The sequence below is a fragment of the Phyllostomus discolor genome, chromosome 1 (assembly GCF_004126475.2).
Source record: "Phyllostomus discolor isolate MPI-MPIP mPhyDis1 chromosome 1, mPhyDis1.pri.v3, whole genome shotgun sequence".
NCBI lineage: Eukaryota > Metazoa > Chordata > Mammalia > Chiroptera > Phyllostomidae > Phyllostomus > Phyllostomus discolor.
The window spans coordinates 7,083,166-7,155,254 of NC_040903.2; the positions used below are offsets into that span (position 1 = coordinate 7,083,166).

General features: G+C 44.6%; 1 long non-coding RNA gene across 1 annotated transcript; it reads right to left on the minus strand.

Annotated features, from left to right (window-relative positions):
• Positions 1-32,104: 32,104 nt before the first annotated feature.
• Positions 32,105-39,211, minus strand: LOC118499061. The gene is made up of 2 exons (XR_004901562.1): positions 39,021-39,211; positions 32,105-32,532 (listed from the first exon to the last, which is right to left on the minus strand). It is a non-coding gene; the product is annotated as an uncharacterized LOC118499061 (long non-coding RNA).
• Between the last annotated feature and the right edge of the window lie 32,878 nt (positions 39,212-72,089).

Sequence of the window (72,089 nt, forward strand, 5' to 3'; positions counted from 1 at the left end):
CCGCCCCCACCCTCCCCACTCCACCAGACTCGGCCTGGAATTCTTCTGCTCTAGGCAGACACCATCAGGTAATTGAAGTTGTCATGCAAATTCAAGCCTATCTGCCATTCCAGGAATAGAGCGAAGAGTTCGTGGGTGCAGGACTTCATCTCAGAGCTCCTGGACAATGACCTTGTCCTGGCAGCTTTGGAAGGAATCACAGACGATGTGCAAACGGTGCTGCAGAGGGAATCCCTGCTGAGTGAGAATTGAACCAGGTGAGACTGAGGCCACGGAAGCGTCCGTGGTTCACAGAGCACTGCTCACATCCCCAGCATCCAGCTGCCCGAAGCCAGAAGGGGAAGATCCCACCCAGCCTAGGTTCATACGCGTGAACTAATCTCTCTCAAAACTTCCTTCTGTGCATTCCTCTCCCCTCGCACCTTTATTGGCCTCCTGAAATGCCTCATCTGCAAAGGCATGACTCTGTTCTAAATCTCCGCCCGTGAACACAATTACCATGTCTGCTTCTCGCACAAGGTAAAAATGAATCATGAGGTTCAAGACATTAATTTAACTTATCCACCCAGCCATAGGCGGTCTGACTTCATCTCCAAATGATGCGCTCCCCCACATAAAATAAAAGCAGACAGTTTTATTCTCCAGTCCAACACGCTTAGCATTACAGACAGACATCTGCTGCAGACAAATCTTGGGTCTTCGGAGCCTTAATACTTTAAAATTTATTCCCCTCCACCACCTGGAGGCTCATGCATCCATTTGTGGACTTTTCCACCTGGTGCTGCCTTGCAAGCTAATGAGCAGTTGGTTCACAGACAAGAGCGTTGTAGCTGTTCTGTGAAAACTCCTACATCAGCAGCAGAAAGGACAGAGCACGGACCACCAGCAGCCTCTCAGTACCCTCCACCCGCTCTCACCTTTATTAACCACTTCAACGAACATGGACTGTCAGCCCAATTCTATGCTGTTTTCTGCAGTAGAAGCTGGACGCATAGCAAGTAACAAGGAGCAGTCTCCTTTCCCATCCGGGGCTTACCAATGGGCTTCAGAAGGCCTGTGTGCCCTCTGCAGTGACAGGCACATGCCGTGTGTATGTGGACATGTGTGTATATGTCTCCAGAGAGTCATCTATATTTTTCCCTGGATTAGGACCCGAAAAGGTTAGGGACCCACGGGAATGGAAAGGCAGCTTTGGCGTGCCCCTCTCCTGCCTCCCAGTCACGTACAAAACCATCACCAAGGTTGGTCGGTTTCTTCTCCTAAATTGCTCTATGTTTAACCCCGTTTCTCCAACGTTCCACCTTTCTCCAAGCTGCCCTTCTTTCAACGGTTAATTAAGAACAGCCTCCTCAGAGCCCCCCCAGGTGTCCTCTCCCTTCTCAGAACAAAGGCCTGCCCAGGTTTTCCCATCTCTGATCTGGTCATTTCAGTCCCTCGTTGACACCCTTTCAATGACTTCACTGAGCGTGGACGGCCACGATGAGCTTTCCCACGATCACGGGCAAATACAACAACACCCCCCTTCACTACCAGTCTCCCTACTTTCTGAACCCAACCTCCTCCAAGGCCTTTCACATCTTCACATGCTCCGTCCACCCTGCTGACCCTGGGCTTGTGTGCATTCTGGAATCTCCCCCCAAAAGGCTTCTCTCTCCCTTCCCCAAGTTGTGCTGAAATCACCGCTTCTCCTGTCTGCTTCCCCTGACCTCCCTGACCAGGTGGAACACCCTGTGGTAGACCTTCATAGCTCCGTGAACTTCTCCATAGACACTGTCCGAGCTGGAACTACACTGATTTTGCATGACCCCTTGATTCATATCTGCTCCTCGGCAAACCGGGCTGTTGGTCATTATTGTATCCCCCACGCCCCCTGGCGTGCTGTGCACAGGGAAGGCGAGGGCTTGATTAACACCCAGTGAATGAAGAAATGAATGACCAGGCAGGTAAGTAACTAAGCAACGTGGTAATGCCATAAAAAAACACAAAACACTAAGTGCTGCTGGGGCACCAAGGAGGGGAACGTGTGCTCTGCAGGCCCGGAGCAGGTCGGGGGCAGGGACTCTGTCTCCTTCACCCGCAGCGTCTAGTCCCGGCTCATCACGCCGCGCACGTAAGCCATGTGCCCTGACCGAGCACATGAAAAAGCACCTGACTGTGCCTGGAAGTGGGAGCGGGGGCTTCCGGGGGAGGCCGCAGCTGACATCGGTCCTAAAGGGAAACTGAAAGTATCAGATCAAAGGGAGAAAGCAGCAGGCAAAAGGGCATTTCCAGCAGAAGACACAAGTGCAAAGGCCTGAAGCCACAAAAAGGGAGCAAAAGTTCTGAGAAGGAAAAAGAGAGTAAGCCCCAGTCTCCCTTCTGGGAGGGAGGGACTTGTTGGCCCAGCTGCTGAATTTGTGGTGGAGCAACACCTCCGGCTGCCAGCCCCCTAGCGGGGGCTGCTGCCGCTGACAGTGTCCTGGCCCAGGGTCACCTGTTCCAGGAGCAGCCCACTCCCCAGGTGTGGCTGAAACAGGGAGACAAGGGCTAGACACTGTGGACCATCGGGACAGTTCTGGCAGCATTTTAGGTCCAGTGCTCTCAGCAGGACCAGCACTGGCCACCAGCACTCCCAGTGGGTCTGGTGGATGCCACCCTTGGCCCTGCCTCATCACAGGCTAACTGCCCCCTCTGGCCTCCTTCCCACGGGTGTGGGTTCAGTGTTCCCACCTGAACACTGAAACATATGCAAGTCTGCCTGGGGGAAGCTACAAGAGTGGATTTATACTGGGGAACCCACAAGAACGTGGGTTTGGATCAAGAGCGTAAGGGCCTCCCATGGTGTGCTAACAGCTGTCCACTCGTCCCGCAGGCAGAGAGACCCCAGGGAAGCCTTGTAAGCAGAGAGTGCTAAGGCTGGAGACCTGCGTGGGAAAGACCTCCCCAGCGGCTATGAAGCAACTACACTGGAAGGAGGCAGAGAGACCTGCTGGGAGTGTGTTGGACCAGCCTAGAAAGGAGAACAGTGAGGTCCAAGCTGGAGGAGGGGTGGGTAATGGTGAGGAAGAACAATGTGGAGAAACGTAGGTGGAGAAGTCGATAGGCCCTCATGACACATGGTCTATGGGGCACAGCACAAACAAGTGAACAGTGACACTGGGGGAAGAGGTCAAGTCCCAGGTGTGCTGCGGGAACACTGCTGACTTGGGTTAAAAATAACATCAATAGTCGACACTTAAAAACTTGCTAAGAGGATAGATCGTTTGTTAAGGATGGATGTTCCTTGCATCGATTGTGGTTACGGTTTCACCGGTATGTACTTATCTCCAGTCTCATTTCTCATTCAGTTGCACACATTAAGTATGTACACCTTCGTGTGTGTCAAATATGCTTCAATAAAGTGATTTAAATATATACATACATGGCAACTTGGAAGAGAAGTTCTTTCTTCCAAAGGCTTTCTCAAGGTACTCCCAGGTAGTGAAGAATGAAACTGGTAACTGAAATGTTCTAACAGCATTAAAATACATAATAAACCAGCAAAGTTTCATATGAAGAGTCATCATCAAAGTTTTCAATTGTTTGTTATGATCTTGAGGCTTTTCGCTCGATATAATCAGACACTGAGTTGCTGGAGAACATTCTCATGTCAAACAGACAGGTCTTCAAAGAAAAGGAGGAGCAAGGGTATGAGCGTACAAGGAAGGCCAAATTAATACGAGTGGAGAACTTGACAGGAATATAATTCAACAAACATGCACTGAGCATCTTCTACATGCCAGGCACTTCTACATGAGAGGGGCTGGCAACACAGGGGCATTAAGGTCTTTCATAACCAACCCCCATGTCCCTCCCTGTGATTTCCCTCCATAACACCTTCACTAAATATTCAAATTCTACTTGTCACTTCAGAAACAGCTTTCCCTAGACATGATGCATCCCCCAACCTCTACATCAGAAATGCAGGTCACAAAAGGGCCTGGCCTGTTTGCAGAAGGATGAGAAGTTTGACGTGTTCCAGAATACTAGTCCAGAATGCCCCTTTACCACCTCACCACCCGGCTTGCACGTCCCCGCCACATCGAGTTAATCCCTCCCTTCTCTGAGCATCATCAGCACTTAGTTCGCACATCCATTACAGGGTTCAAAGTGGCACATTGCGTTACATATCTTTCCACCCCCCTCAAAAGCTCGGAAATACTGATACATGATCGAGTGGATACATGGGAGTATCTTCCCCCCTAAACCGTGGTATATGTGAGAACTGTATCGTTATACTGCTCATCTCTGTACCTTTCACTGTACTTGGCGTATTGTTTGGAACAACATAGGTGCTCAGTGAGTGTTAAACAGACATGGTTGCATTCATCGAGATTGCTATTAATGATCACAAATTTGTCACATTCTACATGACATTTGGTACCTCTTGAAAACAGGCAAAATGATTCTTTAATAACATACAGATCTTACCAGACTGTAGGACGGTGAGGAAATACATGTGGCAGACTACCACAGATAATGTTGTGTTTAATTATTTAAAAATTAAACCTCGCCCTGGCTGGCATAGCTCAGTGGATTGAGCGCGGTCTGTGAACCAAAGTGTCCCAGGTTCGATTCCCAGCCAGGGTACATGCCTGGGTTGCAGGCCATGGCCCCCAGCAACTGCACATTGATGTTTCTCTCTCTCTCTTTTTCTCCCTCCCTTCCCTCTCTAAAAATAAATAAATAAAATCTTTAAAAAAATTAACCCTCACGTAGGATGTGTACCTGGTAGAGCATCAGATGTGAAAGGACAACTCGGCTCATCTGGAAAGGATCATTCATCTGGACCATTTTGGTGAAGTAGAGTCACTAGTCTGGACCCTACAAAACCAGTGCTGATAATAAAAGCTACCACGTTTTAGTGATTTATCTTGTGCCAGATGCTTGCTTTGGCCCTTTAGAATATTATCACACTAAATCCTCTCAATAGCCAAATGTGAAAAGAATTATTTTTATTGTTCCTATTCCATATCTCCTTTTGGATATTAAGCTTCAGAGCGGGGACAATAACTTGCTCAGAGTTGTGGAGCCAGTAGGCCAAAAAGCTGGATTCAAATTTAGCTGGTGTTCCCAAATTTAGCTGGTGTTCCCAAAGTCCAAGCTCTAAGCTACTCTGCTGTGCAAGGTAAAATGGGGACATCAGGTAATGCTTTCGGTTGAATCATAAAGGGGATCATCTATCAGATAAACTCTAGTCTCCTCATTTTACAAAGATAAAGCTGAGATCCAGAGAAATGAAGGAATACAGGGTCTTAGAATCTCATGACGGAAACAGACTCTCAAATTTACCCAGACAACTTCTGACCTAACGTGTTTTTAACAGCTTTATTGAGACATGACTCACAACGCACAAAATCCACCAATTTAAATATGCAATTCCAATATACAAAGCACAAAATCCACCAATTTAAACACACAGTTTTTAGAATATTCACAGAGTTGTGTATCAATCACCATCACCAAATTTTAGAACATTTCTATCATCCCCAAAAGAAACCCTGTACCCAGTATCAGCAAGCCCACGTTCCACCCCCAAGCCCAGTCCTAAGCAACCACTACTTTGTCTCCATGATTTGCCACTGGGAACATTTAATACAAATGGAGCCATACAACATGTGGCCTTAGGTGACTGTCTTGTTTCACTCAGCACAGCACCTGTTCCTGAATACCTAAAAGGCAGAAAATCAGTGGCAGCCACAAGGAACGGTGGGGTGACCACGTTTCCGTGTGCCATCTCCATTGGCGCCACCCTATACGCTACCCCAAAATAAACATAAAACCCAAATGATGGGTTGAATTGTGCTTCTCCCCCCAAAATTCATTTGTTGCATGCCTAAAACCCAGCACCTCAGAAAGGGAGTTTATCTAGACATAGGGTCAGGGAAGAACTAATAAGATTAAAGCGAGATAATCAGAACTGGCTCTAATTCAATATAACTGGCGTCCTCCCAAGAAAAGGGAAGCCGCAAACAGACGTGCACACAGGGAGGAGCAGGACGACCCGGGAAGTTCCGAGTAATGACGCCACAGGCGGAGGGACTACTGGAAGCTAGGAGAAGGGTCTGGAAACCATTCTCCCTGAGAACTCTCAGAAGACGCCCACCCTGCCAACGCCTTCTGGCCTCTGGACTGGGAGGTAATGACTTCCTGTTGTGCAGACACCCAGGGTGTGCTATTTTGGAACAGCAGCCCTAGGAAACTAATGCCATGCTTAAACACAGTTTCTATATGTTTCCTCTCCCTGGCGAGGGCATTGCTACCCTTCAGTCCCCTGTCTAGCCAAGATCTGAAACTCAACAGTTCTCTGAAATCAGACCCGTGAGGTTTTCCCCGAACCCGATCTTCTGCCAGGGATATCCCCATTGTGGGCAACGGCACCACCATCCAAACACACGGGCCAGCCGGAATTCTGGGAAAGTCGTCATTGACTCCTCTTCTCCTCCGCGCCTGCCCCACCCAGTCACGTACATGAATACACGCACGTGCGTGAACACATGGAGCTCTAGGCTCAGAGTTTCGCACGGGGACTCTAGCATGCTTTCGAAGACAAATAGTGCCAATACTGTTTAGAAATATTCCAGGTCATTCAAATTCAAGCTGGCAAACTCCTTCGTGAAGTCAGCACATTATCATCAGAACCTGAGAAATAAATAAAAGGAAATTATAAAGTCTCAGTAAAGAATATCTATATAGAGCATAATCAAGACATTAGGCTACATAATCGATGGCTATTTAAAAGAATAATATGTCACGGCCAAGTGCAAATCAGTTCGGCAATGCAGGTGGCTACCGCTCACTTGCTGGCCCAGAATGTTAATATACAAGGGCAGAAGAATAGGTCAGCATGATCTGCCTGTGAGAACCCTGCATCCCGTGTTACTCGGTAGCCTAATCTACTTTCAATATATATGGATATTTTTTCTTTTATTTTTCAAGAATCATTTTAAGTTTCCTGGCCCCAGACACCATGCTTTTCTCATTTTTAAATACACTAACATTTTGGCAAACTTTATTCTATTGAAATGTCCATCTACATGGAAACTCTTGCCAGTATTAATGCAGAAAAAACCCTCACTGCCAACGTTTAATGGAGGTGACCAGTTTGTAATAGCCAAAAACAACCTTTCCTGCTCGTGAATTTGAAATTAAAAGCCCCAAACCCACTTACCAGTGAAAAATTTCCTGGAAAAATTCCTTAAGCTCTGAAATTTAACCTATGTCACTATGTCACTACTATGTCACTATTCTATGTCACTACTATGATCATCTATTCCTGTGTAACAAAATATCGCTCAAATAAAATTTTTTAAAAGATTTTATTTATTTATTTTTAGAGAGGGAAGGGAGGGAGAAAGAGAGAGAGAGAGAGAAACATCAGTGTGCGGTTGCTGGGGGCCGTGGCCTGCAACCCAGGCATGTGTCCTGACTGGGAATTGAAATTGAGATACTTCAAATAAAAATTTCTATCATTATCTTTCACGTTCCTGTGGGTCGACTGGTCCTCCTGTTGGGTTTCTCACGTGCCTGCAGCTGGCTGACAGTTGACCTATACCGATCTAAATAAAGTCTTACCTTGGTTGCAGGTGCAAGATGGCTTGTTCACACGGCTAGTAACTGATGCAGATTGTTGGCAGGGAAATCAGTGGGGCTGTTGACCAGGGTACCCTTTACAACTCAGAGAGTCACATGGTCAGAGAGGTAAGCCCAGGGACTTTTCCCAGGCAGAGCATCCGAGGACTGACTGGAGCAGCCCACAGTCAGCCCCGTTCCCTCCTCTGCAGCATACAGACACATCACTGGGAGCCCTTCAAACTCATGAACAGATGCTATGCCATTTAGAGATCTGGGCCTCAGTCCTGAGTGCAGACACCCCTGGAACACCGCTCTGACATCCTCGGGCACTCTGTGAGCGCTCGGCTTTGAGCTGGACAAGTCTGGATTCCAAGCTGGCAGATTTTACAACTTTCCTAACCTCCTCTTTCAAACGAAGGCAGCATTATACAAGTTGCAAAATTGTGGTGAGATTTTTGAAAGGTCAATGTGTGTGAAGTACTTTGTATACTGCCTGATATGAGGTCGGAGAATTAATGAATTGGAATTATCATCATTGCCATTAATAGCATCACTGAAAAAAAAGGACAGTATTCAGGAAAAACTAGTGATTTTCACATTTTAGACATGTATAGCCTAAGATTCCATATTATTCCTCTTTTTTATCTACTGTGGGTTCCATTTTCATATAAAAAGTCAACTGAAACTATTTGATTTAAATTCCATCAACTAGCTTACTGTATGAACATATTTCTATTCTATGTATGGCTAAAAAGAAAGTGTTAGACTCTGTAGACTGTGTGTGTGAGCACAGGGAAAGGATTGGAAAAACATATAGCAATATGTTAAGACTGACCATCTTTAAATGGTAATATTAATCAAAGCTTTATCATTTCTCCCACATTCCAATGAACTTATAACAAGCCTTACTCTTAAACTCAAAAGAAAAAAGAATGCAATGTACTTCCATGTATGCCAGACATCTTGACCAGAAAATAGAAAATAAATAGAATATAAAACTCTTTTTTTCCCTGCTGCTCTGACGAGCCTATAAATAATGGAATCTAGCATTTCTGTGACTAAAATGAGCATTCACTTATTTGCCCTCATTTCTGCATTTATAGTTAATAGAGACCCGCCATGTCCTTGGCACTCTGGCAGGCTCTGGAGAAACTGAGACAAAACGAAACCCTTATCCTTCTTTAAAAACCCCAGTCACTACTGGAGCCACCGAGTCTGTCAACATCCTGGTGCACCCTCCCCCGCCAGCCCTCCCTAACGGTGTCTTCCTTGTATTGCCCCCACCGTGTGGCTGCCCTCTGCCACAGCTCTCGCTGCAGTGGGAGTCGTGTCTGAGGAACCTGGGAAGGTGTTCTTGCCCCCAGAGAAGCACCCGTGTGCTCCTTGGAGAAGGGGGTGGACCCCTCTCCACTGCTTTTCACTCAGATTCATTTACTAGCGCTAGTGGGTGCCAAATCATTACCTGTTGTATTGAATGTTGCTTAATTCTTTTATTTCACAAAGTAACTCACACCAAGGCAGGCATGTGGGTTGGCTCAAGTCACACGGCAGAGCCAGAATCTCAGCTTCTTCCTCCCCAGCAAGTACCACTGAGGCCCTACAGTCAATGCTATGGCCAGCCAGGAGAGGCCCCACATGTAGGCAGTGGGACGTGAGGAACCAGGTTCACATGTCTGTCACGGGATCAAAGACAAGGTCTCTGAGGTCCCTGCTGCACAACTGCCTTCTCCACCGGAAGCTCTACCTGGTAGCGAGGCCCCATGGGGCAGGGCCTGGCCTCCCCAGGTGAGGCAGTTTTACAGCTGGAAGTCCCAATGGTGCTAACACAGCTTGGAAGTGTCATAGCAGAAGAATGCTGAGCTCAGGGTTAAGCAGGCCTGGGACTGAGTTGTATTTCTTCTGCTTACCAGCTGTTTGATATGGGGTAAGTCATTTTCTTTTCCTGAGTCCATTTTCTCCTCTGCTAACTGGGAATTATAGCACCTACCTGGAAGGCACAGTGTGGGCGACCAGTAAAGGAGGCTGGTCTGCGTCATTCATGTTTTTGACAATGACACAGTACCCTGCTTGCCCCAAAACTTAACTTCCCTATCACAGCAAGTATCTACCCACATCATCTGCCCTGCAGATGAGGCTCTGTGACCTGAACTCCATGCTGCCTGGGGTCATAAATAAGCAACAGTGATAAGACATTTTGCTGGAATTCTTAAGGAACCACCTTTGGGGTTAGGTCATAGGTGTCCGTGGTGGGTAAGTCTGCACCTCGGGGATCCATGGCTACTTGGGCTCCTACACATTCTCCTTGTCTCTTCCCTAGACTCCCTGTTTGCTATGTATTTGCTTGGAGGAGATGTTCACATAAGACAGTTCATCAAAAAGTAGTGTATTGATCAGAGTCCCCATTTTTACATATGCTAGGTGCCCGGAGAAGAGAACCATTAGTAGGATGTAGAACTGCTCAGCATCTCCTGAAAGAGATGATGTTTCAGCTGCCTATAAAGAAGGGGTACAACTAGGACCCAGGGGCTGGACCACTCACACATTCAGCTCTAGGCGACATCAAAGGACTTCAGCACACACGCTGCAGAGCAGCTGCTTGGTGTTGTGTGAAGAGTGGGCGTGAGAATAGGTGGGTGCCGTTCGATTGCAGTGAGGCCCCGGTTCCCGCGCCGCCCCATACCCACTCTCCGTGCCACGCGGCTTTGCCGTGCTGTCTCACTCTCGGCTAGCCTGGACATGCTCGCCTGGCAATGACGGGGCCATGAGAGAGCAAAGCCCAGAATGCAAGGCTGTTTCAAGACACTACTTGTGTCAGGTTTGCTAACCACCCTTCGGCCAAAACAAGTCACTCGGGCAAGTCTACCCTCAAAGGGCCAGGCAGAAGAGTGGCAGGACTGAAAGAGCCCCCAGACTTGCACGTGATGGCTCAGAGAAGGGCATGAGAGCTAGGGCAGCCCCTGTGGCCTGCCAGCTCCTGTCTTCCTGCCTAGCCAACTCCCACCCCATCTGCACAGCAGAGATTAAGGGAAGGGCACGGGGAGGGCCCCTGTGACCTTGTCAGGAGTCCTGGCTCTGCTCTCTCTCTCACTGTGGCTTGAATAGGCCACTCCACTCCTGTATTTCCCTCCAGTGGGGAGGGGTAGCGATGCAAATCCTTGCTCTTAGCTCTTCCCATGTTGAGTTTTAGTCTAGTGCTGTTTTATTGAAGAAGAGCTTGTTGAACGTGGGATACTCCACCAAGTGGTTCCGCGTGGCCTACTAATGAAGTCCAAGCTTCTTAAGTAGACATTCAAAGGCCCTGTGTGATCTGAGAACTTTCTAACCCCTAGGCTACCTACATTCTGCTTCGCACTGGAGCTATCTCTGCAGCAATCTTATCTGGAATATTCCACTGAACTTCTGAAGGACAGGACTGGAGTTGTGCGGCATTTATCAGAAGACCCAGCTCACCATTGCAGTTTCCTCAAATGTTTCTGACCTGGGGGTGAGGTAAAGCATCAAACAATGCCAAGACTTCGCTAAAGACAGTCATCACTGCACTGCAGAGAGCGCTGGGTGGGAGGCAGAGGAGCTAGTTCTACACATTAACTCTGCTTCTTGCTGCTGGGTGAACTTGGGACAATTGTTTATTCCGCCCAAGTGCCAATATTTGTGTCTGGTACATAAAAATGATAATATCAGCTTCCCTGGTTATTGGGGGGAGGGTGTGAAATGAAATTGCAAATAGAAAGGAAAAAGATGCAGTACGGCTAGAAAGAAATGTTACAAGAAAGACTATTCAAACCAGAGCCTTTGAATAACCCAAGGCAGACCTATGACACTGGAGTTTAACAGGGCTTTCTCCCCACTAAAGCCAGTGAAGTTCGTTTCATTTTGCAAAACTAAATGAAAGTCACCTTTTACTCTAACAAATTGTGAATCTTAAAACTGGAGGTCCCTGGCTGGCGTAGCTCAGTGGATTGAGTGTGGGCTGTGAACCAGGGCATCACAGGTTCGATTCCCAGTCAGGGCACATGCCTGGGTTGCAGGCCATGACCCCCAGCAACCACACATTGATGTTTCTCTCTCTCTTTCTCCCTCCTTTCTCTCTCTAAAAAATAAATAAATAAAATAAAATAAAAAACTGGAGGTAACATCATGGAGTCAAAGCCCTTTTTTAAAACTAAAATAGAGTCAAAGACATTAGGTGAGATAAATAAATGGCTTTTTAAGAAGTAAAACGTAAGAGGTAATAAGGCATCGGGATACCAGTTTTACAGCAAGGCCACTATGAACCATGGAGGCAAAGTGATTCGCACAAGCTAACAGGTTATGGGTCACACATTATACACAGTACCCCAGGAGGGGAGAGACACGCACCTACACCACACACACGCACAGAGCTGTGTTTAGTTACAGATCACGGGGCCACTTTCTGTGACTGTCCCAGGCTGCCCAGATGCGGACTTCTCAAAGAGCAGTGTTGAGAGGCAAAGGGAGCTTTCACTAAGGGCAAACCCAGCCAAGAACATCCCTATGAAAACTTAGTAACCAACACAATTTGGCACCATGGCAGAAATGAGCGTGTTTGCCTTTTTCTATCGCAGAATCAAGCTCCCCAGCAGTCCAGACCTGTCCCTGCACTGGAGGCCCTGAGCTCAGTTGTGAGACCATCTGTCTCACCCAGTGAGCCTTTCACCGCTCCGAGGAGGACTGCACGTGCTGGGAAAAGAGGAGGAGGTGCTGGGCGCAGTGGGAAGCTCCGCTTTCTGCCCTAGGGCATTTTCCTGTTCAGGTTTTTCAGGTATCTTGTTGGAATCTGCCCCATTTCCTCCTATAGTCTCCTCCTAACTGCCTCTGAAATCCTTACCAGCAAAGAAGGGGTGGTCCTAAAGGGTCCAGTCATCCTGCTTAATGGCCATTCACCTTAAAACTTAAACTAGAGCTACTTCCCCAGACGTGGCGGCCTTTCTGTTTCGGGGTGCACTCAGCCCTGCCAGGAAGCAGAAGGAGTGGCCTCCTTTATGGGGGTAAGAGACAGAAGCCGACTCTCTGGTCAGGAAATGCTGCCCTTTTCTGTCTGAACTTCTTTCGTTCAACACTTACAACTTCAGTCTGGTTTCTTTTGAGAATCCCACCCAAGAATATGCTGGGGAGATGATTCCCTTGAAACACCGTTAAGACATCCTTAGGAGGCATCTGACAGCAGCCTCACTTTTCGGATAGGAATTCAGAGGACCGGAAAGATGAAGGAACTTGCCCCAGGTCACACAACACGTTAGCAGCCAAGAAAACACAAACACCGGGTTCTCACCACCCATGGTCCAGCTCACTTTCCACTAGGTCGTACTCAACTCCTCAGCTGCTTAGGAATGTCCCAGCAAGGGTTGCTGGGGTGCATCAGCCCCCTCCCTGGGCTTGACACTGGAGGGGAAGTGATTTCCACTCTGAATTTCTCTCTGTCTATACAAGAGAGGCACAGTCTTAAAACAAAGGTGAAATAATCCGATGGGATGAATGTTTCGGTGAAGGCTTGCACATGGGCTAGGGAAGGACAGAAGAGGGAAGTCCCTCTGGGAAGACAGGGTTGGGAAGGCCTCTCCAAAGAGACGATAGTTAAGCTGACTCTCAAAGAAAGTGTGATGGGACAAGACAATGAAGGAGTATATGGAACGTTCAAAGTCGAATTCCGAGAAACCTTAGAAGGGCCGAGACCCGCTGTTGGCTGTCTCTAGAGAACAGACTGGTGGGAGGTACTAGAGAACAGGCCAGAACAGATCCCAGGTGGCCTTGTACCTCAGTGATAGAGGACAAGGATTTTACCTAGTGGGCTATGGGATGTACACTGATTTGATAGGGCGGCTGTAACACAAACTGGGGGTGGCAAGAAGCTTAAACGACAGAAATTTATTGTCTCTCAGCTCTGGAGGCTGGAAGGCCGAGACCCATGTTTCGGTAGGGTTAGTTTCTTCTGAGGGCTGCGCCATGCCCACCTCCTCGCTTCTGATGGTTTGGTGGCGGTCCAAGTGGAGATGCTCATAGGCGGTTGGAAGTACAAGAAAGAACGGGTTCTCTTGCCTCAGCTGTTTCAAAGACCTACTATGTGGATGACAGTCTGCTGGATTCTGAGAATCAAATGTGAATCACAGCAGATTCTGGATTGCATAGCTAACCCCCCAACTCTGTTTCCTTCCTCCCTAACAAACATCCCTGATTTTGTTCATGTTAAGCCTCCCATGTGCTCAAGGAAGATGGCTCGAGGCCAGGCCCAAGGAATGAATATTGATCAGTCCCAGCCAACAGAAGTAATTCTATTTCTCTTTGACAGGGCTCAGTTTAGGCATGGCCATGTGATGCCTCCTGGGCAGAGAACCCCAAAGAGGAAGTCTATAGGGGGGACCTGTAAAAGGTTTTCCTCCCTGATAAAAAGAGATGGGTAGCCCTGGCTGGAGTAGCTCAGTGGATTGAGCGCAGGCTGCGAACCAAAGTATCGTAGGTTCAATTCCCAGTCAGGGCACGTGCTTGGGTTGCAGGCCATGACCCCCAGCAACCGCACATTGATGTTGCTTTCTCTCTCTCTTTCTCCCTCCCTTCCCTCTCTAAAAATAAATAAATAAAATCTTTTTTAAAAAGTTAAAAAAAAAAGAGATGGGTACAGAAAAACACCCTCACAGATAAATCCAGTTTTGGATTGGGCATGTTTTACCTGGGTATCCCTTGACCCAGTCAAACTGACACATAAAATTAGCCACACGGCTTCTTCGAAATACATTCTCCATCTCCTGAGCATTTAGTCATATCCCATGACTGATACAGCAATACCAACCACGGCTGCATTAGCCACAAGACCATCACCTTTCCGAGAGCATACTGACTTAACTCCTATTCTTAGTGTCAGTGGCTCCCCTGAATCGTCACTAGGTGAGGAATTCCACTCTGACAGCGGTCCTCCAGGAAGACCGACCCACCAAAGTAACAGGCCCTCATCTTCTTTCTTGCTGCACGTCCAGCCTCCTCTCGGGCACTGAATGTCAGCCAAGCGTCAGAGTCACACTTTACGGAAAAACTGCCAATCATCTCAGGCTCTGCTGCGGAAACAACAAAAAGAGATGCTGTTAGCATTTTTGTCTCTTTATTTTGGTTTGCCCTCTGTGTGAGTATTCTATTCTCCCTGTGGCCCATGATGCCATCGCAAGCTATGGATGGTGGAGCACGTTTCAGGCTGCAGGTTCCCAACAAGTGTTATCTGGTGGTGCTCCATAAGGCATCACGAAATGCTCTAAAGCAAAATAAGGAAAGTAGCAATGAGGAGCTTCTCTTGTTCTATACACTTGGAAACCTTATACAGGCTTGTTTACTTCCATGTTTATTTACCTCTACACATGCCCGAGCCTTCAATAATAAACTAATGTGTTAGCACACATTAAATACTGTGAATGGTATCTAGCATATATTAAATGTTAACTATTTTATCAGTCAGATGGGCCAGGTTGTGCTTCTGTAACAAACAACTCCAAAAGCTCAGTGGCTAACAATAACAAAAAATTACTTCCTTATCCATCCTACATGTCTCTCATACGTTGATTTTGGAGTTGGAGTCATCTATGTTTCCATAATGCCACCAGGCACAGAGAAAATCACACTGAAGAGGTGAGCACTAGCAATGACACATGTCACTTCTATGCATGTTTCGCTGGCTCAAGCAAGTCATGTGTCTGCACCTAACTCCAACAGCAGGGGAAATTCGTTCTTTCGGCATGCCCAGAAATGGAGGAAGATGGGGTGTGGGTGAGCGCTTACGTTAGCAATTGTCTATACATCTGTTTTCTGTTGCTATCACTATTTTTGCTGTTACCCGTATCAATACAGTTTTCCAAGAATCGAGTCACATATTTTCAAAATCACTCAGCCAAGGGCCAGTTTCTCTTAGAACATCAACTGGTGAGGAACGCAGGCTGGGTGACGCTCGCTCAGAGTGACTCCGGTGCTACCCTGCCGCTCCATCCCCCTGCTGCTGCTTGGGTCGCACGCACAGCGGGTCCTGAATTCTCTGCCCTGTGCCCTGACTCTAGGCTTGAGATTTAGGAGCCATCCAGCTTCTCCTCTTATGACTCTGGGTCTTTGCCCGCCCACCAGTTTCCAACCTTGCTCCTCTCCGTTCTACCTCAGCACGCATCCTGCTCGCTGGCTCCGCTGCCACCTCCTCGCAGCACCTCCCATCCCACCCTCCCCCACACACATGCATCCCCACCCCGACAAGCCCTGACTCCAACATCAGTTAAGGAAAACAGAGACAAATTTGGAGAAGCAGCCAGCAGCAAAGCTCTTGTTGCTGTGTGTACTAATGGAGGATCACCCAAAGAGAATTTAATGTATCTTCAAAATCTTTTTGTATTCCAGTCATTTCCTGGAATAATAATTAGGTCCCCACGGGGTGGGGGAAGATGGAGCTTGTGTCCCTCATTTCTCCCCGTGCAGTTGGCCATTGCGGGTGGAAACGTTGGAGGAAATGACTATGAAGGCACGATGCTGGCCCACCTAAAATTTGTGTTATGAAACCGCGTTGCATAAGCTGTTAGAGAAAATAAGTTATATTCTCAGGAACAGATTCCAGTGAATCAGCTCATTTTAGCCTCGCATCTTCATCTGTCTCTAAAGTGGCTTATTTAAATTTTAATAGAAAATGTTCGATGTGGGGCTCCAATGGAGGGAATGGAAATAACACTGTTTATCCCCAAGATAAAACTGTGTCAGGATCAAAAGGAAAAAAAGGAGAAAAATGTGATGCTAATTTCTTGAAAACAAACCTCCTATGTCCCATTTTGTAGGGACTGGACAAAGCAATATAAAGTCTATTGTATTGAACAAAAGCAAAGATGGTACATTGAGAGACTAACTGTCCCTTTTTATTTGGCTCTTTAAAAAATCATTCAAAGAAGAAAAGTGCCCTTGCGGGGAAGTGAGAAAAGCTTGCAAAAGAAAGTTTTGCCACCTCCATGGAGTCGTTGCAGGGGCAAAAATAGGAGAAAGCCTAGGGAAGGAGAAAGATCTTTCCTGGGCTTGGAAGTAAAAAACTCGGGTTCAAATACTGCCTTTGCCACTTACCAGCTGTGTGATATTGGGTAAGTAAATTAGCAGTGACGGAGTATACATTATTACCTCCAAGGAGGAGAATAGTAATTGCTACCTCACGGTACTGTCACAGGAGGAAGACAAGATGCCTTACCCGGCCCATCCTCCCCCAGGGCACCGTATCTCAATGACCTTCACACTCCCTAGACCAGGAGTTGGGCAGCCTTAGCTCAAAGCCCAAATCGGGCCTGCTTCCGACATTTCGGCACTCGTTCATCCGCACGGAACCACGCCCCTTTGTTTACTGTTCTCCATGTCTACTTTTACAGGACCGCAGGCAGAGACCACACGGACCGTAAAGCCTTGAATATTTATCTGGCTTTTGCTGAAAATGTGTGCCACTTCTTCCTCTAGGTAGTAGAGGAATGTGAGAGTCATCTCAAGCAAACCAACTTCAGTCTCTGTGTCCAATTACTCACCATCTCCTGTGGATCCTGCCTCCAAATGTCTCCTGAATCTTTGTGCTGCTCCATCTCCAGAGCCACCACCCCATCCAAGCCACCACCATGACTGCAGGAGTGTCCTAGGGGCACTCCCAGCACCCTCTCTTCCTCTCCTTTCCTGCTCATGCTATCAACACACACACACACACACACACACACACACACACCCCTCTTCAAACAGCAGCCTGAGTGAGCTTTTTAAAATGCTTTTCATGCCAACCCTCTGCATAGAACCACTTAGAGGACCCCCGCTGCTCTTAGGATAAAGATCAAAATCCTGACAGAGGCCCTGAGCGTCTGTAACCCGCCTCCTCACCACCTTCGATTTTAGGACATCCCTCTACCACTGTCCTGGGGGCACGCCAGCCTTCTTTCCGCTTTTCTATTGAAAGGGAGCCCACTTTTTTCTTGCCTAAAGGACTACACATAGAATGACTCCTGGTCTAGGAAGAGACTTCCCCTCCCATCCTTCACCCTTGTGCCCGCATATCTCCTACTCTTCCTACAGGCCACCGCATAATTGTCACCTGCTCAGGTACAACTACCCTGACGTTCAGCCCCATCCTCACACCTGGCAATATCAGAATGCCTTGATTTACACTTAATTTTTGCCTATCAATGCTTATTTAATAGCCCCCCTCCCAAGAATGTAAGCTCTTGGGGGTGGGATAAACCAGGCACATGGCCACGCCTGTCTCTCCAGTATGCAGCATAGCCCTTTGCACACAGCAGAGTGGGGTCATGGTTAAGGGTGGACATCAACTGCCAGACGGGCTGAACTGAAACCCCTCATTGCTTCCCAGCTCTGCGGCCAAACCACGGAACCTTGTTGTGTCTTAGTCTCTGCCTGCTTTAAACGGGGATGAGGGAACATATTGTAGCAGTATGTGGTAGCATGTTGCGAGGATGAGACTATTTAATATATAGAAAATGGAACGGTGCTGGTTACATGTTAAACTACATGAGTGTTTGCTATTATGACCAGAGCAGGTGCTCAATAAAATGGCAGAATGATTATTTGTTCCAAGGGAGTGTGTTTTTGGAGCTTGCTCTTTCTTCTGAAGTTCATATTCATACTCTAATAACTCTAGATCCTTGACTTTCCAAAGGTCCATCTGTATTGTGCTCCCTATTTGCTTTTGCACATCATCGCCAGTCTTCCTAGTGAGTTGTATGTATTGACTACAATTCTTTGCAAATACTACTTTCACCCTCAAGCAAGTTGTTTCATCTGCTCCCAGATAACCAACAAAAAATGAACCTCCTTGTCCTCTGTGCTATAATGAGATAGATAGATAAAATGATAGATAGATAGATAGGTAGATAGATATACCTACTATATATAGTATATATATATATATATATATATGAAGAATATATATATATATATATATATGAAGAGTGTACATATTTTATACACCCACACACACTTTCAGTCATTTCTTTTCTGAACAGGGACCATGATGATCAAGATTGCCACCACCTCAACATTTCCCCAAAACATAGTGTTTACACCTTCGGTACCTCACCCATGCCATTTGATTTCAACGTTTTTAGTATTCTACTTGTATCTTCTCCAGGAAGTTTTGACCTTTGAGAGGGCAGGGACCACAGCTTACTCAACTTAGAATGGCCCAAAATGCTTTGGCCTCTTCTATGAAGGCAGTAGGTGCTCGGAAAAATGGGTAACAGTTTGTTACCGGTGGTGGAATCCACTTTTGTGTCAGCAGCACCTACTGCAACCCAGTAGGCTTTGGAGCAAGTGTTTGTGGAACAGTGCCACACTACACAGGCATCTTTGGTGCTGGCCTCCTGCTTTCTCAATTTAAACTTCAAGGATCGGCAGCAGTGCAGCCCAATGCAAGATGGACAGGGGTTGTCCATTTGTTGAGCTAGAGGGACAGGCAAGGAGGGTGTTCCTGAAGGCCAAAGCAGCCATGAGCCGGGGAGACCCACTGCAGAAATGCACAGAGCCTGCCAACTAGAGAGGGCAGTGAGATGTTCACGGCCCCTCTAAGGTCACATTGAAACCCTGGTGTTTGGAGCATCTTAGGGCTTGCCTTCAGTGAGATATTACTATACATTGTAATGCTCACTATTGGCGTGTTTTGTTTCTTAGGAAACTTTATGGTCTTCCTACATACAAAGACTGGGGCCTGTCTAAAGGGGCTAAAGATGCAGCAATGAAGGAGAGGCTGCCTTTCAAGGGGCTCGCAGCCTAAAAGGGGAATGAGAGAGAAAGACAGAGATGGAGAGAGAAAAGCCAGGAAGCCACAGAATCACACACACAAAAAAGAATAGAAGAAGTCACTGTGCATGGAAAATTGCTTATACTGTTGGGTGAAACCAGCATGTTGCAAAGTAGGTTTTGAAATATTTTTTGTTTATCTGTGCTTTTGTAGAAGAAATCACACTATGGCAATGCACGTGTGTGTGCACATACACCACCACGTTAGTTCTACTGCAGGTGAGTTGGGTTCGGGGCTCTCTGATGAAAAGGGGACTCTTTCATAGTGTTTGATATTTTTTTGAATAATAAACATGACTTTAAAAATTAAACTCTTTATCTTGAAATACGTGTCGATTCCCATGCAATTGTAAGAAATAATGCAGAGAGACCCTGTATGTACCTTTTACCCAGTTTACCCCACTGGTCGCATTCTCCAAAACTCTAGCACAACATCCCAAGTGCAATATTGGCGTTGACACAGGTGGGACATGAGACACTTCTATCAGGACAGGGATGCCTCCTGTTGTAAGTGCCTTATTTTTGCAAATTAATAAAATATAACTCTCAGGAACAAGTTTAAGAGCTCACTGGTGACAGAAAACAAAGAATTCATTAAGATTAGGTACTTTTTAAATTTTCACATCTATTAAACCCTGCTACTCCCACTAGTTATTGATTTGAGGGAGTGAAGACTTGGGGAGTCCTGGTGGCGTCTGCCCCTCTGTGGCTGCCCAGCATGTGCAGACTCTTCCTTTTCTGGAAACAAGAAGAGTGGGAGCAGGGTGGAGTCTCCAGGGACGGAAGCAAAAGGGTGACAGGTGTTCACTCCACTCCCTAGTATCAAAGTTCCAGCAAAAGACCTACACGTGACCAGGTGACACTCACGGCCCCCCACCCCCAGGACTCTGAACCTTGAAAGAGTGACTTGGAGGCACAGGGGTGATGGAGATTATGTGTGAGAAAAGGCTGATTCGGGAATCCAGGGGTGTAGTGGTAAGGGTCCAGTTCAGATACGCCAGAGTGGGCATCCCAGGCACCAGGGTCTGCAGTGGACTGGTGGCCAGCCTTTGCCTCCTTCAGTTTCTGCCCATTTTCCAAGGCTTCCTTCCCATCAATTCCGTGAGCTTTCCCACCTAGCCTGCTGACTAATCTATTTTCTGCTTAAATAAGCCAGAGCTTCTCTTTGTGGTTTGCAAACCAGAACACTGAGAGGGATAGGTAACCACTATGTACAATTAACTCTTTTCCTGTTATCTCTGCAATTGTCAGAACAATCCTATTAAGTGGGCTGTATTCCAGGGTGGAACTATTTTTTCTACGTTTCTAAATGTTAAAAGTGCATAAACGACAAAGGTCTTCTACCTAATGGGATTTTTAATGATCACCCATTTATTCAATCACCTTCTAATAATGTATGAGTTTGTCTCGTCGCATTGTGCGTGGGGACAGTGCGGTCTGATGGGCTGAAAATACCTGCTGTGTGTGTGACGTCTCAGTGGCTCTCTGCACAAGCCGTGGGAGTTCTAGGCCATTTATACAATTTGCTATGGAACCTACTTTGAAACAACGAATTACAATTGTGTAAATAGACATCCAATTTCTAAATCTCCATAATAATAGCATTTTTAAAAAGCCAAAACAATATCCCAAAAGAACGTACCCAGAAAATATTGAGGCTGAATCGAGTGAGCCTCTCTCTGCATGATTACTTTGCTCTTTTCGCGTTGATAAACCTAAACTCCAGAAGCAGCCCTACCAGGATATACATCAGATCCCAGACATCCCGAACAAACGCCTCCCCTGTTTCTGTGTGACGGCTGAGGAAGCTGAGGCTCACATGGGTTCCGTAACTCGTGTCTAAGATGCCACACCAGCAAAGGAGACACAGTGTTTGCATTCATGTTTTCTACCTCTTTGCCTCCCTAAAGGTCATTTAATTTGTGCAGATCTAACTTCTAATTCACTGCCTCTTTCTCTGGGTGTGTTTGCAAAGAGCTTGGACAAACACGGAGCACATGACAATGGACACCTGTCAGCTCACCAGTATGATTCATCCTTTCTCTAACCCAACCATTAGATTTTCATTTCAACAATTATATTTTTATCCCGAGGAGTTCTCTTTCATTTTTTTAAATCAAATCTGTTAACTAATGATTGATAGTCTCTTTCTCCTTGCTATTTTTATTCTATCTTTTCCTTCTTCAAGCATGATGTTCTTAGGCAGTATATCTTCTCTATCAAATAACCCCAACACCCGGAGACCTCCAGGGTCAAAGCCCGTTGGTTTTTTTTCTGCTGATCATCCCTCACAATGGCCTGCTTGCATGCATATTTAGTTGCTTTCCGTGAGTTTACATTTGGCTGAAGTTAGCCTGTGGGCATCCTGAAGGCTCCTAGTTGAAGATGCTGATGCCCTTAGAGAATCTGCATGTGGTGTCTCTGGCCCCCAGGGACTGCTCTCAAGATAGGGCCACTTGAACTTGTTGCCTGTGTTTTCCCTGAAGGCACCAGGGATACCAAATGATACCAGGTCCACAGGGGAAAAGGCCTGGGCTGGAGCTAACAAACTGCAGGGAAGACAAGCGTTGTTATCAGTTCAATTCCACCCAGAGTCAGTTGCAGGCAGTTGTCTGTCGCTGTTTGACTGCAGTTTTCTACATTGCGTAGAGGCTCCGGCAGTCACGGTTTACGAGGGGATTGCAAGTGCAGTTGCACAAGCCCCAGATCCATTTTCTCATAGTCTGTGCGATCAAAAACCCTCAGAGCTGCAGGCACCTGGTTGTGTCATCTTACCCAGGATTACTCTGCTTTCATGATTACTCACCTCTCTGGTTCCGGCTTATGGCTTGCGAATTTGCAGTTTTGTTATGTTCAGAAACTCCTCACTTGTGGGCTCAGCAATGCACTGGCAAGTGTGTGTGTGTATGAGGGTGTGTGGGTGTTGCTTTTGTGTTTGTGTTGACTTAACGCGTAGGTATTTCATGGCAGAAAAGCTCTCCAGGCCGTCTTGTCTACCACGTGGCTGGGAGAGGAAGTTCACACAAACTTCAGAGATGACTGTGCTTATAATGACTGGCTCCAGGCCAAACCAGCCGGAGCAGAAGACAGCAGCGTGCACACGTTCATCCCTTGTGCTCTCAGCCCTCTCAGATGCCCCCGAAACAGTCCCGACAAGCCCCAGGAGGATGTCGCACAGGTGCTCTGAGAATTACCTGACTCTCACCTTTTGTTCTTGTCCTCTCTGGATCACGGTGCTGGTCATCAAAGACATGAAAGTGACCACTCTGTCCCTCTTGTCCACCAAAGAACCCTCTGTGCCTGCTCCCCACTGCTGCCTGCTGCCGCCCAAGGCCCAGGACACTGACGTCATGACTGAGGATGCCAATGCCAAGGGCCACAGCCCCATCTCACTTATCCGGCCAGTTCACTCTTGTGACCCAGGCCACCATTCCAAGGCTGTTGGCATCTTGGTCCTCATTCTCTTCGGCAATCACAGAAAAATCATCTCTTTATGTTAGCAGTGAGGGCCAAGGTTAAAGACATTCATTATCCTTGTGAGTAACTTTTGCCGAGAGCACCAGGCACTGTGTGCCCTCTATACCCACATCACCTCATTCACCCCGTGAAAGTCCTGCGGTCTCCATCCGGGATCTGCCGACCAGATGAAGGTGTCTCCCACTTACTTTGTTCAAATGTGCATTTAAACCACGGTTGAGAATGCTGACTCTGGAGCATCGCCAGCTTTAAATTTCTGTTCTGCTGCTCCCTAGATGTGCGCCTTTACACAAACGACCCCACCTGTCTCACAGGCTCAGTTTTCCCACCTGTAAAATGGAGCCGATCAGAGGACATGCCCCATAGGGTTGTCATGAGCATCGGAGAAGTGAATCACTGTGGAATGTTTGGCTCCGTGCCCAGCACATTGCAAATGCCACACACATATTAGACGTTTTTCATGTTTTGATATGATTGTGGATATCAACGTAAAAGGGCAGATTTTGCTCATTGTGACGTTTTCATTGAATGGTTACTAAAGGTATAGTTAGGGTGGCAATATGAACCCTAAAAGGTGGGGGCACAGACTCACAAAGACTATAAACTACTGGCCTGAGGAGAGCCATGCCCACCTCACAGGGCTGTTGGGGGGTATTAGACAACAATGGCACTGGGTCATCACAGTCCAGGGAGGTCCCAGTGCCTTACCATGGAGGCCAAAGCCAGCAGAACCAGACTTGGTGGGCTCTGGAGCTTGTGTGATCAAGCTCCAGAATCAACCCTGCCTGGATCAAGGGTTTAACAGGCCAGACCTGCCTGCAAGTGAAGAGTTCTAATAGTGTTGCGAAAGGTTAAAGCACACAAAGCCAACAATTCCTAAGCCCAGCATCCCACAGGGAGTGATAGGGGAATGGCTCTCAGGGATCTCTCAGGGTTTCTGAGTAAAAAAAAAAAAAAAAAAAGGTACAGCCCTGGCTGGCATAGCTCAGTAGACTGAGCATGGGCTGCAAACCAAAGAATCGCAGGTTCGATTCCCAGCCAAGGTACATGCCTGGGTTGCAGGCCACAGCCCCCAGCAACTGCACATTGATGTTTCTCTCTCTCTCTCTCTTTCTCCCTCCCTTCCCTCTCTAAAAAATAAATAAATAAGTCTTTAAAAAAAGATACATATTAAAATAGCATACAAGAGAAGAACAAAGAGAGGCCAAATGAATGGCATAGACTAGAAGATACATCAGGGAGATCATATTTATATTCTACATCAATATCCACATCTCTACCACATGTATATTTAACTCTGTGCTTTTATCAATAACCTCATCTTTTCCATGTAATTAGGAGTCATCCTACTCAGACTTGACAAGCAACGTGAAATTTGGGGATGGCCCTAAAACACAAAAACCCAGTGATAATTGCTTATTTTCCATCTTCTCTCTTTCTCCCTGTTCACACTGCTTGGCTTTTCTCTGTCTTGGGATATGGAGTCCTCATTTATACTCATCGAGATGTGTTAATGAGAACTTTGCAGAAAGGAAAAATTAGGAAAGTAAAAAGGGAAAAGGAGAAAAAGACACATCAAGGGAGTTTAGGTTCTAGTTAATAAGCGAGAGAGCAAAGTCGGACAAATACCAAGTTGTAATGTTTGGCCATGACCACATTGTTCATTTACTAAAGAGGCTTATTATACCTTCCCTGGTTCCTGTGAGTCTAAAGAAAATTCTTTGCTGGCATGAATTTGTTTTTAATTAAGTAAATTTATTTTGAATATTTACTGGACAGAAGATACGTAGCCAGATGTATTGAAAAACATGAAGCTCAAAAATAGGTCTTCTTTCTGCCCAGGTCCGTTTGGGTCAATCATAGTCACCCTCCAAGGTTCCTATGTATACAGTGCTTACTCGGCATATAGTAGGTACTCAACAATTACTTGTTTAGGGAATAAATAGGTCTCCCTAGATACCCAAACACAATCAAGTCATCCCACCATACCAGTGGGCAGGGACATGCCTCTTTGTTTAAACACACTCAACCCAGCCAAACCATGACCATTATTTTGTGTTTCCTTCCTTTGAAACATCCTTAAGTAGAGATTCCTCTTAGCTCCTTCAGCTTGTAGTTGCTGTCATCCCCCAATTCTTCACTCCAGTTCTGGCACCTTCCACCTGTTGCACGTTATCAGCACAGCTATTGAAACATCCGTCCATTGATTCTACCGTTGCCGCAACATTTCCCACCAGACCTGTCAGACTGGGTGTGCAGTGAGCTCTCAGCTTTTCAGAAAGGAACCTCCAGCGGAGTAAGATGTCGGTCTCACTCAACCCTGCTTTTCTGCTCTGCTCTGTCAGTTGTTAAAGGGCGCACTGACATGGTCAGAGCTGGGTGTTCTGGAAGGATTACCCTGACGAAAGTGAGAAATTAAAAGGAAATTAGACTGGAAGGCAGGACGTTGAGAAAATATGCAGTCATCCAAGTGAGAAGAAGTGAATGTCCAAACTAAGGTGGTAGTGGGAAGGCTCAGAGGGAGGAAGAAATGAGTAGATTAGGGAGGCAAATGGCCTGGGAAAGCGACTGGACAAGATCCAGGCTCAACAGACGGCGGTGGTGAACTGGTGATCTGTAAAGCATGTGCTGTGTCAGAGAGCAGAGCTGTCTGACAAGGTGCCATAGAGGCAATCAAACGGGAGCTGAGTCCTGAATGACCAAGAATTTACACACAGGCCTGGTGGTGAGTAGGTGAGATTCCAGGTGGGAGACAGTGAGTGGGAAGCACCGGCTGGAGACCCCAGAGATGATCGTGGATACTGTAGTGTCCTTCACACCCAGACAGGCAAGTTCTCGTCTGTCCAGCACTCGTTTCCTCTTCTTCTGGAAACAAAGCCCATCTTTCCTGTGGAGACCAAAATGTTGTGAATCATGAATAGCGGTCCCTCTTCAGCCAGGCTCCCGGAGTGACCAAATCACCCAGGCCAAGTGAATGTGAGGATTCCATCACCCTGACCTCAGGGGTTGGCTCACTTTTGAACAATTGGCCCCAAAAAGGTCCAATTAGAATTACCGAAAAGTTTGAGATTACTTACTGCAAGGCATTAAGATGAAATTTCTTATTCTAGCTAGAATGTGAATGGTTTCTAACTTATTTATTCCATTCCTCTATACATACACCCACTATTGCAGTCACAGGGATCTTTTGATTACACATAATAAAAATCCAGTGCCAACTAGAATAAGAGCTTAAGACCAAAAAAAAAAAAAAAGCCGTATTCTGGTTCCCAGAATAATTTTCCTTCCACTATCCCCTACTATCTTTCTCACCCTTGTAGAGACATCTGCAAAGTTGTGTAATGGAGGCAATTTATCCCTTCTCAGGAAAGAAATTTATTCTGATAATTACACAACTGTGCTCTTGACATTGCTGGTCTGTTACCTCTTTACACAATTAGAAAAAAAGGGCAATAGAGGATGTTTCTTGGCATTACACCTCAACACACCCATGCCTTTGGAAAGTGCCACTAACTTTTCCCTGTCTCTGTTTGTCTGTTTTTACAGTTCTCTTTCTTTTTCCATGCTGGGCTTTTTGAAGCAAAACATTAGCCTTCGAACCAGATAGAGGTTAGTTATGACCAAGGCCACCCAAGTGCTGTAGGGCTGAGGAAACTGCGTCAGGCAAACACACCCACGTTTTCTGCATCGCAGACACGGGCTGTGCCGGACCCCAGAGTTTGCAGAATGACTGAGAACCAGTCCGTCAGTCCACACCTACAACCACTTGCATCCAAAAAAAACTCCAAATCTGTCTTGCTCAATAGAGGTACAGGAAATTTCTTTTAAAATTACCTCCAAGTTCATTATCATGTGTATCTGGTGTTCCAGGTGGGACACCTTTCAGGAGGCAAACAGACAGGTTTGGTGCCACACAACCAACAAAACTGCATTATCAATAGAGTTGAGTTTTTCTAGGACTTTAAGCAGCACATTTAGAAACTGCTTGCTTGGAGTGATTTACATAGAAATATTTAAATAAACCCAACTTTTAAAAACTGTCCACTAGGTGACTTAAACTAATAGAGTCTTAGGAGAAATCAGAAATTCACAAGAAAATTTACTGCAGCCAGGGATTACCTAAAACTAAAATTCTAAACATCTAATCTAATCACAGAAACAATCACTTGTGTTTTTCTAGGCTTTTACCATTTGCAGAGATTTCACTCATAGGCTGTTATTTCCGCTACGATCAGCGAGCCCTTTTATTTTTACCCGCTTCGGACAGTTGCTGACGTTGAGGAGTGGAGCGGTTTAGCAAACTGCCGAGGTCCAGACCACAAGTGATTGGGAAGGTGTGACTCAAAGCGTGCTTGGCCTTTTTGTCCATAAGTCAAGATGAAGGAAGACGGGCTCTAAGACCAGAGCTCCCCAGACTCTGGCTAACCCTGTGACGTTGCTCCAGTGCCTAAATCTTGTTGACATTTTCATGAGTTTTCTCTTTATGAAATATGGCTAAGATTTACTTGGAAGTCTCATTCTGAGATTTGAATAAAATAAAGTAAGATGTCCCACCAACAATAGGTAGTCAATATTAGTTCCCTTCTTCCTTCTTTTAGAATAAAATGCACGATATGAACTCAGTATGCACTACAATTGTAATTCTAAAGCCATAATCAATATGTAGATGTTCACGTGTCCAGAATTAAACCGACTTGAGGTCCTTAACCATCAGTGAAATAGTCATTTATGCTCACCATCACCAAGCCCACCCCTGCCACTGCCCATGTGTGTACCCTTTGTATCAGCAGATGGCACCACCATCAACCCAGGTCCCCAAAACTGAAACCCGTAGGTAGCCCATGCTCCTCCTTCTTCTTGCCCTTGACATCCCACTAGTCATTGAATCCTACTCATGTCACCTCCTAAATACATCTGCGAAATGTGCCGCCTCCCCTCCATCACCACGTCCCGTGCTCTGAGGTGCACCCCAGTCACTGCTGTGGCATAGTCTGCTTCTGGTCCCAGCTCAGGCCGCTCTTCCTCCCTGATGCTTTTCCCTGGGAGTCCGTAAGAGACCAGTCTGATCGCACAGTCCCTGCTCCGAGTTATCCCACGTTTCCAACTGCCTGAGGGGTCCACGCTCTCTAGACTGGCACACAAGACCCACCATCAGCTGGTCTCCACGGCGATCTTCTGCCTCCTCTCCCATCCTCCTTCCACAGCCTCCCTGGGTCAAGTCCAACTATCGTCATTCCCTAAAGGTGCTTTGTTCTTCCTCATCCTCAGTGGGGATCTCTCTGCTGGGAAAACTTTCCCCATTTAACTTCCGGAAAAGGATCTTCATCATTAAAACTCAACCCAATATCCTCATTTGCTCCAGGATGCCTTCCCTGATCTCACCCCCAAAAGCTGGGCTCTATGCCCTGTCATGTGCTCCTATAGCACCTTATGTTCACCCCATGTTTTCAAAGCATTCGTCACAGTCACTGTAACTGCTAGTTTATATATCTCCATGTGGATAAAGAGAGTGGCAAAGAGAGGTGCAATATTCTATTAAGGTTGAAAGTAAGCTCTAAAGCTGCTTGGGTTCATCTCCTGCAATATCACGTACCAGCTTTGGGATCTCAGATGAGTTCAACTGAACTCCTTCCCCACGCCTCCTTTGTATATGGCACCAGTGACTTGGTGACTTGAAACAACAGACATTTACTCTCGCACAGGTCTGAGGGCCCACGGACTGACATCAAGGTGTCAGCAGGGTCGCACTCCCTCTGAAGGGGGCAGATGCTCTGCCCCTTGCCCTCTCCACCGCCTGGTGGCTCAGGGTGCTCTCCACTGGGGGCCACATGCTGCAGCCTCTGCCACCTCTGTCACAGGGCCTTTTCCTCTTCCCTACGCGTCTCTCCTCTGCGTGTTCCTTATAAAAATCTTTGCCATTGGATCTATGGCCCATCTTGATAGTTCCGACGTTGTCCTCATCTAAAGATCCTTAACTTAATTATATCTGTAGAGACCTTTTCTCAAGTGAGGCCACATTCATAGTTTCCAGGGATTAGGACATAAACATGTCTTGTTGGGGGTGAGGGGGGCACCATTCAATGCACTAGAAGGTGCCACAATGGTCTGCCTAGCTCCTGTATTTCTTGGCAGTATGGAATGAGATGATACGTAAAGCTCTCAGAACAGTATCCGGCAGAGACTAAATGTTCAGGAGATGGTAGCTCTGGTTCATATTGGTATTAGCAGTTTTTCCATAGTGATTGTCTTAGAGGTGGGCACAGATATAGTCCTGTAATACCTGGTCACTTATTTTAAAAACTGTTTCTTAGATCAAAAGCATTAACTAGAACACCCAGGACATATTGCTAACAGAAAGGGTTCAAGTAGGTTTCACTAGCTAATCTTTGCTTTAACAAGGAAATGCATTTAGCCAGTGTTCTCACCGCACCCCTCCCCCGCCCCATCCCAGCACACACGAACCTTGGCAGGCACAGCCTTGTCTGTGGTAGCTCTTTCCCAAAGGGAGATTACCCATGCCAAGGGCATGGAGGCCTTTGCTCTGTGCCAGTACCAGAGCAATGAATGACTTTATTTGAAGTCACGTTGGAGAGGTCATGTGTATGTGATTATAGACTTGGAAGGGCTAGAAAAGAAACCATCAAACAACCACTCTGCAAGATTACAAATGGGAGGCTTTATCAAGGTTGGCAAACCAATTACTTTCCCCAGATCACTTCCTGAGTTGGTGACGAAGCAAAGCCTAGGACCCGGGTCTCCAGATTCACCTGACTCGGATTCTCACTAATGATCTATCTCATCCTGTTGACGCCATTCACTGCAAGAAATTAATACAGATAGTAACACCAGCTACTGAAAAGGATAGAGAAGGTCAAGAACCAATTTATGTGACTTAGCCCAGTCTTTGTCATGTTAATATTCTATTCCAATGGATCCCTGTAATGATACAGATAATAGCTATATGAACTTATATTTCACTTTTATTCAGCAATAGCAATAGAGAGAAGTACTGAAGTATATTTGAGTCACCTTATTTTGACACCCAAATTCCTCTTTGACTTTCCTTGATAAAAGGACCACCTTCTCTTCCCCTTCACACACCTTCTGCTTCAGTTAAGGGAAGTGTTAGCCCTGGCTGGCGTAGCTCAGTGGATTGATCATGGGCTGTGAACCAAAGCATCACAGGTTCGATTCCCAGGCAGGGCACATGCCTGGGTTGCAGGCCACGGCCCCCAGCAACTGCACATTGATGTTTCTCTCTCTCTTTCTCCCTCCCTTCCCTCTCTAAAAATAAATAAATATTTTTTAAAAAGGGAAGTTTTCACTCGTTGCGTACCTATTCCATCCTTTCAACCAGTCCACATGTTGTCCCAGCTCTTGTTCTTTGCATCTTAAAGATCTTTTTTATTTCTGCATCTCCAAGTCCTGCTTCAGTTCAAATGGCATATGATCCAAAAAGCCTTCCTTGCTTGCTTATATGGAAGTGACTTTTCTTGGTCTCCAAATGCCATTTCATAATTTTTACATCTCTCTTGTAGCATGGATCATGTCTTAATTTATATTTTAGCTCTTCTGTCTTTATTGAGGTCTCATAGACTTCAGGAAAATGAAGTTAAATAATATGTCCGTTAGTTTATTACAAACTGGAAACCCCCGTGTCCACAGGACCTTCTGAGAGAGTTTCTACGCGTGATCTTGTTATGGTGGCCATGGCTGAATGGTCCAGGATGGGAGCCCAGCCCAGGACCAGCCAGTCCCTACACTGACCAGAAACTACACAGTGACAGACGTAGTTGAAAGTAATATCCAAGTGGGCTCACACTGACTCTTAGGGTCTGATTGTTACATTTCCAGGATTCGAGGAGCCAGGTGACATCACGTTTGTAGATTGAAATCAGCTGTCGTGGCAATGCCCGCACTGTGAAAATTGGCAACTGTTACAAAGCAGGGCTTCCCTCCCACCCCAACCCTTCACACATAGCCATTTATCAAACATTTATCAGCATCCCGCTGATGCTAACAAACTAAATCTTCTCCCCTAGCAACCAGAGCATGAGGCCTGCAGCGTGAGCCAGTGGTGCTGCACAGACACAGAAGCACGGGAACTCAGAGGAAGAGACTCTAAGCAGGAGACAGGAGACGGCAGAAACAATGAGGGAGCCGAGGCCACAAGGTGGAGAGATGGGAATAGAAACGAAGTTAATCAGCAATGGCAGGTTCCGTGTAGGCAGAGGCGGAGAGTGGTGATGCTGTTATGATGACACATTCGTTTAGTGGGAAAACACAGATGCCTCCTTCTTGGATGGTGACTAATCCCGTTTCCTGGAGTTCTGCTGGGTCCCATGCGACCTTTCCTAAACCCTGCTCTTCCACGAAGCTGGCTCTGCAGCGACTCCTGTTCTCCTCGCTTTCCTGTCTCTCTCGGAGGATAAACACTCATCACGGAGGACTGGCCGCCAGGGAACATGACAGAGTGACTGTGACACTGTGCAGCTCACACGGGGCTCTCACGTCCACCCTCGCTTCTCATTCTCACTGCAACGCCAGGAGACACATAGGTCACCAACTGGCACCCCAGACAAGACGAGTGAGCTGAGGCTCAGAGAATCTGAGGGACGTGTCAAGACATGCAGCTGGGAAAGAGCAGGGCGAGACATGAACCAGGGTCCCCCAGCATCAGGATCAGGGTCCCTGTTCGCTTGGGGCCCAGGGGCCTCTCAGGGTCACAGAAGTTGTGCAACGCTCTGACACTCTGACCGCCCAATCACGTTCCGTGAATGACGAATAGAGTTCGTCAACAATCAAAAGGAGTAAAGAGGACAAGAGGCAGGAAAAGTGATAAAACAGAGAAAGACAAAGAGAAAATATAATTTTAAAGTTTAGATATCACGCATAGATAATATGGTATTTAGGCATACACATATGGATATGTAATACCACATAGATTGTATTTCATGTCTATTACGTGGCATCAAACACACCTGGATTCAACTCTAAGCTTCCTACTCACTGCCTGTGAGAATTCATGCAAATCACTGACTCAGACCTCACCCATAAAATGCACGGTAATTTCTCTGTCTACTTTGTAAGCTTCTGGTGAGGCTTAAAAAGAAAATGTATGTAAACCATTTGGCACAAAGCTTGCCACAAAATAAATATTTGATATATTCGGTGAATAACTGCTACCATTTTAAGTAAAATAATAAAAATAATGAATAGCTGTGATCATTTGAGTTAATCTGACTTTATCCTGAAAAACACTGACTGCAAATGGAAACACCCCTGTCCATACATCAGTGGTTATTTTATACAGGCACATGGTCTGCTCTACAAAAAAAAAAAAATGGGAGCACACAAGGCTCACAATTAAATGTCTTTACATAAAACATAAAGCAGAAACAGCTGCTGCTGAAACTTGGTCCCTAGGCAGGTTTGATTTTTGAAAATGACGAAGAGGCCAAACCGTGCTTCGATTTCTGGGCTGCGTGCGAGTTAGGAAACGCGATTGCTTCCCGCACAGACGGCCTGCTGGGGAGGAGGCTGCAGAGGCTTAAACAAAGGATATCGCGCCTTCTGGACACACAGCTCTCCGGGACCCTCCGCCGTCAGGGGGTTCTGCAGCCACGTCATCCACAGCGTCGCTGAATTTCCTTCCATTTTCTGAAACAGCAACCGCTACAAACGAGACACCCTAATGGGCATCGTAAATGCGAAAAGAGCAGATTCATTATGCCGATGCAGGATAAAACTCCTGCCCTGGGCAGAGAAATCACCTGTATTTCTGGAGACCTCAGTACGTGGCCTTACCATTCCCTAATAGAGCCTCGGCTAATGGATCACAGGCCGAGACCCATTCCGCCTGGGAGATGAGCTTCCCATGCTGCGTCCTCGAAATTAGACCCAGGATGTTTGTCAGAGATCTTTTTGAAGACCATTGAGGTATAATTCTTTTGGATAGAATTTTAAAGTCAGGAAAACACAACCGAAGAAAGCGCACGATGCGGAGGCGTGGAGGAACCACACGACCGAACGCATCGCCCTAACACGCTTGCGGTCTCTGGCGTCTGTGCCTCCCAGCCTTCCGTTTCTCCCACGGTGGCGCTTGCAGGGTGGAAGTCCGAGCACCCAGACGATTTTGCAATGAGGGTCTTCAGGAACCGGGCTGGTGGGCTGGGGAGTGCAGGTGAGCAGTGGGAAGTGGCGTGAGGCGTGTCCGTTCTGCCCCGGCCGCCTGCCAGGGCACTGGAAAGCAACTCGTGGAGGGGACTCATTTCCTTAAGGAAAGGATTCGCATTCCGGTGCCTCCCTCCCACGTGAGCAGGACCATTTTGTGAATGAAAGTGAGAAAGAGCTCCTTTGTCATGAGCCCGGCTCTCCTTTCTCGTGTCCTCATAACTTTCCCCCTGGCTCCCAGTTTCCCCTGGCCACCCAGTGAACAGAGCCCAGGTTTCCGCCACCTCTCAGGCTATTCATCCACCTCCCTGAAGCGCTCTCCGGTTTGCGTCTAACTCCGTTGGCCCACCCAGGCCTTACCTTCCACGCTCCTCTGCTAGGGAGCCTTTCCCGACCTGGCTGACCACCCTGGACTGCGGAGCCGATTCAGAACACCGCAGTTGCCTCTTCACGGCACTCTTTACTCTGACTTTGGCTTCCACACCAGCTCCTTCCCAAAGGGAAGACACAAAGGCATATCCACCAGGGAAGTGAGGGACCAGGCACCTGCCCTGTGCCACCACTCACGGTGTGCAGTGGCCTTAGAGATACGTGCGCAGCAAGAGCTCAGGCCCGAGGCTGAGGAGGGAGGAGGGAGGTCCCGGGCCAAGCCAACGATGGAGACTGCGCGGGTCTCCATCTGGATGCTCCTTTCCTGGAGCTATGCAGGTCTTCCAGGCTGGGTCAGCCCTTGAAAGGATCACACCAGGAGAAGAGGAATCTTCAACAACTTGGAGGGATACAGTCTTGACCAAATGGCCTGCGGCTCAGAGAGGAGGAGGGCCAACATCGGTTCTCCCCGTGGGGCATGATTCTGGGGAGGAGTGAGAGCAGGAGGTGGCGGAAGCCCGGGCTGGGTGCTCTCTGAGATACCGCAAGATTCCAAACTGTCGGGAACGAAGAAGAAGACATCAAGCCATGGATAAGAAGAGCGGTCAGCCACAGCTGTGTTCAGGGAAAGAAGCCAGAATGAACTCAGAGCTACGGTCTGCGGGGCTGTGGCTGTCCCGGGAGGAAGACATTGGAACTGCCCATAGCTGTCCTCCAGGGTAGAACTTCTCGAGACCACAGACCTCCAGAAGAGTTTACCTGTATACTTGTGTGACCTTCCCCTAGTAGCACCCAAAACACGAGCTAGTTGACAGAGCATGCTGGATGAGTATTTATTAAATGGATAGATGGATGGATGGATGGATGAATTGCTACTGCAGAATTACTTAGAGATATTGTACATTGGAAAGTAATACAAAAACAGCATTACTCAGGCAGCCATGTGTCAACCAGGAGTCTGCAAGGACAGCCCTGCAAGCAAAGGGAGAAACAGCTTGCAAGAACACAAAGGGAAGTCCCTCTGGCCGTGGTTCTGTTCGTCAGCGGCCCCCTGCTTTTTCACTAGGTGCCCCGTTAGTGGATACTCAGGGCCAGGGTTAGCACCCCGAGGCACAAATGAAGGATGATGTGGAATTTTAGAATCCCAAAGGACTTCAGGAGTCCTGAATGGGGAGCTTTTGCAGTCCCCAAATTATTCAATAGTTTGGCTATCCTTCAGGAAATTTACCTTGATCAACCAAATTAAGTTCACCTGGGCTAAGCATGCTGGCAATCCCAGAACTGCTCATGGGCAGTAATGGGGGAGCAATGGGGACAATCTAACTGAACAATAACAACAAAAAATTTAAATGCACAGGGGTTGAATTCCTCTATTAGAGAATAAAGCCTGATATTTTTATTTTTTAAAATACAAATTAATATATCACAATACTCACTCCTAAAACAAAAGCATCGAGAAAAATAAAAGATTGGGAAATTAGATGACAAGCCATAGTTGACAAAGAGAGAAGCAGATAAAGCAACATTAGTATCACCCAGTCTAACCATAAAGTTGCCTCTTTGCCAAGGATCGGGATTTCATTACTACATTGAGGTGATAAGCCAGCTCACCTCCTGCTGACCAGCTATTCTCATTAGCATTTCAGTACTGGATTTACCTAAATAAAAGTTAAGTCAATTAATACCTATAACTCTATCACTTGATAAAATAAAAATAAGTTAATAAAATAAATATAAACTAACAAAAAGCTAATATGCTCTACGTTAGGAGAATAACAGCTTTCAAGACGCAGGTTCCTTGCGGCAACAGTAAATACAAGGGGAGGTGCCCTGCGCACGGAGACAGGTATGGGATCCCAGACGTGGTCCGAAGTTCTCAAAGCGCGGTACTGAGGCCGGCAGGATCTCTGGAAGCTGCCCACGAACATACCACTGGGCTCTGACTCCAACACTCACGCTCTTGTGTAGTCAGTCATTTCTGTCCTACTTCATGAAAAGGCTAAATGGCCAAAGACCCTGCAGTTTCTCTGCCTAGCCCCGCCCCCAAATCCCCGCCCCCAAATCCCCGCAGCCAGCTCCAAACCCAGAGGGCAATGGTATGGAGTCTCCCTTCCCCAATCTACAGTGAAACGCAGCTTGGGCCTGAAGGCTGGAAACTCAAGCAGGATCTCCCCATTGCAACTGGGACGCAGAATTCCTTCTTTGGGAAAACTCAGACTTTGTTCCCCAGTCTAGCCACGTTGACTCACACCATTAGCCCTCACAGCCCGCTTCTCAGCATCCAGAAAGCTCCTGCTGCAGGAGGGGAAAAGGCTCTTGGTTTTGAAGATGTAAACTTCTTTGACCTCCTTTCCAGATTCTGGAAATGGGGAAATAATACATTCGGGGGAGAGACAAATTATGAGTTTTCAAAATGCTGACAAGGTGCAAACCGGCCACAAATGGCCTTCTCACTAGGTGACTAACCCACGCAGGGCAGAGCTACCTGGGCACCACCTTCTCACTGCATTCTTGCACCCGGGGCCGATGCATCTGCCCATGTGCCTTGCTCCTGTGGGGAGAGGGGAAGACCTAACCACGCAGGATGAAAAGGAGTTCTTTTATCATGAGATGCGACTCTTGCCCCAGCTTGCTCCACCTTGTTGGACTGCATTGCCAGGTTGTCGTAAAGGTCTTTCCAGCCCCAAGCCACATGCCCTTTCTGCTTAGCCGCGTTTTGGTGTCATGGGAAAGCATTCACACACCCCTTCCTTCTGTGAGCCAAGGGGCAGCGCCCAAACAGGCTGTGGGAACCTCTGGCTCAGGCGTCCACATCTCGGCTGCTGCCTGGCGCTTGAGGCTTTGGAGGCGCTGGAGACTTTGTTGATTTGACTCACTGACTCAGGCAAGCCCAGGCCCAAGAAATCACAGCTTTCCTTTTGATATTTTATTTATTTATTTTTAACAAGGCATCTGTTGTCTTCTCCAGATAGGAGCTATCTTTCTGCTTTGGGGGTTGCCCCCACCCCCATAATAGACTTGGCAGCAGACTCGGGGCAGGCTGCTGTATTCTTGGGGCCCTTGTCTAGAGAGAGCAGGGAGCACAGCACCTACCCACAGGGTCCTTTGAGAATTCTACAAGATACTGGTCCCAGCTTCTTGACACCCGTGTGCACTGAACAGAGTCCCTCTCCTCTTCTTATTGTCTACATAAAGCCCTTGTTGCAACTGAATCCCCATGTGCTGTCCCATTGAACTGCATGACATCCCCTTGAGAGAAACATTGACTGTCCCCAAATGACAGAAGTGGAAAGTAAGAGACAGTTTGCCATCTTCCCTGCTTTGGAGTGCATGGGAAGAGGACCCACTTTGTTCCCAAATTGACCCATTAGCATACTCAGGTTTTTGGTGTGACAGTATATGATACATTGGTACAGACGGATGTCTGAGAAAACAATGACAACAACCAGGACAGGCTGGCCGACAAGTCCTGGGGCCACTACAGCAAGGCGGGGCACAAAGAGGGCTACAGAAGGGGAAGAAGGTAGGGTATTCAGGCTTGGATAGCATGTTTGGGAAGCTGGGGAGAGAAGGACTGGGGATCCGGGCCATAAGGAGGAGCAGGAGAAAGAAAGCCACTGTTTTCACGATGAGCCAACTTTCTGGGGCTCTGTAAACACTCATGAGAGCAGGCTTTCATCAGGTGAGAGGAGCTGTGTCAGGAGAAATGCAGCCCTTCAACCCCTGCTGCTCCGTGGAAGCCACTGTCATCTCTAGCCTGGAATACGGCAACAGCCTTTCAGCTGGTTTCCCTGCTTCCAACTTGGACCACTTCAGCCCAGGCTCCACACGGTGGCCAGGGGGAGCCCATAATGGCCTGAGTCAGCATCTGTCACTTCTATGCTCAAAACCCTGGAGTGGCACCCATCTCTAAACAAAACTGAAGTCCTCACAACACCCTGCTGTGACCTTTGTGGTGTGCTATGACCTGCCCTCCATCCCTGACCTCTCCTACACTCCCACATGCCTACTCAGCTCCAGCCAAACCAGCCATCTTGCCTTTCCACGCACGCACAGGTCTGAGAGCTTTTGCATTGGGTGCTGCTCCCCCTGGAATGTTCTTTCCCCAGAAATTTACTTGGTTAAAGCCATTGCTCACATCTTATATTCAACCCTGCCTAAATCTTGTATCTCAGTGGGGCCCAACCTGTGTGTCCTATTTGCTGCTGCAGATTACTCCCGGTCTCCACAGGCTCAGTTCCCTTCCTCTGCCCTTCTTCCTTGTTTGTGCTCACATGTTCTTTTCAAATTGTTTATTCTTGATCACCCATGTTATATCACTGGAATATCGACCTCACAAAGGCAGCGTTCTTCATCTGTTTTGTTTACACTATATTCTAAAGTCTAAGACTAGTCCCTGACAAATAGTGGGTGCTCCATAAACATTTGTTCAATGAATGAATGAATGAATGAATGAATAAAAGAAAATGGACCTGGGAGCCAAACAGACTCGGAGCATGACTCTACCTCCATGCTGCCCCTCATGGCAGACATGTTAACCTTTCTTTCTGATGCTCAGTTTCCTCATCTGTAGGAGGGAAATCATCACATATACCTAATAAGACGGCTGTGGGGATTAGCTACGAGAACTTCGTATGAATCTCCTGGCATAAAACAGGCTTTCAATAAATATTAATTTTCTTTAAATATTTTCAGAGGTAGCACTTAAGAGTATCTAAAAAGAGAGGTTGCATACTTTGATATTCTTGGCTGAAAGAATCAGTACATGTTTTTGAATGCCAACCCAGTGCCAAGACCTATGCTAGGCCCGTAAGAACAGATAAGCAAGTGACTGTGCCCTCAGAGAGTACTGAGTTCTAAGTGCGGCATGCCCTCCTAGAAGCATCCAGAAAGTGTCATGGGAAAGAAAAAGCAGCAGAAATTAACTTTTTAAATAACTTCGTTAAAAATAACGTTAGTGTGACAAGCAATTGCCAAATCGTAGTGAGTTCCAGTGTACCCTTCCAAATGGTAACATCTTCCACAACCACAACACATCATCAAATCCAAGCGATTGACAGCGGTCAGTTTCAAGGGCAGATCTTACTCATACTTCACCGGTTTCTACAGGCATTCTCTGTGTGTGTTTGCTGCTATGACACTGACAGAAAGATTAACTGTTAAAGAAGACAAGAAAGGAGTCACAAAGGTAGTGTCTCCTCTTGTTTATTTCTCTGATGTTGTGGATTTAATATTGGCATTTAACAGATAGTACAATGAAGCTCAGAAAAGCTAAATGACATGCCTAAGACAACAGAGTTCCCAAGTGCCAGCGTTGGTACCTGCATGTGTCGATGCGAGAAAACCTTAAGGTCAGAAATTGGGTGCGATAGCATTAAGAAGACTGCTGTCTTCAGACTAAGCTTGCCATAGACAAGCCCATGACTTCAGAGCTGCGGTTTTCTAAGCTCTACCAAATTGCTGTTTTCTTTACTTTCATCCCAGCATCTGTGCTTCAGAATGTCTTTTACAAAATGCAGGGAAAAGAGCCAAGGTATTCCAGTCTTCACTGGGGAAATGATTCCCCGGGAACCCCGACTCCCCTTATACTTTCCAGGCAGGCTCACCTCTGAGCTGTCAGCTGGAATCCTACAGAGCAAAGAAAGCAAAAACATTTCAGATCAGGGGACATGGGGAGAGGCTTGAACAGCCTGGGAGGAATCCTGCATAAAGTGACTGTTGTTCTTCCCTCTGAAGCTCCTTTTTGTTGCCCCGTCTGGCTGAAAGCAGCAGGGTCTGAACCTCAGCCAAGGGACAAAGGGCTTTTCTGGCTAAGGGAAGCAATTGTGGTAGGGATGGGCCAAAGCAGGAGGGAAGCGTTTCACGTGGTAACAGGGCCTACCAAATGTCACTATTGGTGCCTGCAGGATGCAACTGAATTCCGCAGGCATGTACCGAGCACCTGCCTTGTTCCAGGCACACTCACATGATGCAGACACAACCCCACCCCTCAGCAAACGTGCAAACTGGAACAGGAGTCATTCCTTCTGCCCGCTGATGATTCATTCCGTCTCTCGCTCCTTTGGCCACATGATAGAGTAGCTGAGAACACAGCCTTGAAATAAGAGAAGCACATTTACTGACTCATTCAATAAACGTGTTTGGTGCCTACTAAGTGCCCAGCAAAACCCTAAGGGAACAAATGTAAACAAAATATAGATTCGTACCCTCAAGGATATCGATCGGTTAGAGGCTGGGAGAGGAACAGACAATGAATAATAAACACAACAAATAAACTCTATAGTATATTAGAAGCTGGTAAGTGCTATGGGATAAGGGCCTGGGGCACACGGGCCAGGAGTGTTTAACATGCGGAATTAAACAGGGCTATTGAGGCAGGCCTTACGTGTGAGCAGAGACCGGAAGCAGGTGAGGGAGCTGCAGTCGCAGGAATACGGATTTGGGGAGGCAGGAATACAGGTAGGGGAACAACTAGAGACAGGTCCCTCGTGCGGGGCCACACCTGCTCTATGCAGGAACAAGAAAGGCTTTGCCCTTTTCAGAAAAAGTCTACCAACCCTTGACCTAGATCATTATTTTTCACATAGATACAGACATAGAACCGTTAAATCCTTTCTTCCAACGAAGCCTCAGTCAGAGGCCAAATATAATAGAATCCGTGTGGACCTGGCTCGTGGGAGAGTGGGGGTGGGAGCAGCATGGGAGGTGTCTGTTCTCACTCAGACTCCGACCTTCCTCACATCCAAGGTCAACCACAAGGCACCACCCCTTCACCTCCAGGGTTCCTAAGAGGATCCTTTGAAAAACAGGACTTTAAAATCACCCCTAGCAGCTCTTTCAGGCCTGTAATTCCAACAGCCTATAAATGATGTTGAAATGAAGTTTAAATAAATGCAGATCAAAAGTGAACAGAATAATAAAAACAACTATCTTCAGCGGGGAAACTATGCCAAATAAACTTTACAAATTGGATAAACCAATACTTGGGCTGAGAGCCTCGACGTTGTTTTTTCTCATTCATGGGAAGTCCATGTAAATCCAAAATTCAATATTTATTGTGGCAGATACTTCCAACCTCAAAAGTCGGAGAGATGGCATTTTTACATTTCTGGCTTTCCCTAATGATCAATTAGGTTAAAAGTTTCTCTTTCTCTTAATATTACGAGAACCCCTGGAAAATTGTCAGCTTCAAGTACTTTTGCCTTTTCTAAAAGAACGTCCATAAAAAAAGAATTTTCTGTGTTCTGCCTTCTTCTCCTTTTTCATGATTTGAATTCCTGTGTGTTATGGACTGGGTGTTTGTAAACGCTTCCCCAAAATCATATGTGGAAGTCCTATCCCCCGATGGGGCCTTTGGAAATGGGGCTTTGGGGGATGATTAGATCGTGAGGGTGGAGCCCTCATGCATGAGATCAGTGTCCTTAGAGGAAGAGACACGACAGAGCTTGCTCTCCCTTTCCCCGTGCGAGGTGCAGCGAGAAGGCAAGCCCTCTGCGGCCTAGGAAGAGAGCTCGCACCAGAAACCAAATTGACTGGCACCTTGCTCATGAACTTGTGACCTCCAGAACTGGGAGAAAGCAAAAGTGTGTGGTTTAAGGCACCCATTCTATAGAAACAGGAAGCAGCTGTGGGTCAACATCAACAGTCTCTCCCACACAAGTATCCTATGACTAGTTCCCAAAATAAAATTAAGCTTCCCCCACGTCCTCCTCCCCACTCATCCTCCCTGCTCCCTTCTATTAATGCCACCATCACCCCTCCAGTCACTCTCGTCCACAAACCTAAGACTCTAGCTCTGCATGCTGTTGCTTTGCTCCACAAACCTGGTCAGTTATCAGTCCGTATTACCCGAGCTCCAGAATGTACCACATCTTTGCATTCTTCTCGTCTATTCCATTCCCACCACCGTTTTCTAGATCAGGTGCTGGTAAGTTTCTTTGAGACTATTCTATCTGTCTTCTAATTCACTTTCCTGGCTTCAGTTTCTCTCCCTTCACGGCCAACTGTCTCTCACAAGATTTCCAGTAAATGCCCTTTAAGTGCAAATCTGATCTTGTGATTCCTCTATTCAAAAACCATCCACAATTCTCCATAGCCGGTAGAATAAAGTCCAACCTTTGTTTCTCATCCCAAGCCCTCTTCATCTACCTTCTGGTCTTTAATAATCACTATCACCCCCATATACACTCTGCATGCGAGACTAAAGGTGTTCACTCTCCCCTGAACACGGTCCTCACGTTCCTCTGGCTTCTTCTGCCTGCACTACCTCCCTTTTGTCTAGTCCTACCTGTGCTACCTAGTACTACCTGTACTAGACAAAACCCTTCTCTTTGTTGCTGTCTCCTCTGGTCCCCTACTCCCTCTCCTTTAAGTATGCCCAACATTTCAACTGAACCTTTATAATGGCCTGATTGTGATTGTGTTTTAAATTGTACCTGCCTATGGTTGATCCCTAGTACCTTCAGCATTTAGCATATTCAGCTTGTCAGGCTATTACTAGCTGTTTCAACAAATAACACCCATATTTTACGGCTTAACACAAGAAAATTTCTTTTTCCCCTCAGGTCAGAATGTAATGCAGGTGTTCCTGTTCAAATAGATAACTTTCCTCGACATGGTGACTCATGGTGACTTCCATCTTGTAGTCCTGTGATTTTCTAAGACCTCGGAGTCCTCTGCTTCCAGAGAGTAAAAGGGAAAAGACTGGGGATGTCATACTTCCTAGTCACCTTTCCCTGGACACGCATCATGGATATGCCTATTCCACGAGAACCGGGCACTGGGCCCAAAGGGGAGGGAGCTACCTTGGCTCAGCACTGCCCCCCCCAGAGGCAGTTCTATGCTTTAGAGGGAAGAGTGGAGACCTTGGGTGGGGACTCAGTCTTCTCTGCCACACAGGGCAACACAGGTGATGTTTTATATCCAAAATACACTGGTGAAGAGGATACTATGTAAAATGCTCACCATGTATTGATGACCCACAATGGGCTCTTTGGTGCTAGAAATCATATACTTCATACTTTTAACACAAAGAGCAACGTTGCAATATAAAAACAATAATCATCATTTTTGACATGGAAACATTTATTTCAGAGCTCTTAAAGAATAATAATAATAGCAGCAGAACTTTTTGAACACTGACTTGAAATGGACTAAGGACTTCATGTACAAGATCACCCAAGGTTATCAGCTGAGCAAGGTTCTGAGCCCAGGCGTGTTTGATTTAAACGCCCATGTTCCCACTCATGACTCCTTCAACCTCTCCTTCATGTCCCAGAGTTAAAATGCACATAATAATAGATGTTGGTATTTATGGAGTGCTTCCTGTTTGTCAGGCTCAATTATGTACATTTAATGGATTATAACACTTAACCTACATATAATATCACACATATACAGAATGTGCAATATATATACACACACACACATATACTGTTGTACATTCAGTATGCATGCAAATATACATATATGTTTATATGCATGTACAGTCTATAGTATATATACATATGTATGCATGTATACACATATATACATATACACATACATCTACATACCATAATATATATTGTATAAGGTATATGCACATGTATGTGATGCCATTATCGTGTCCATTTTGCAGATAAGGAAACAGAAGCACAAAGAGGCTAAGCCACTCGTTCAGGGTCTCACGGGGAACGGTGACTCCTGTAGATGTGAGTCAGGAAAGCTGGGTGCCACAGCCAGAGCTGAAAGCACAAAGGCTGGCCACCAGCGCTAGTTCTCGCCGCTCCCAGGCCTGCTTGTGTGCCCCGACAGCAGACTCTGAGGCCACCGAGGGCAGGAACTCAGCTGTGTTCATCACAACCCCGCCGGCACCTGACATCGCCGGGCATACTTCAATCAACACTTGTCGGATTGAATTAAGTTCAGGGAAAAATGCTACAAGAGTAGGACTAGAGTTTCGGATCTGTGAGGTTAGAGGAGAAGCAGTGAAATCTGCTACAAAAAGTAAATAGCCCGGCATTTCAAGAAGCAAATGAAAGTCCAAGTGTTCGGTGAACTTCTCACTGTTTGTCTTTCTGGTGAGCTGCGTTCTTGACGGCGAGCCAGGCCTGCAGAGCCGGGGCAGGAAGGAGGCCACTCGAGCTCTCCCAGCCCGTCACAAACACCCTCATAACCATCTCCTTGTGTGTCTCTGGGCCAAACACTGCTCAAGGACTCGAGACACAGGAAAATGCATTTATTGTGCACTGCAAGTTTGGGGAACACAACGGAGACAGAGAGAAATCCCAGGACTTTCACGTTTATCTCTTATGTTTGGAACACAAATGAAAAATGGGGCCTGTGTGAGGAAGGTTTTAGGCTTTCTTAATGAGGTGGCACAGGCACATAAACATAAAATGAATAATTAAGACCGGAGAGGGATTTTAGATATCATAAGGCATAGTCATATACAATATCCTGGTTAATCCACCCAAATCACATCTTACCACTTTTACCAAGTGAAAGGGAATGGGTTTTCATTTGGCTGCTGGCTTTTGTTGTTGCTGCTCTTTTGTTCATTTTTGATGAACCAATATTTAGACTTTCTGTGAAAATGGAGTATTGAATTCATATTTTGTTTCTCTGATCCAAACAAATAGAAGCAACAGAAAAAATACATAAATATATATATACACAAAGACATTGTATGGATGCAAATATATATATATATTCATACACAATACATATGAATGTATCATTATATATTCATACAGGAATAAAGAAGGAAGTAAAAATGATCTCTCTTGGATGAGGAATGAAAGAAAGGCACACGTGAGTGAGAAGGGCTGTAGCCAAAAGCCCCTAGGCTCTGGCTGGGGAGTGGGACTAAGGATTCAACTTCTGCAGTAACTAAAGTAAAACTTAAGCCACCCCGCAAGACAGGGAGCCAGGACCAGGTTCACCACTCATAAGCAGTGCATAGATATATGGGATTTTCTCACTTATGACAATGAGGAAAAGACCTATGACCCAACCCACCCACCCCCCTGGAGCTATGGATGAGAGCTGGGAGGGCAGAGGCACCACCTCTCAGTGAGGAACGGGACCAAGCCACATGCTGACTTGGAGACTGGGATCCACAACATTCCCTATGCTGTTGTGTGTGAGATGGGGCTCCTGAGATGTCAGGGTGATACCTGGAGATCTACACGTGAGCCTGAGAGCAAGGAAGAGCAACTGTCAAGCTATTAGAAAAGGTGGCATTAATACAGATGGAGGGAGAGAATAAATGAAATCCTCTCACTTAACTCCAAGCCTAAGCCTAGCTCTCCTTCCTACTGTAATCCTGAGGGAATAGAAACCAGAAATTAGAAATACTAGATGCCTCTGAGCTTGGAGATACAGTGGATCAAAGACTAAGAGGACTCATTAAAAGTGAATAGGTATGCACCACTTAACAATGGGTACACATTCTGAGAAATGTGTTGTTAGGTGATTTAGTGGTGTGAACACCAGTGTGTATACTTACAGAAGCCTAGGTGCTGTAGCCCACTACACACCTAGGCCGTAGGGCACAGCCTATAGCTCCTAGGCTCCAAGTCCGTGCAGCCTGTTACTGTACAAAACAAACTGAGATTAAATCAAGCACCACAGAAAACGATGCCACCAAGATAGGTGGCAAACAGCAGATGCATATGGCTGCTAATGGCGTAGCATGACATACTGTTTTACAGCAAACCTCCTATTTGTAAGTAGAAAGAGCACAGTCTAAAATAACTATAAAAAGGATACTGCAGTAAATATGTAAACTAATAACACAGTCATTTATCATCATTACCAAGTATTATGAACTGTAGATAATTATATGTGCTATACTTTCATATAACTGGCAACACATAGGTTTGCCTACACCAGCATCACCACAGACATCAGAGCAATGCGTTGTGCTGTAATGTTATGATGGTTACAGTGTTGTCAGGCAATAGGAATTTTTTAGCTCTATTATAATTTTATGGGATGATCAGTGTGTATGTGGTCTGTCATTGACCGAAATGTCTTTCGGTGGCATATGACTATATATGTGCAAGGAGTTAGGTTTCCAGGGCACCTGCTGTACTCAAAATGGTACAATTATTCTTCCCATTCCACTCACCCACATGGCCACGAGAAGACTGGAAGTTGATTATTGGAACCATCGAACCACCCACCTCTGGACTCAGGAGCACCAGGCACAGCTGAGGGAAAGGTGCGGCACCGACAGCCAGAGCCAGCCCCTTCCCTTCCCTCAGCTCCCAGAAGGCCGCCTGTCGGGCTTACACCAACAGGTGAGAAACTGGAGGATTCTAGAATTCCTTAAAAAGCTAATAAATCCAAGTAAAAAGGCTTGCAGCCACTGGACAATGAAAGATTCTGCAAAGATATAGTTGATTATTAGTTCAATTGCCCAAAACTGAAACCCACCACTCAACAAGTCTTGACATCATGTATTGGGCTTTCAATTAGATTTTAAGTGCCTCACTTTATAATATAAGTGAACAATAAGGAATCACCAGTTTTTAAGAAACACCTTCAATATAATAAACAGATCAATACTATTATTAAAAACACAAAATAGATAAAATACAGGAAGCAAAAAATTTTGTGTATATATTTATATGTAGATTACATATAAATAATCAAGCTAAATTAAAAAGGGAGAATTCAAAAATCCATTAATGTAATATACCATATTTAAAATGTAAAGGAAAAAAATCTCAATAGATACCAGGAAAGCATCCAACATAACTCAAAATTTATTGAAGGCAAAATGCTCAGTAAACCAGTAGTATTAAAATAGAATTTCATTACCTAAAATAATTGCAAATAGCATATATGATAATGTTGATTTAGAAGTATTAAAATGAAGAAGCAAGATAATAATGCCCTCTTTCTCTGATTCCATTTGGCATTGTACTGATGGTCCAGACAATGCAATAAGATAAGGAAAAGAAATAAAGGGGTATGAGAATTAGAAAATAATAAGAAGTCTTATTTCACACAGTAAAATTTTCTCATGAAAACACTGAGATAATTTATAGAAAAACTATTTAGAATTAAAAAGAGAATTTAGCAAGGTTTCAGGATGTAAGATCCACATATCAAAGTCGACATGAAATTCTAGCATTAATTGGAAAAGAAGACCTCTCCAAAAAATTCTCATTGTACCTGTGTTCTTTATAAGAAAATGTTAGAAACCACTTAAGTGTTCAACAGGAAATTATTAAATAAATGGTATAATAAATTGTAAACAATAAAAATGGACAAGTACTAAATCTAGTAAGATAAATAAATCTCAAAAATGTAACTTTAAACAAAAAATAAGTTGCAAAATAGCTAAGTGACTCTTAGCCGTTTTTCTCTACTATTGTCTTAAACACTGGTGTCACTGTTTGATCAAAACACCATAAAGACATCCATGGTCTAAAGCCTTCTCTTATTATGCTTAATTTACACAGCTATAAGACACTGCAAAATGCACATCTGCCACAAACTAATCCCTGAATGTTCATTAGACAAAAAGGGCTTTTGCAATTTGCCTCCACCTGAGGTATCAGCATTTAAAGGTTGCAATTAATGGGAAACAATTCCCACCCCCAACAGAAGAGTTTAAAAAAAATTCTACCAGGTTGGCATACTGAAGGATTTAGTGTGAGTAATGGGTTGTCAGAATTTTTACATCATCAAGAAAATTGGCAAAGAAGAAAAAATCTCAATCCAATGTTCAGGCACCTCATTCATTTTGCATTTTTTTCCCGGTAAATTTGCATGAGACACAACCCTTAACTTTTTCAGCTCTCAGTTCTCGTGGAGATATATGAGTCTTCCCAAAGCCTCAGAAAATCAGAGCTGAAAGCATCTTAGGATATACTGTTCCCCACCCCTTGTGGCATGCTTCTCAAAATCACACCATTCCAGCCCTGACTGGCGTAGCTCAGTGGATTGAGCACAGGCTGCAAACCAAAGCATCGCAGGTTCGATTCCCAGTCAGGGCACATGCCTGAGTTGCAGGGCATGACCCCCAGCAACCGCACACTGATGTTTCTCTCTCTCTCTCTCTTTCTCCCTCCCTTCCCTCTCTAAAAAATAAATAAATAAAATCTTTAAAAAAAATCACACCATTACAAAATCTGGGTTCTAGCCACTTTTTACAAGACAATGAACAGCACACATGTAAGGAAACCTATTCTATTTATCATCTATATTAAGTTTAATGACTTAAAAACCACAAGAATAATAATATTGATAATATTATTATTACTATTTGTAGTAGATTGAATAGTGTCCACCATAAATTCATGTCCAGCCAGAACCTCAGAATGTGACCTTATTTGGAGATCAGGCCTTTGAAAATGTAATTAGCTAAGGGTTTGAAGATGAAATCATCCTGGATGGAGGGTGGGCCCTAAATCCAGTAAGGGGTGCCCTTATGAAAGGAGCAACAGACACGGAGGGACACTCCAGGAAAAGGCCTGGAATGAGCAAACATGAGCCCTGGCTGGCGTAGCTCAGAGGATGGAGTGCGGGCTGGGAACCAAAGTGTCCCAGGTTCGATTCCCAGCCAGGGTACATGCATGGGTTGCAGGCCATTACCCCCAGCAACCGCACATTGATGTTTCTCTCTTTCTCTCTATCTCTCTCCCTTCCCTCTCTAAAAATAAATTTAAAAAATTTAAAAAAAAGAAAGAAAACATGGAGGCAGAGGTTAGAGTCAGACCGTCACAGCCAAAGAAAACTCGGTGCTCCTAGGAGCCACCAGGAGCCAGAAGAGGAAAAGAAATATCCTCCCCTGGAGACTTTGCAGGGAGTGTGGCCCTGCTGGTACCTTGACTTCAGATTCTAGCCTCCATAACTGTCAGAGAATAAATAAAGCTCTGTTGTTCTAAGCCACCCCGTCTGTGATACTTTGTTATGGCGGCCCTGGGAAACTAAAATACTGCAAGTTTTCAAACATCTGACTAATAATTGCATCACTGGTTGAAAAATGATAAAAATATGGAACTACTGGAAAACACAACAATAACAAATGGCTTTGTCCCTGGGAAGAATATGAGGAAGCAGGAATTCTTGGGAAGCATTAGGAAAACTGGGTTCCCCCTTGGCCAGGCTAGGTCCCCTCCTGTGTGGTACTGAGCACAAAAGTACTAGGGGAGTCATCAGTGTTTTCTTTCAAATGACCTCGTCAAACCCATTCTTTCACCAAGAGAAATTTATTTTTTTTAACTGAAAGAGAAGTTGGGAATTGCAGAACTCTACGAAGGTAGTGATGATACTAGGTATAGGAGGAGCACTTCTTGAGCGCTCCTGTGTTTCAGACACTTGTCCATTGTCGGCTCCTGCACATCAGGCCCTTTGTGCTGACGCCTGCTTTGTAGATGGCACGCGTTGGATTGGAGGCTCCATAAGCACAGGGACCTGTACCTCTTTGTTAGCGGAATGGAACGGTGCCTGGCACAATGCAGACACTCAGTGAATACTTGGTGAGTTAAATGGAGCGGGGACTTGCCCAAGGGAGCACAGCCAGTGAGCAGTGAAGCCAGGCCTACAGGATTTGGACCGAGGTAATACGGTTTTAGGAACCACACTCTTAACCAGGGTCCCATCCTGCCACTAATAGGAGGCAAATTTGCAAAATCGAAAGAAGGAAATGATTACCCAGTCATCTACCTCTCAGTTGGTCAGTATTAGCACTGTGTTGATATTTCCTCCTGGGGCTTTTTTCTCTTTGTGTTATATTATTTGCCCCCAAAGTGTTGGTCACAATTTAGAAACATGTTCCATTTTTTAAATTTGCCATTGTAGCACATCATATTTCTATGCCATTATAAACTCTTCCTAGGTAAAACACATATTTCATTGAGAGGTTGTTACATAATTTACTTGAAATATTTCCTATTATCGGACACAGGTCTTTTCCACTGTTTTTTTTTTACTACAAATAGTTCTCCAGTAAATATGTTGGTTCATAAACTTTCAACAACATTTACAATTATTTCCTTAGAATAAGTTCCAAAACAGAAAAAAAAATAGTCTCCTGGGTCAATTGATACAAAAAGGTTAAAGGCTATTATTACTGTATTCTGACAAAGCACTTTCCAAAGGACCATAGCAACTTATACTCCCACCACCAATGTGCAAAAGTGACACAGGAATATGGTGGATATTCTATATGCTAAAGTATTTGCTAATAGCATAAGCAGTAAATGATATCTCATTACTTTAAATGCATTTCTTAGGTGCTGGAATAAAAAGAAAAATATATGCCTACATTATGACCCAGTAATTCCACTCCTAGATGCATACATCTGCCCACCAATTCAGTCCCACAGAGATACTTAAGGGAACTCAGTACATGTCTACCATAGTCATTCTGTTCAAATACCCAAACACCGGAAACAACTCAAATGTCCATCATCGGTAGAATGGATAAATCAGTTGGGGCACCTTCATAAAATGCAACATTACAGAGAAATTTAAGGAAGGAGGAACTCCATGCAACAACATGAATGCCTCTCACAGACATTATGTTACGTAAAAAGCAAGCACAAAGAAGAAAATACTGCAAAATTCCATTTATATTGTATTCAAGGACAGGCAAAATTAGCTGATGATAACAGAAATCCGAAGAGTGATGGGGGACGTGAGGGGTGTGGGATTTGACTGGGAAAGGGTATGAAGGAGGAAACTTTCCGTGTGGGAAAATTTCTCAGTCTTGATATGGCTGGTGGGCAGACGGGAGTACACAGGTACAGGAATTCATTGAGCTTAAAATTAGTTCAATTTATTAGACAAAGGTTATGCCTTATGGAAAGTTAAAAAATGGGAAAATAAAAATAAATAACAAAGCATGAATTTTGAAGAATTACATAAGCACACAGGCCCTCCTGTGAAGGTCTTTTGAGGTAAATGGCTCATTACTCTATTTTATGGGAGTGAGAATTGGCTTTTGATGATATCATGCTTTGCTGTTCGGGGAGTTAGATAATGAACTCACTGAACTATTTACACATATGTTTGAAGGTTACAGGAAGCTGGAATAGTGCCCGAAAGACTTAAAGAGTAAAGAAAGTCATTTCAGCAATTACCGTCTGGCAAATCTACCATTTCAATGATTATTTAAGTAACTGTTTTAGGGATAAGAAATGATAAGCCTAAAGAAGAAGGCGCCATCAGAACCTTCAATGACAGAAGGGGAACAACGCTAGGAGTCAGAATGCCTGGGTTCTGATTGAGTTATCGGTAGGCTCTTCAATGTATTCCTACACCCCGAGCACCCCGGGCTTTCTTCTCCCTTTCTTTACCTTTCAGTCCCCTTTAAGTGCCGCCCCGTCTGCCTCTCTTCCTTTAAGTGTCGGTGTGCTCCAGGACACCATCTCCCCGGATAATTGTGTACAATTCCATGATTTTACGGACTATCTACAAGCCAGTGCCTCCCAAGTTTCCACCTCCAGATCTGACTTCTCACCTGGTCTTCAGACTCACATGCCTGCCTGTTTGGCATCTGCATCGGGTGCCTCCTAAGAATCCCCAGTGTCAAATGGATTTTCCAAAATGACGCCTCTCCCAGCTCCTCCACCCAAGGCCGAAGGATCACACACTACTCAAAGCTTCAAACCCAGAAATGGAGAAGGGTCATAAGGTGATGAAAGACATTTTCCACTTTTGCTTTTATTTATAGCACTTAACCACCCTTTTCCATGCCATATGCTAGCGTCCTTATTATCTTCCCCTTTACACAAGAATTAAAGCTCCAGGAAAGCCAGGCCTTTGTGTTGCTCACTGCTGTGTCGTCGGGGCCCAGAGCAGTGCTCAGGGGGTGACAGGCGCCTGGGATGTGTTGGTTCCGTGAACAGCCGATACAGTGAACATCAGCTATTCCTGGCTGCAATAATTTCTAGTAATATAGTAAGCCGCCTTTAGTAGTAGTAGTATCATTTATTCATTGGGTTATTGGGAGGTTTCAATAAGATACATGATGAAAAATGTGGGGGGCTGGTTTTTGCAATAAAAATGGCAGACTGCTCTGCTGGTCTCTGCAGGACAATGGCCTCAGGACACCTCCGACATTGGCATTTGGAGGCGGAAGTCAGAAAGGTTGTGTTTAAATCCCGATTCTGTTCCCAATCGTTAATTGGGAGAACTTAGGTTACTTGCAGAATCTCTCCGAACCTAGATACTCTCAGTCATGAATTGGAAATAATTGAACCCTTCTCACAAGGTTATAATGCAAATTGCTTTAAATGATACAATGTTTATGAGACTGTCAATCAAGTACAAGCTCCTAAAAAAAAAAGACAAAAAAAGCAGGTCTCTGCATTTATGTAAACGATGCCACTGATCATTATGCTTTCATAGGAGGCCGAGTATAATTTTTAAACAATATTTATTGTCCTATAAATAATATTTATTTATCCTTATTATAATGCATGCTTGTTACATAGAAATTATGAGGTGTCCATAGAAAATTTTTTAAATAATTTTGTATTTTTAAATTATAGTTGATATACAAAATTATATTAATTTCAGGTATACAACCTAGTGATTAGACACTTGTATAACTTCTGAAATGAATATCTTTAAAATAAAACTTACTCAGAATTCTGCATCCCAGAGATAACCATTGCTAACATTTTGGTTATATATTTTTCAAGTCTACTTAACATGCATATCAGCATATATGGTATTTTAACCTGTCCTTGTGTTAATAATGTTATCCAAATTCTTAAAGAACATGACTTATGAAAGCTATTCGTCTGAGCTCTTATTGATAGTCTGTAGGGCTGACTTGATTTACATGCTTACAACTAGAATAATATTGTTAACAATTCTTTCGTCATTATTTCCATGGGTGAAGTATCCAAATGGAATTACTGGATGAAAGGGAATTAAAATTATTGAAGCCTTTGATGCATTTTGCCAAATTCCCTTTCAAAAAAGATTTCCCTAATTTACACTAAAACCAGGAGTGTATAATTGCCTATTTCCACACATTTTCATGCAATACTGAATCGCAATATGGGAGAAAAAAGCACAAGTACCATTGTGGTACACACACACACACACACACACACAAAGTCTTGTTATTATTTTATCTTTATAAATATATAATAATATAGTTTAATATCAATTTGATATAATAATGACTTTATTATACTTGGAAAAATGCGTACCATTATATTTTTGTTTTTAAGTAAAAATTTAAAATTCCACTATTTAATAGTAAATTCTTGCTGATTACAGTTCCAGATGTCTCTCTACAAAAAGAAAGATATAAAGACAGGCAGGTAGACAGGGAGGAAGAGAAGGGAGAGGGTGAAATAAGGTTTTTTTGGAAATAGTTCTCATCACTTGTAGATTCTGTTATCTAAAAACTTGCCCACGTGCTGTTCTGTGGTGATCACTTTACAGTATATGCAACTGTCTAATCCCTATGTTGTTCACCCAAAACTAATATAATGTTGTATGATGTCAGTTACATTTGATTAAAAATTACTAAATAGAAGTATTTTTAAATAATTTACTGGTAATCCCAAAATCAGTACTCTCAGTATTTTAAAGAGCCAATCCCTGACATGCACAGAGTGGCAAACAATTTGAGTCACTTGGCATTCCTGTTCCCAACTGATGTCAAATGATGCAATGCTCCACCTTCCTGTTTCAGAGTAAATCAGTGTTCCTTGTGCAGTCCACTTGGTGCCACGGTTTTGCATTGTTGAGCTTTCCATAGTGATTTCACTATGTAAATTGCCGCCTAAGTATTGAAGTGCTGTCCAGTGTTTTAACGAACGAGAAGGCAAAATACATGTTAGATTAGCATGCCCTGGTGTGAGTTATACTGCCGTTGGCCACAAGTTCACTGTCAGTGCTCAACAATATGCTGTAAGGTGCCTTCAAATAGACACACACACAAAACATGGTTATGTGTTGCTTGGTTCATGAAAATGCTGTGCTCAGAGGCTCTTAGGAACCCAGACCTGTTACCTCCCCTGGGAGCAGCGGCTCTGTGTCTGCTAACTCAGTTCTTGCAGTGACTTTCTAGAACGTAACTACCACTGATATCAAGAAGTGACTGTACTTTAGAAAACTTAGAAATAATATTTGTCATGCTCTAAGTGCTGCAATTAATACAAATACTAAATTTACTTTTAGTTGAATTAATAGTAAAAGTGTAAATCCTATAGAATTAAAGTATTTGCTGAAAATTATTCAATTATCTTCTGAGCAAAAAAATATCAATTCTTAAGTGATGCTTCCAGATTATTAAACCTGAAGGGATAAAAATGATTTTGAACTTACTGAGAGGCTGGATTCATCATATTTTTAAACTATGCTTCAACTTCACCATCCACGGACTCTCTGATACAGGGAAATCGGAACACGATTACTTCCTGACACACGCATCTTCTTCCCCCTTTCACCCTGACTGCGTTCGATTATTATTATGGCATTGTCAAAGTCTACGTCATTTATATTGGAACTGTGACCATGAATTCAACAGGTTTTCAGACTTGATCTGTTTTTAATCCGATTCTGTGTCTGTCACCAGTACTTTGACTGCAGTTTCTCCACTCCTGCACTCTGACCTTGCAATGACGTGGTTTGGTACTATCGTTTCTGTTATTCTTATTACCGGTGATTACTCGACTAGAACTGAGTGTTACATTTAGAGCAGAGGGGCATGCCTTTGGTACGCACACATGCATATCACACAGACACACAGCATACCAAACCAGATCACGCATACCTGGAACACTTCTCACTTGGGTACAAACTGTGATGGGTCTGGGCAGGAACAGCTGCCCCCAGCAGGGTAAGCCAGCTGCCTGGGAAATGCCATCTACATCCAGGCCCAGGGGCCACACAGCTTGGCACATACTGGCAATCAGAAGCTGACCCAGAAAGAAACAATCACTGACAGTCCCCCCATTGTGGGGAAGCCTTGCTGTATTTCACCGATCCTAAGACACACACTTTTTGTCATGTTTTAACAGTGCTTAAAATGAAGTGTGCCTTATAATTGATGTCATGTCAGCGTGTTTTTGTTTGTTTTTATGATACATAAAAGTAACAGTGCATCTGAGAACGGATGGCATCTTTGCTTTAACAGAACGTGGAGGCTCAGACCGGGAAAGGCAGCCATGGAGGAAGGGGGCGGGGGAACTGTCGGTGATTGGCAGGCAGAGAAGATGTGTGGGTAACTGGGGCAGAAAATGGCAAAGGTGAATGAGTAGGAAGTTTCACGGTCACGGACGGGGAACATTTTAGTTGAAATACTGTGTGCGCAAAGGTCACTTGTCCATGATCATCATCCTCAAATATGTGATGGGCTGCCATGGGGAAAGAGAACTCAGCAGTTGTGGGCAGCTCGTGGGGGAGAATAATGACAGCCAAGGGGAGTAAATGGTGCCACTGTGGGCTCCCAAAAGTAAGGATTTTTTTTTTTAATTTTAAACAAACCAGATGAACTTCCACGTGAGACACTGAGGTTTATTGAAAGGAGTCAGGAAAAGACATGTTGCTTTAGAAGGCATCTCTGCCTTGAATTTGAGATTTGAGATAGCAACTTCTCTTCCAGTTTTAAGTTCTAAAACTCTAAGAATTTGTGCCCTGTTTAGCCTCTCTTAGGAAATTATTTTATGTAAATAATCAGAAAGAATAATGGGTAGATGTGTAGGATGTGATGTTCATTGTAGAGTAAGAAAAATTAAATCTATATTTATTTACTGGGATACGGTCAAGTAAATACAATGTGAAGAAATACACAGCTGCTTAAAATAGCCATTATGAGAACCACGTACCAGCAAGGAAAACTCCATGTGATAAAATATTGAGTAGATAAATTACAACACAACATTGCATCTTCACTGAGAAGATATAAAAATATGTCGGTATGTGGACAAGGACTAGTTACATAGAAGTTAAAGCTTGCCCTGGCTGGCATAGCTCAGTGGATTGAGCATGGGCTGTGAACCAAAGTATCGCAGGTTTGATTCCCAGTCAGGGCACATGCCTGGGTTGCAGGCCACCGCCCACAGCAACTGCACATTGATGTCTCTCTCTCTCTCTCTCTCTCTCTCTCTTTCTCCCTCCCTTCCCTCTCTAAAAATAAATAAATAAAATCTTTAAAAATAAAAAAAAAAGTTAAAGCATGACTTTTTGACTGGCAGAATTCTGAGTTAGTCTTTTTCTTTTTTAAATTTCGATTTCTGTTCTCATTGTATTAGCTGATTAAGCAAGCCCCGTTGTGGGGAAGTTAGCTCCTGCTCCTACTCTGAGGGACACGAACGGGCACCTCTCCAGTACGAGAAATATGCATGTGAGCTCGTGGCGTGCCCTGTCAAAACACTTCCACTTACAAAGAATGACCTTCAGTTGTTTGGACCTAATCGTTCAATAAACAGACATGTTAGGTAGGTAGACTAGGGGCCCCATAAAGAAATTACTTAGACGATAAGGGCTTTGTGAACCAAAGGATTTGGGGGACCCTCTCAGTCCATTCACTCAAAGAGCTCATCTAGTGGTGAAAACCAGAACATACATGAGTCAACGAAACTAGCATAATAAATCGTACAATCTGGATGAGCACAAAACAGGGTAGGGGCACTGGGGGGCGGGGAGAAGAGGGGGAAGACGGGTAATATGGACTGTGCGGAAGGCATCGAGACAAGCTGCACAGCAAGAATAATTGCAAAAGTCGGTCATTTTACCTAAAGAGCAAATGCTCATTTTTAAATTAAATAAACCACCTCATACTAAAAAATGGTAATTGCCTGTCCCACTCACCGTCAAATCCCCAGTCCTGCTCCCTAGTTCCAACCTCTTTCAAGTATTTAACCTGTTTCTCTTGGTAATTAGCTCCCTATCTCTAAATAAGATGCCTGTATGTTATATCTTGTTTTATAAATTAAAGTTTTATACATTGACTGATTGTTATGGAAGTAGGTTTTCTACACCATTCTAAACATCTTAATATAATTATATATCAAAACTGGGTTAATAAGAAGCAGTGTTTGCCTCATTGTATATATATGATTATATTTTTTATTTTATATATATCGTATCACTAAAGGATATAGATGGCACATCCTTTCTCATAGAACTTACTGTTTTTCCTGTACTTGGTAATCAACTCTGTTTTTGTCTGTTCACTTTTTAAGTGAACAAATCACTACTTTATGGTTATACTTTTTTCCCAACTACCTCAACAGACATTTCAAAATCTATCAAGAATTGGTACAAATGTTCAACCACAGTTTCCAGCGCTCTGTCCGTTTCTGCCTCGTGCTCTCCCCTCGCCACCCCTGCACACACCCTGCAGCCTCTCCCCCTTGGTCCTCAGTCCTGGGCTCCTATCCCGACCCCATCATCTCCGGGACTACTGTGCAGCTTTCACGCTGAGCCTCCTTTCCTCTACACCCCCCACACCAGGCATTAAATGCCCTGGGTTTTAATCCCATGCTTTCCTCTTTCTTGACCGACTTGTTTTATAAATTACATCCTTTAGCAGCTTCCTAAGAAAAAATGTGTAGTAGTAATAAATGTGAGCCTTTCATGTTAGAAAATGTCTATATACTACCTTATCCCTGCAACCGATAATTTGGCCGAATGTAGAATATTAGGTTGAATATAATTATCCCTCTGAATTTTGAAAATGTTGCTCTTCTGTTTTAGCATCCAGCATTGTGTTGCTATGCTTAAATTTGAAGCCACTGTGGATTCTGAATCTTCTCTCACTCTCTCTGTCCCTCTATCTCTCTCATTTTATTAAGAGTGTTCTAAAATTTCATAATCACGTGCCTTGATGTAGAGTGCTTTTGCAAAGTGATCCCCAGCCTTTTTGGCACCAGGAACCGGTTTCGTGGAAGACAATTTTTCCACAGGTGGGGTTGCAGGGGGGATGGTTTCAGAATGATTCAAGTGCATTCCACTCAAGCTCACCTCCTACTGTGCGGCCCTGTTCCTAACAGGCCCGCACCAGCACCAGTCTGCAGACCTACAAACCAGAAGTCATGGACCCCTGCTTTGGTATACAGGGTGCTGATCAATCAGGGAACCTGTGACTGTAAAAATTTACATGTGTCAGTTAAGGGAGACATCCCTCCATTGCTCCTTTGATAATTCCATCCTTTTCACTTTCTCTATCTTCTCTTTCTGAATCTTTTAACATACAGACATGGGAGTCCCTGGATGGAGCTTCTACTCTTTTTATCTTTTCTTCTTTTCTACCCATCATTTCCCCTTTTGTTAGGCAACAAAGTTATTTTGCAAAACTTGTATGTGCTTTTTTAAAATTTCTTTGGGGTGGGGAGTGAAATAAAATCCTTATTCCCTCCCCCGCAAGAGTTCTTTATCATTCTGATGTTTTCTTTTTTCAAGCATTTCTTTTTTCAAGCATGGAACATCCTAGTGGTGTTCCATAGATGTAATGCATTTTCTGGTTGTTCAGAAAATGTTAGTTGCAAGGTTTCTGGGAAGCTCTCCTCTGCTGCCAGCATTGTCTCTCTTTCACTGAGTTCCTTTTCGTTGTTGTCTTCTCTTGGTTTGTTTATTGCACTGGTCAGTTGTGTTTTTGGCTTCACATTACTTTCATGCGGAGCGCCTCTTGAAATAGCTAGTTGTCCTGGATTGTCCCTTTGTTTTTTAAAGAGTGAAGCACTAAACGTTCTATCTGACATATGTGAACATGGGCAGAGACGGGCTACTGGGTCTTACTTGGGGCAATAAAAAGGCAGGCTGTCCTTGTTGAAAGGAAGCTCCATGTGTCTGTCTCTGGAACTCTTTTCTCTGGACCTACTTCATTGCTCTACAAAATACCCCTCCGGTCTGCCGCTCCAGAGGTTTGGGGGATAGATACATTCGTGGTTGGGTGCTGGCCTTGTAAGGCAACAGAGGAAGGGCGCTGAGGGTTTCCCAGTCTCCTATTAGCAGGTTATCCTTTTTTTTTAAGATTTTATTTATTTATTTTTAGAGAGGGAAGGGAGGGAGATAGAGAGAGAGAGAGAGAAACATCAATGTGCAGTTGCTGGGGGTTATAGCCTGCAACCCAGGCATGTACCCTGGCTGGGAATCGAACCTGCAATGCTTTGGTTTGCATCCCGTGCTCAATCCACTGAGCTATGCCAGCCGGGGCTAGCAGGTTATCCTTAATCCTCTGTTGTAACCCAGTGCCACCCTCCCTTGTTCTGCCAAGATATCGGTGGCCCTGAAACCAGAATTTTGCAAGTTTAATTCTCCAAAGGTAAGGATAAAAACCCTTCTGGTTGCCAAGGATTAGGGAGGGACCTAAGGGTCTGCCAGTCCCTGGTACTCTTTCTGCAGGGCCACTCAGAGGCTCCGAGGGTGGATCATCTGCAGGCACTTGAGCGGGATCTTTCTCCACTATGCTATGCGGTTTGCCATGCCTGCATCTGTTTCATATCTTCAGCAAAGTGGTTGAGCCCCTCCATTCATTGCTGTCCCTTCTGCTATTCTTGTCCCCACAGATTGGTCTCTTTACTCTTCTGCCACCATTTCAAGGGTCTGGGGGGGGGGCGGGGAGGGTAGAAGAGATAAATCTGTGTCAGCAATACACTACAATTAACCAGAGGCCTAATACCTGTTTTAAAGAAACACCAGGTTTAGCCAAGGGAGGGAAATAGGCCAGTCTAGGCAGAGTGCTACGCAACAGTCTTCAAGCAGACGTCAGAAATAATCTGCCCGTGGCTAAGACTTCCTGCCTGCTCCAGAAAAGGCATCGAAGTAGCACAGCACATAATTTCCAAGCTCAAGATCTGGAAGGATACAGATTTCATCCCTGGTCTCTCACTTAGTAGTTATGCATCCGTCAGAAAACTCTAACCACCTTGGACCTCCGTTTCCTTATGCGTCACGTATGGCAAATAACTAGACCCACCTCGGAACCTACTGAGCCATTTAAATAAGGAAACGGTCTATGAAGAGTTTAGCACTCCACCCAGCAAAACAGGAAGCACCAAATAAATGTAAACTATCATCATCATCATCATCTATCTACCTACACAAATATACAATAATAGGAAAAATCTCACTAAAAAGATTGGCAATAATAATTTAGATGAGCAGAAAAGAAAACTGTATGAAGAACTAGCTATGGAGTTATGCAAACTTCACACTGGATTCTGTTTCCTGGCTAAAACTGGAGTTATTTGAACAATGAAATTAAAAGTGAGTATTTGTGCAAGGTGCTACTTCAGAACCTATCGCACAGGTGCATGTGCCATGGCAGCGATTTTGTTATCATTGTTGTTGCATGTGACAAGAGTAGGACAAGCCAGGCACCTCGAAAGTTCAGAACTGGAGGGGTGAGATTAAATCGCAGGGGCCTAAGAACTGGCCTGGAGGTACACGCTCATATTCCATTCAACCCACTGTAACACTGAGGCACCTCATTACTTTCTCCCACAGGGGCCCGGTACTTACCTTAAACATCCTGTATCTGTTCGTCTCTTCCCCACAAGACACCGAGGCTGCTGGCGGGAGGGACGCAGTGGGTCCCATTCTCCTTCATGCCCCCAGCCCCCGAGTATCTAGCACACAACAGGTTTTGATAATAAACGAAAGCTGCTTAAATTCTCTAAATAAACATTTTTAAAAGCAAATGAGGTAGTGGGAAGAACATAAAATAACTGGTTCAGCATGCCTTTCATTTCATGTTCAAAGCCTAACAAGCCTCCAAATAGTTCACGCTCAGCCTTTTATTTACTTTTTAACAAAGTTTCTTATTCATAAACTAGGCAGATCCAGCAGCACTGAACAAACAACCAAACTGACTCCAACTCTTTTCACGTATCTCCACGGCTGGCAAATTCCCTAGGAGCCGGCCCAGCAGTGCCGACTCCCCCAACCCCCGCTTTGCAGAGGGGTTGGTAGCAGAGTGTTTCGGGAAAAGCCTGCAGGAACGGCTGTGTTTCTGTTTACCACATGCATCCAGCCTGCTCTTCTTATTAGCTAGACATTTGGTCACAGATTATTAAAATGAAACGATGCCTGTTAAGACAAATGGAAAAAAGATGCTCTCTGTAATGTCTTAAATTTTACTCTTTGTAGACCTGCCAAATTGCAGGATTCTAAAATGTTTCCTGTCACCGAAGGGAATGATTGACGTTTTCTGCATAATTCCCAGGGCTGAGAGGCATCCTATGATGAAACCTCATATTTCGATGGTGCATTTATGTTTCTCAAAGTCCTTTCAAGTGTTTGTATCATTTGATTCTACTTCATAATCCAGTGAGAATAAGTCCATTCTTGTAATGGAAAAACGAAGATGTGGTGAGGTTTAGGTGACTAAAATCAAGGTCACAGAAGGGGCTGGGAGTGCACAGCATGGCAGAAACCAGCTGGATGAGCAGCAGCCTGGGAAGGAGACCTGGTTTTCTGCCTGGCCCTGAGTCTAAAAAGCTGTGTAGCCTTGAGCATGTCACCCCATCACTCTGAGAATCAGCTTCCTTATTTGCAAAATGAGAAGGTGAAACTAAGAAACCTCCTGGTTCCAAAACACAAATTATAGAATCCTACCTGGATTTTCTGAGTTTTTTCCTTTCTTTTTACAGTTCAGCATGCGGGATTAAACCTCTTCTATCACTAAGAACCCAATGCATCGTTGCTTCTCAATTTTCAGTCACTTCCTTTGAAAAAACAACAAACTAAATACAGATAGACTGAGTGACTGTTATTTGCCAGGCACCACACTCAAAAGTAATGATACCAAGGTGAAGAAACCCGGTGCCTGCCCCTGAGGGGCTTCCTGCCTAGAGGAGGCACGTAAGCAGCTGCAAAGCCATGCCCTGGCTGCACTAATGGAGAGATGATGTCCGAGATGCCCAGGCAGCATGGAAAACAGTCGAGCTCAGGTCTGGCTTCTTTAAGAAGCGTTGACTCCTGTTAATGTTCAGGAACCAGACGGCGTGGCAATAGCTGCACAAGCAAGAAGGCACCTGCATCCAGAGAACAGCCAGTGTGCTTCTGGAGCCGGGACGGGGCTGGGAGAGAAGTGCACACAGAAGAGGAAAGGTTGGAGAGGTGGGCTGGGATCCAATCACTGACGGCTCCTCTTGTTGACGTGGGCTTTCACTTGCTAGTCTTGTTTTCTTTACTTAGGTTCTGCCTTGCTCTCAAAAGAACTTGAAGTCGTTTGTTTAAATGAGAACAGCAACCATCCAGACCGGCTGAAATAATAAGGGAATGTACTGGGCTCAGGTAAGGAGTAGCTTAGAGACCAGTTAGATTTCAGAATTTATTAACCCAGAGACTCTAGCTCAGTTTCTCTGTAGTTTTGTGATCATCGCTTCCTCTGGGTATTTACTGCCCTCCAATATCCAGTGGTTTTTTATTTGGAGACAGAAAATATCTGACTTACAGCTCTAAGAAACTTTCTCTCTTGTCTCTCTGGCCTGAACTGAGCCACGTGCCCATTCACGAGTCAGCCCTTGAGTCCAGGGGCCTGCCAGATGCTGGCTGTCCTAGGCCTGGACCCCGAACTACTGTGCCAGTATGGAAGGGTTTATCAGAGGACATGGCTCACATCCACCTCCGGAGTTCAAGATGGAGCCCTCCTTCCTGACCTGTGACGGTAAGGGGTACATCAGTAAATGAACGCTGGGACAGTTTACAAAGGGTGGAGGGAAAAGTGAATATGGGAGCTATAAACAGTAATGTCCACTGAGTTTAGACTACATTAAAAAATGAGACCAGATATCATATATAATATTATGGTATTATTATATTATATAACATAACAATATTATTATGGTATTATCTTATAGTATACATAACAATATATACTATATAATAATACATGATATTATATTTTGTATAAAAATAAAGGTCAAGGGATAGTAAAGGTAAAATGGTAACATAACAACAACGGGAAAATTACTAGAGAGACTCTAAGTAGGAAAAGTCACAAATATTAAAGACAAAATGTAATTTAGTTTTGAGCTTCCTAGCAGCCAAGGCAAAGAAGGAAAAATGGTCCGTTGAAAGAGTCAAAGCATACTATGGGAGAGCGAAGCTCTTTCTGGTTCAGAGTCTTCAGAGAAGATATTTCCCCGAAGGATCTCCATAAAAGGATCATTAAATAATATTATAGAACTGTCCATACATAGCATCCCTACATATCAGCAAGTTTTAAAACGGCCGTCAACCCCAGCACAAGTTTAACTGAGGCTGCCCTGAGATACTAAGCCTAAACCAAGGTGACCCTCCAGTGCCTTGTGTTAACCCAGGGGTAGAAGCTAGACTGATGAGAGCCAGGCTTCCCAACTGGGGTAAAATGCGCATCAGGAGATGCACCATTTTGGCCATTTTGGCCAGCCTGCTTTCCTGGTGGTAAAGGATTTAAAGCATTAATTATGTATCTAAGCCAACATGAATGTATGCAGAATAGAGTATAAAATGCACATGTGATTTGAAAGAGAGAGCATGAAACCTCAATGAAAGGAAAGACCCATGCTCTCCTGGCCTAGGGGTTCGCTCCGCGTGGAGGTCTGAAAACGCTTTCCCCTGCGTTTGCTCCTCCGGCCAACTTGTAGTCACAGCTCCTTGTGGTTCTCTGGTCACGCTCCTCTTCACATTTTATTGTGGCTATTTGTTCACTACCTGTCTTCCCTGATAGAGAGTAAGGGGCTGGCCACCTGGCTGCTTTCGTTCCTGGAAGTATCTGGTCTGGTGTGAGGAACCAGTGAATTAGTAAGTTAGTTAACTAAAGATGTGTGGCTGTTGTGAACTGAACTGTGTCCCCAAGACACTCAAATGTTGAAGTCCCCGCCCCCAGGAGTGAGAGCTTCCTTGCCCACACATACCTCCCTTCGAGGTCCTATTTGACAGACTCCCACTGACCACCTTGTTTATTTTTTAAAATCGATGCTTTATTTTTCTTTTGTTTTTTTTAAACATTTTATTAAATGTATTGGGGTAGCATTGGTAAGTGGGATCATTTAGGCTTCAAGCGCATATTTCTATGACACGAGGTCTTCATGCTGCACTGTGTGCTCACCTTGTTTATATATGGGCTCTGTGTTAGCTAGCCGTAGGGTCTGGACCCAGCTGGTTAACTGTTCTCTGTCCCTTTGTCTTCAGAAATGATATATTATACCTAAACCAAAAGCCAAAATAATGCACATAGAAACTCGTCATACGGTCTGCTGCATAATAGGACTCCCGACACATGACTCTCCTTGATCCCTTGCTCTCCTTATAATGGAACACATATTTTCCCACAGAAGGAGTAAGCAGGCCTCTAAATATTTTATAATTTTAATGTATCTTTTTCCTTTAATATTATAATCTGGCAGCCTTCTACAATAGGCAGAAAATCAAAGAGATGTATAAGTAACAAGATGACAAAGAAGCAGCATTTTGTTTTGGAAACAATTAATTATCGCGAACTAAACATCCACATTAGTATCTGAAAATGTTCATTAAAAAGCAACCCTGGTCCACTGAGTTCACTTATGAACTTTGGCTGAGGTTTACACTTAGAACAAATGTTTTTAATTTCATTATACACTACGAAATCAAGCAAATCATGTGTGTGTAAACTCAACCTCCATACCTTGCAAATGTGCTTTTTTTTCCTAGTGCCTTACTTGATGTGATTTTCATTGTTTAATTTTTTTCTATATTGTTTCTCAGTAGCTGAGTGCTCCTGAAACTAAGCAAAGACTAAAACAAGAACACTTTCAATAATGGATTTGAGGTCACTTAATCTCAGTGATCTTTGGCTTTCCAGAGATTAAAGCCAAATTTAAACCAGAGTGCTTTTCCAGAACTAGCAATAAAGAAATCATTTCTTCTAAAGTTCACTTGCCATGGAAGAATATAGAAAATTCAGTACCATTATTTACTCCAAGTCCTAAAACCTTTTGTAAGAATTCCAAAACTTCAGGTTAAAATTCTGTTTCACTTAATATGACCCAGTATTAATAATTAGTCAACAAAGATGAACATGCTGTAAAGATTAGAGAAGTTTCCTAAGCAGCCTAAAAGCCCACCAGTAAATGAGTGGACAAAAACCTATGGTACATTTACACGATGGAATGCTACGCAGCCGAAAGAAAGAAGGAGCTCCTACCCTTTACAACCACATGGATGGAGCTGGAGAGCGTTTTGCTAAGTGAAATAAGCCAGGCAGCGAAAGACAAATACCATAGGATCTCACCTATAAGTGGAACCTAACGAACAAAACAAACAAGCAAGCAAAATAGAACCAGAGGCATGGAAATAAAGAACAAACTGACAGTAACCGGAGAGGAGCAGGGAGAGAGATAATGGGGGCAAACAGGGAAAGGTCCATAAAGGAACATGTATCAAGGACACATGGACAAAGCCAAAGGGGGTTAGGTTCGAGGGTGGGAGATGGGGATGGGTGGGGCAGGGGGCTGAGGTGGGGTGAAAATGGAGACAACTGTACTTGAACAACAATGAAAGAAAAAAGAACTTTACTAATAAATACTTAGCATTGCCTATGGAGAATTCAGGTACCTGTCACACATTTGGAATTCAGGTGTAAATTATAAATGGAAATTTAAAAGATAAGAGACAGCAAGCCTGGCGGGCTCCAGGCAGTGGCATTCAGGGCAGGGTGAAGTGATAGTTGACAGACATCCTTACAGCCAACTTCGAGGTAAGCAGGAAACCCACAAAACTTGGTCACTTATAAATCCTCAGCATTCTTTTTTTTTTTTGGTATAAGCACAGAGTATTAAATATACCATAGGCCGCAGGACATTACTATACTGTAACCCAGTAGAAAAAGACAGGGCAGCTGCTTCTTCTGCCTCGAGGCACAGGGGTCAGGAGCCACACACCCTGAAGGGCCCTGATTAGCCAGCCACTTGGGAATAGTCATTTAATCTCTCAAAGCCAGTCTTTATCTCCAACATGAAAATAATTCTGTTGCTGCCTTTTGCACATGGTCGTCGTGGGAATCAAAAGTAAAAGAGCTGTATGGAGTCACTGGCTTGATTTCACACCTCGGCCAGCCCTTTCTCCTCTCGGCTTCTAGGACCCCTCACTGGCCTGTGCCCCTTTAATGCACGGGCAGGTTCTGCTGAGCCTTCTGTCTCAGTTTCACTCTCTGATCTCTAAATTTTGGAGTACCCTAGAGTTCAGTCCTCATTATTTTTCTCTACAGTCTTTCCCTAGGTAACCTCAAAGTTTTATGTGGGATTCATTTTGCTCATTATTCTCATATTTATACTCTAGACCTTTCTGAACTCCAGACTCATAAACCCAACTGAAAATTTGAATTCCCACTTGCTGTGTAACAGGCATCTCAAGCTTTACATGGCCAAACTAGACTTCTTAATTCTTCTCCATGTTAATCTAGTCTTCTCTATTTTAATCAATACCATTCAGTCGACTGCTAAAGCCAAAAACCTGTAGAAATTATTTTGAGTCTTCTTTTCCCCTTTCCTCTCACATCCAATCCATCAGCAAAACCTATCAGCACCCGTCTAAAACAGGCCTCAGATCTACGTACTGGCCCCGGGGCTGCCTCACAGCCATGCTGTTCTCACAGTCATGCTGTACCACAATTGAGCTGTTCTGCACCGAATAAAGTTTTTTCTTCACCACACCCACCCCTCAAAATATCTGTCTACTTCTTTCTTCTTCCGTCACCGCTCGTCCTGGCCAAGCCACCATCTTTTCTCCTCTGAATGTCCACAATCAACTCCCAACTAGTTGCCCTGGTTACCTATTGGTCTAGGCAGTCTTTTTCTTTACATTTATTATAACTTTTACACATAGATTTAATGACATTTAAACAATGCATATATAAAAGACACCATTTTTATTTTTTAAAAGATTTATTTATTTATTTATTTATTTTTAGAGAAAGGAGGGGAAGGAAGAGAAAAAGAGAGGGAGAGAAACATGTATGTGTCAGAGATACATCAATCGGTTGTCTCTTGTACACCCCCAACTGGGAACCTGGCCCACAACCCCGGCATGTGCCCTGACTGGGAATTGATCCAGTGACCTTTCAGTTCATAGGTCGGTGCTCCATCCACTGAGTCCCACCAGCCAGGGATGGACAAGGACAACAGGGTGGGGACCAACTGTGGGAGTGCGAGTGGGGGGCAGGGGGGCAGGGGAGAGCAATGGGAGAAAATTGAGACAACTGAAATAGAACAACAATAAAAATTCCTTCTTTTTAAAGGAAATAAATAAATAAAAGCATTTTAATATACAAATCTCCAAAAAAAAATACATGTTTGTGTAAAAAGATAAAATTCAGCAAAGGCCTAGAAGGTTACACACAAAGTCTATGACACATTTAACTTCATAGAAAGAATAGGGGAGGAATACAGAAGAAAATGGACTTTACTTATATGCATAGCATTCCCTTATTTTATTGAAAACAAGAACTGTAAGTGAACATGTCAACGTATTACAATGCCAATTTTGAGGTTAGATATTTATATATTACTTTCTGTAATTTTTTTCTAATTTTCTCAAAATAAAGAGAAAAACAGAGAAGGGAAGATAAAGAGCAATACAATAAGTAGAAAGGTAAAATATCCCTGAGACAAAGACTGAATAAAAAATTTAAACACATCCTATGGATGCATAAACAGCTGACAAAATATTTTAATTTCATAAATAAGAGATATACTCCTGATTTCAATTGAAATGTTCATATTGTCTTCACACTGTACAATATCTTGAAAATGTACATCATAATAGCCTGTTTAAAATCTTCCAATGTCTTCCTAGAACATTTATAATCACATCCAAATTCCTTACCAGGACATCGGAAGACCTTCCAGATCTGCCCTCTAACCGCCTCTCCACCCTCCCTGTGAGCAGGCGCTCTCACCATCCAGGTCACGACCACGCCGCCCTTCTCTCTCTTGGTCACAGGTTTTTTCCCACAGGAAGCCCTTTGCCTTGGTCCCTCCTTTGCCTGGACAGCTCTTTCCCCAGACTGAACTCGGCTGGCACCTTCTTGACATATAAGCCTTTTCAAACACAGCTACCTCAAAGAGACTTCCCTTGACCAAGGGATCTAAAAGAACCACTCCCCGCCCCCAACCACTCTGACTCAACCCCCTTTGTAATGTGCTCCACAGCACTTGACTACAGATTGACTACAATCTGATCTTTCACTGTACTGGCTTTTCTTCATTGCATCTCCTTTATCCCCCATCCTCCCCCCAGAATACAAACTCTATGATTGTGGAGGCCATTATATTTCCAGCACCAAGACCTATGCCAAGAACGTAGAGGGTGTACTAGCTTTTATTGCTGCATAACAAATTACCATCATTCGAGTGAATCACACCAACATTCATTATGTGCTCACAGTCCTGGAGGTCAGAAATGCAGGTGCAGGTTGTCTAGGTGTGACAACCTGGCCCGGGCATTAGACACTGAACTCAAGGTGTGAGCCAGGCTGAGTTCTTGTCTGGAGGCTCTAGAGAAGAATCTGTTTCCAGGCTCTTCGGCTTGTTGATAAAATCCAGCTCCACAGGACTATAAGATTGAGATCCCTAGCTCCCCTCTGACTGTCAGCCAGAAGCCATTCTCAGCTCCTGGTGGCCACCCACCATCCTTACTATGTGGCCCTGTCTATCTTCAAGTCAGCACCACAATCAAATCCCCCTTGTGCTTTGAATATCTGACTTCCTCTCCTATAACCAGCTGGAAAACTCTCTGTGTTCAAAAGAGCCATATGATTCCATCAGGCCTACCTGGATAATCTCCATATCTTAAGGTCAACTGGCCAAGTCATATAACTCAATCCAAATCCGTCATATACACGAAACATATACACCATGGGGGAGGGAATCTCGGGCCCACTGTAGTATTCTGCCTACCACAGAAGTTATTCTACAAACATGTGTTGTATTAAAAAATGAGTAACAAATGTGCTCAGCTGGAATCATAAATAACCTCACAAGTGTTAACATTAAAGTAATTATGATCCATAAAAATGTCCCTATGATGTCAAGAAAAAGTTAAGGCGGATATGAGTTGCCATGCTCCATCAAAGCAAGACTATTTTTTCTTTAAGTTTTGGTGCTCAGAAAGATAAACTCTAGTGAGCTGACAAAGTTTAAAAAGACAAAAGCGAATAAGCAAAACCATAAGCTGATTAGTAAGACTGGGTGTTCATTTGACTCAGCTACTTCCTAACTTGGACTTCGGGCAATTTATTTAACACATAGAGTTCAGGTTGCTTCTGTCCAAAATGGGTAGTGATTTCACAGGTGGTTGTGAGGTTTAAATTAATAGATGCGTGCACACTACCTAGCATGTCATCCAGAGTTTAGCATTGGCTCAATAATTATCTCCCAGCAGTCTGGAGAAGTCAGCTGTTTAGAGGGAAAATTCACAGATTCGTTTCACCCAGGCAAGGCTTTTTGGTGAAGTTGCAGGGTAAGAGAGAGGGGTTAGGGGTGTGTTCTAAAGTCGGGAAATTAGTGTGTGCGTGATAAACATTCTTTTCCCTGAGGAACTTGCCACGCTGGGCACTTCCTCAGTGAATTCAGTGCAGCCAGTGTTTCTGCTAGCATTAGAAGAAACTCTATTCCTTTAGCTGGTTATCATGCAGAGGAATTGACTAAAGTTTAGAGGGCATATTTTATTAAAAAACACTTATCTTTAGATACTGCAATCTCAGCACAGCAGAGAGCACCTGGCACGGGGCACAGCACGGCGCAGGGGCAGTAAATTCCAGCCCTGCCACTTCACAGCTCCGTGACGTTGGACAAATTTACATTCATCTCTGCCTACCTCAGTGCTCTCATTTGCAAAATGGAAATAACAGTTCACCGCAGGGCTGATGTGAGAGCTAAATGATTCAGCATAGGCAAAATGCTTAGAGCTATGCCTGGCATGGAATAAGTGCTGCAAAATATTTATGCTACAAAAACTGCAGACTGAGAGAAACAAATGGAACCTGGCTGAGGGAACAGCTGATCCGCAGCTCCCACTCACTCCATCTGTTCCCGTTTAATAGCCACTGGAAAGTGCCTGCTCTGGTGGTCGCTCTTCATCCCTCCCCCCACCCCTTCCAGCGAACAGCAGACCGGCCCCAAGAATAGATGCACGAGAGATTTAGTGGGGGAAACACTTGTAGGATAAAGGACAAGGGGGCAGGAGTCGGCAGGGAGAGCATTTGGACTGTGAGACAGGTCAGACACCTGTGAAAGAAGAGAGGGAAGGAAGGAGGATGCGCTAGGAAGAGCCATGGACCACAGCGCAGTTCTTAGAAAGGCCCAGCCTGGCCAGGGCCACGAGCAGACCGTGCCTGTTAGAGGAATCCCATGTCAGGCAACACAGGGCCAGGCTCTCAGGCGCCTGCCACGCTCAGGTGTTGGCTGGGAGGAGCCCGGGGGGAAGCACAGCCTTGGCACATTCAGACAGCTGTCTGGCAGCTGTCACCAGCTGAGCTCCCCATGCCGGTGCCTCTTGAAGGAAGACCTGGGTGGCCTGCCTTCATGACTGCCATGGCCCTGTGGTTCCATTCGTGCAGGTGAAATACACATAGAACATAATGGCCGCGGGCACTACTCTGGGCGTTACTGCACATCTTGTTATTCTTTGGGCACCAGCCAGGAAGCGGCAGCTGAAGCTAGTGGTGGCCCTCTGGTGGGACCCATCCGTAGGGGAAGCCATGGCCTTGCTGGTTGCGTGTGTCTGGGAACTAACGCATTGAACCCTGCCTGATTTATGCATTGGCTGAGCATGGACTCCAATGGCGAGCAACTGCCTTTTGTGTGAAGGCAAATTCAGGAATAGTATGTATGTACGTTTGTGTGTGCGTGCACGTGGGGGTGTGTTTAGAAGCCATATTTCTTTCCTTCAAAATGAAAACAGCCTTACTCCACATAATGTATATCTCTTTTCAGAACTCAAATTGCCTACTTAAATGAATAGAAGAATGTCATGAGAAGAGCTGGCATTGCTCCTTAGCCACCCAAACCGTAAGACAGTATTCAGACTTCTTTGAAAAACATCAATAACAAGGTAACTCTTTAGTTTTCCTTTTGAAATGGGATCGCACATAAGAGTATCAAGCTGGGCAGCCCCGGCTGGCTCTCGCCTGGGTGTTGACAGCATCTCTCTTCTGCACCGGGCACTGAGAGGGCACAGAGCGCAAAGACTCGGTATATAGGCAATTCACCGAAGAATTACAAGTAGCCAATAAAGACCTGAAAACATTCTCAGCCTATTTCTTAGGAAACATGGATTTTAAAAATAAGGTGATATTATTGTTTTAACCCACCATATTGACAAAAAGTATTAACTATTAATAAAATCCTTTACAGGTCCATGCACGGAAAATGGGTACTTTCACACGCTGCTACAGGAGAGACCACTGAGGCAAGGCACCTGCTGTGCAGTAGGCTTCGCTGATACAGCTCCTGGTCCCAAACACAGGGGAAAGCTAGTTTAAAATAACTTAAGGGGAAAAAGAAAAGAATTACTATTATCACAGTAAAGACCTTAGGATAGTTCCTGAAACTCCTGTAGTTTGTAGAAAGCTGGGAACCAGCCACTCAAACTGCATTTGGACTCCTCCGTTCTGCTCTTCTCTGCATATTGGCTTCAGATTCTTTTCTTTTCTTTCTTTCTTTCTTTCTTTCTTTCTTTCTTTCTTTCTTTCTTTCTTTCTTTCTTTCTTTCTTTCTTTCTTCTTCTTCCTTCCTCCCTCCCTCCCTCCCTCCCTCCCTCCCTCCCTTTCCTTCCTTCTTTCCTTCTTCTTTCTTTCTCTTCCTTCCTTCCTTCCTTCCTTCTTCCTTCCTTCCTTCCTTTCTTCCTTCCTTCTTCTTTCTTTCTTTCCTTCCTTCCTTCCTCCCTTCCTTCCTTCCTTCCTTCCTTCCTTCCTTCCTTCTTCCTTCCTTCCTTCCTTTCTTTTCTTTTTTTCTTTCTTTTTCTGACTGACTTTCTCCATTTGGTGGCAAACATGGCAACCAGAAAATTCTGAGTTCCATGTCTTACAGCTCCAACTTAACAGAAAATGACTGATTCAAGCTTCAAGTTCTCCAGGTTCAAAAATCCTAAGGAAGGACTCACTGGCCCTGATGAGAAACAACGGCCATGCCTGGACCAATAATTGATGACCAGGGAGATAGAATTCCTTTAGTCGTGGCCCACTCCTGTTCCAATCCACTTTGTCAGAAGATGAGGACATAATTCCTTGGCATCTCCCACCAGAGGGATAAAAGAAGGCATGATTCGTAGAAGAAGGGAATGCTATTCCTCAAAGCAAAATATGCTAGCCATATATAAAAGGGTTCAAAATATGCAGGCATGAGATGTCTTTTTTAATTAATTAGGTAATTAAAAGATAACTAGTTATAGTCAATTGGAAGAGGTATTCAGCAATATCTATCAAGATTGAATATATATGTATAACCTTATGTTTGCTAATTCCACCTCTAACTGTTTACCCTCACATTTAACATATATACACACAAAAGATTAAATTTTTTAATTACTAAACAAATATTCAGTGCATACTGTGTGCCTACACTCTTTTAAGAACTGGAATAATAATAGGAAAGATAGGAAAATTTTATATATTTATATTTGAGCGGGGAACACACAGAAAATAAGCAAGTGATTGACACATTGCAATTGTTTATTAAGCATTCTGTCCAATTTCAATTTCTAGGCTTCACAATCTCACAATATAAATGTATTTT